Source organism: Colias eurytheme, chromosome 3 (assembly GCF_061535395.1).
Source record: "Colias eurytheme isolate Ceu_HAF_F1 chromosome 3, ilColEury1 Martin Lab GWU primary, whole genome shotgun sequence".
Classification (NCBI taxonomy): domain Eukaryota; kingdom Metazoa; phylum Arthropoda; class Insecta; order Lepidoptera; family Pieridae; genus Colias; species Colias eurytheme.
Window position 1 is genome coordinate 7,290,818 of NC_142982.1, and position 62,488 is coordinate 7,353,305.

The 62,488-nt window shown below is 33.0% G+C and overlaps 1 protein-coding gene across 2 annotated transcripts; it reads left to right on the forward strand.

The window, feature by feature from the left end:
• Positions 1-18,829: 18,829 nt before the first annotated feature.
• LOC149909720 (cyclic nucleotide-gated channel alpha-3) lies at positions 18,830-46,183 on the forward strand. 2 transcript variants are annotated; one of them, XM_090119801.1, is made up of 12 exons: positions 18,830-18,957; positions 23,640-23,774; positions 26,166-26,344; positions 27,015-27,512; positions 33,962-34,105; positions 39,007-39,199; positions 39,590-39,690; positions 39,775-39,924; positions 40,974-41,150; positions 42,409-42,553; positions 42,804-43,046; positions 43,846-46,183. In XM_090119801.1, exons 1-12 carry the CDS (start codon positions 18,830-18,832, stop codon positions 43,931-43,933), a joined length of 2,181 nt encoding a protein of 726 aa, XP_089975927.1. In that variant the 3' UTR covers positions 43,934-46,183. The 2 variants fall into 2 exon arrangements, with proteins under 2 accessions (XP_089975927.1, XP_089975928.1); XM_090119802.1 differs by having other exon boundaries at positions 18,833-18,957; positions 40,974-41,141.
• The last annotated feature ends 16,305 nt before the right edge of the window (positions 46,184-62,488 follow it).

Sequence of the window (62,488 nt, forward strand, 5' to 3'; positions counted from 1 at the left end):
CGAACATGCGAGGTTCGAGCTTTTGAGTGTCTTTAAACATCGTCGACCGGATAATTACACTGTTAATGGGATAATGGTACTTAACGTATTCCTTACTTTTCACAGAATATGAACTGAATTTAACAACTTATATAACAATCTTATGCAATAACTGTATCTATTAAATGGGACTTTTGAAGTTGTATTTAGTATTATTTGAATTTCTGTTTTAGTGGAATTGGCTTCTGTAAAATGTTTGTACGACACATACATATCTATAGATCGTGTATTCTTGGTGCATCTAAATATACATTTTATACACGTAACTAATTGCCATCTCATACTTTCTTTGAGTGTATTTGCAATAATGAAGTTGGATTGTTGCCTAAAATTAAACAACGTCATTAAATTTCGAGCCAAGTACATGGGTAAAGCAGTGATAGCGTTTATACGCGTACTTCGTAATCCACCTCCTAATGCTGAGCCTATAAATTAGATTAAGCCATTTGGTTATGCTCTACAGCTATTATATTGCCCATTAATGCTAATTGTATACAAAATAAAATATCATTGCTTAAAATGTAAAAATTTTATAGCGGGAGTCGAGCATGCTTCGGCACCAATTAGGTCACGCTCCCGCCGGGCTAATCTACACCATGAGAGAAGATCAGCGTCATAGTGGTAGCATATTCACAGTAGGTATGTGATCGCGCTTCTTTTAATGGAGCTATAACCAACATCCCAAATCCAAACCCTTTTGAGAATCCACTCGTAGATATTTTATATAAAGTATTTTGTAGTTTAGTGGGTTCCTTAATTGTCACTTTGTGAAACAGCAATACTTATCTTAAAGACCTTTTCAATAACTAATCTCTTTTCATTTCAAAATACCCTCTACTGAATGTTATGAATGAATGAATGTTAACTATTACTAACCCAATTATAGTTTCTCTATTAAACCAGATTTTTTCTTATTTGTTTATTATGACGATTAAATCATTAGAATATTAAAAAAATCCATCTATTTTAAAGCAACATGAATTTACATTCAATATTTTATAAAACGACCTGTAAGATAATCCGTATATAAAGGCAATATTTGTAATATGCGAGTGTTAGTCAAGCACAGAGTTTCCATAAGCTTGTTTTTCGGACTAACACGCATTATCATTTCATTTTATGAACATACATAGTACATACTTTCATCAGTTATGCGAGTATATTTGATAGCGATAGAACGTCTAAACGAATTTTTTATTTATAACATTGCGTTCTGGAAATATATATTCGTTTCCGTATAAAAATAGCACTGTGACAGCTAGCGTTGGTCATTAAGGTTCAACTTATGGACGTACTATATAACGTCAGGACACCTATACATGTATGGTATCCGAAGAATCGGCACATTAGAGAGCATAAAGCAAGGAGATGACTCCCAAACGCGTCGTTCGCACATATTCACAGAGTCCGTTCCATCGTGGGCTCTTATCGCAGACACGTTATTGGACCCTGAAAGAACCTATCAATTTCCTGTCCTATTTTTGTCTGCGATAGAAAATTTATCGCGCCAACATTTTTAGCAAAAGATAATGACTGTGTGCTCATGAATATTACAAGGCATGCTGCATGTAATATTCAATGTCATATCAATTGTGAATGCTAAAAATTCAATCAAAGCTGAATTTAATGAAGTAGATGTAACATTCCTGTCAATAAAACTCTCGTTTAGTCAAATCGTATTTATCAGCAAAAATATGAAAATACCGAATCAGCTTTTTTTCATTCACTCAATTTACATCCTTTTAAAAAAAATGTTTTTAAAACAAATATATTGAGAATCTAGGTTTTTCAATCGATTCCTCACTTAAAGTGACTACCACCTTAATATAAAATTTAAATAAGAAGAATTTTTATGTGAATATGTGTATTTAAAACTAGAGTATTCGCTCATCTAAGCATAATATAATAATTTTCCTTCCTGGATAGTATGACCGTACTCTTGAGGGCGCCTAGTCAGCATTTGCCAAGACAGGACTGCAGTGCGGTAGGGGCATAAATTGTAATATTTAACCCATGTGACGGCCATGATATATTATTTTTGCTGCAGATTATCGTTATGTTCAGTGTTTTGAATGATTAGCATGTGGATATTGTATTAAGCTATGTTTTTTCAATATGAATATCAAATAAAATTATAAAATATTTTCTGAAAGTTCCTAAATTAGTTATTGACTTTCCAATAAAAATCTTACATTATTTTGATGCATATATTCAGCGGTTACATTTCTGCATTAACTGCTTTTAATGATTGCCCGTATCCTGCGCAAAAGTGTCAAGATACATATTAAAATGAGGATATATTTTGTCTTTATCGTATAAATAAATAAAAATGGTGAAAACAACGCTTCAAAGTAGGTACGTTCTATTCAGACTCGCTCCCATGAGACTGAGGGTTGGGGAGATGCTTGTTACGTATTTAATTAGGTTTGTTACATTTTGTTTGTTTCTTTGTAAACCAAATTGCTATACTTGTGCCTTAATTATTATTGTCAATGCTTTACTTTGAGGAAATTTGTTGTCGATACTTTATTTATGACAATTTTCATGTTAACAGCAACAAAAATATATTAGTCATTTTAATAATGGTTCAAAACTATATGTGTGAAACATAAAGAACATAATAAAATACAAGTTGTATAATAAGTTTACAGTTATAAGTATTTTGCGTGTGACAATAAAACATAAACAATTAATTGGTTCAACATACATTTATTCAAACGATTTTCTTGAATTGAATTGAAACTTGGAAGGTATTTTTTAAAAACGAAATAATTGGGATTGAAACGGGCGTCATTCGCTAGTGACTCCCAATTCCTCTATTCAAGAAATCGCAATATTAATTTGTTTTGCCCTTTCAGCTTTCTGAATTGAACCAACTAACGAGTTATGACGACATCTTTGATGAGTTAGGTAAATTTTCCAGATTTAAGTAATGACACAGATTATATTAAAGTTTTGCATAGTTTTATAGAATGTCTTATAAGTGTTGTATCCATTTAAGATAGACTTATAAATGAAAGTTATTAAGATATTAAGAGCGAATTTCACCTACAAAGCAGATAGACATACACGCTATTCTCAGTAGGTATAGTGTCTTAAGTTTGACGTATTCACAGTTCGTGAAATAGTTATTAGCGTGAACTGTAATGCATGTCTGTGCAGGCGCGCTGGAGGGCGGTCCCCTGGGCGGCGGCAGCGGCGGCGCGCTCGGCGCTCTGCGTGCGCCCAGCTCGCCGCCCGCGTCCAGCCTCGGCACTAGCCGGCACAGTCTCATAGGTGAGTTCATGTACACTCCCTTTTTGATCACAATCCCAAACCTTTTGTATGAGGTTACGAAGCGCCGTAATATCGCTGTGAGCTTTTATATACTCCCCTTTTGTAAAAATTTCTCAAACTTTTGTATGAAATAAAGAATCGCATTTCGAGTTGGAAAGAAGTTGTTAAAGATGTTTGTCCAAGTTTAGATTATCATATGAATGTGGTTTTAAAGTTTGGAACAGAGGAAAATGCGGTCGTATACCTTTCCATCAAAGTTCATTTGTCGAAAAATATATGATCATAGATACTGCAATAAAAAATAACAGATGGAATTCATTTGATCTCGATGTGATAGGAAAGAAATTTAAAACGCTAGTGAGCGTGATTCAATTGAATTCATTCAGTTGTAAAAATAATAATTGATTTAAAAATATGAAATGTTTTATCGTTTATGAAGTTAACGTTTATGCAGTGAATTTTTCAAAATCAAAAAGCAATCAATAGAACGTGATTAAAGCTCGACGTGTTTTAAAAGCTTTATTTTTGTATCAAAAAGCTTAGCTATCTTTAATATAAACCTCGCAAATATTGCTACGAACAAATATCGGCGCCTTCATTTGTATTACAATGGATATGACCCATTTTGTATTTAAGAACAACAAGTGAGGAACAAAGACGCGTTCGTCAAATGGGTACGCACACTCACTTTGATAAGGGCGCGATGTGTCCCTCATTGCGTAGGTTTAATTTAGCGGCGTAGTTTAATTAACAGGATTCCGAGTGGTGCGTCCTAAGGAAATTGATGAGTTGTGTAGTGGAGGCGGAGCAGTCGGCTCGGCTTTCTCGTAAATCTGTATTATGCCGGTTCACCTAGCGCCTGATTAATTTATCTTATTTTCAGAGATTCTAAGATTCCTCATTATTCACTTAAAAGAGTAGATGAGGTAAAATATACTCTAATCTTGCTCATCAATGGCGTGAAATTTACGGTGAATAATACTGTTCATTATGATATTCAATAACTGTAAGCTGTATCTCATTGTAGTAGTAATTGTAAACATTTTGTTGGGTTGTGATCTGCTCCCAAAATTGATATGTCGCCTATGGGTCCGGCAAGGTCGTGACCTGTTATGTGTATTTAATTTAAATAAATAAATTCAAAATCGATACCTTTTAGTGGTTCAATCAAATTATAATAACATATTGAGATATGGAGATTAATTAAACTGTTACCGGAATAAATGCACTATGTAAATTGAAAATCCTCTAAAAGACATAAACACGTTTCAGTTCAGTGTACACATAAAACACCTACTACAAACAACATTAAGCCTGCCACATGTGTGTTGGACACGTATTAAATTAGAACTCTATGTCAACCGCAAAAAAGGCTCGATGTTTATGGTACATGTGGTTCGGCGTAGACTAGGTGTATGATCTAACATTAATTATATGTCAAAAAGAAAAATCTGCAATTCTAGGAGTATTGAGACGGGAGTTGTAAAAGTACGTAACAAATTTGGTACATGTAAACAATGAACATACGGTTAGCGATATTATAAAGATTTTATTGATTTATCTTATATTGCTTCTCATTTGATTAGACGTTATTCATTTAATTTTTAGATTATATTCCAGAACAATTTTTGTTCGAATAAAATTATCAACTATTAAGATGTTTGAGATTTAAAAAAAATGTTGTGTGGTTTTATGAAACCACGGTAAAAGTGAAACTGTTCGAACGGTTCCGAACACTGCTTTGTGTAGCGCATGTCGCGTGTCGGTCGCGATACACGCGACATGCGCTACACAGACCAAAAAGTTTGAGACGATGTAATAAAAGTTTCACTTTAAAAAATAAGTAAACTCCTTAAGCAAAGTGTAATTTTCATAATTAAATATTAAACAGAATAAAAATTTCGCGATTTCAAGTGTTGTTTTGACTACACAGTTAGGTACTCATTACGGATTAAGTTTTATTCTTTTAACGTCGTTAGCAGTTGCTTGGCATAAATATTTTGAAGAAATTCGTAAACAAGTTTTTGTTTGCGTCTAGACTTGGCATTTAGTCTTTCATATAATATATTATACTAGTTGCGATTTACCGTTATATGGATTTCTAGTGAAACCACATTTGTCTTAGCAAAAGATCATGTAAAAATCTCAGTTAAAATTTCAACACAAAAAAAAAACTCAAATCCGCTCGCTATCATACTCATACAACGAAAATATTATATTGAAACAAGAGTAAAATTAATAACAACCCGTGTAATTGCGCTTAAAATCCATGTTAATACCTCGATATCCTATACAACGAAATCTATAGAGGTAATATTATTCGCACCAGAAGCAGGAAATCCCTTCGTAATGGATAACTTGGAATTATTCATGTGAATGTATTCGCTGTAATGATGAATCGAAAGCGATTCAAATTAATACACGAATGAATGTAATCATTTACTGAATAGAACTTGTGGGTATTGTAGAGTATTACGCGGTAAATATTGTGTTCAATAATTGTAATTTGCTGTAATAGTTTCATAATTACTGATTAAATTCATGGCTTTTTTGAATTATTATTTTATGGGTTTTGGTATTAGTAACAAGGTTGTAAAATTAGGATATTGTATGTGTAGTGGTTTAGTGTATGATGTAGACTAAATATCTATATATTATCTAAGACTAGCTGTGCCCTGCGGTTTTACCCACATTGCTCCGCTCCTGTTTGTCTTAACGTGATGATATATAGCCTGCCTTCCTCGACAAATGGGCTATCTAACACCGAAATAATTTTTCAAATCGGACCAGTGGTTCCTGAGATTAGCGCGTTCAAACAAACTCTTCAGCTTTATAAAATTATATATAAAATATATTATATAGTATGTATAGATTCAATAGAGGAAAACACGTGCCACCTAGTTCGGAGGAATTTAATTCCGGTGTCTTTTCACTAATGGCCTGTTAGTGTGTTGTCAGCTTAGTGAGATCTTGATATCTTAGGTTAGGGGTTATTTTAATATAGATGTTTTCGATTTTAATGTAAGAAAAACAAAGCAATATAAGAATATTAAATCAGCAGATTATGTCAAATAAATAAAAAAAAATCGCCTTTAAAACATGATACTTTATTGATACTTTAAAACTGATTCTTTTAGAAATAAATAAATGAAGGGCATCGAGCCCGTCGAACGTTTATTTTTAATTTGTAGGTATTATAGTACAAAATCTAATAATATTATTGCATTAAAATCTTTAATCACAAAGATACAATTTGCTGAAAGCAAAATAATCATCTTAGAAAAAAAGTCCCGTTGTGAAATTGCGCTTTCAAAGTGCTTGTACATCTGGATTTTATTCAATTAGTTTAAAAGTTCAGACTGAAATCGCATTTGAATGATCCAAGATCATTTTTATTCCAACTTTGTTATAGAAGTGTCTGTTTATTTAAGTACTAATTAAATTGCAGTAATGGATAAACTCGTCGTGACTAGAGGAGGAAATGCAGAAATATTACATTTTCTTGTACCTACGAGTATAAATGCTTAAGTAGTCATGAGCGTGTTTATATTTTCAAGTATATTGTAATAAAATAAAGTGGTCATTATTTTCACTAGATAAAAATACAATTTTTGTGTTTAGGCAAAAAACGATTAGACATCTAAGAATTATATTTTAAACGTTGCAAAAAATACTTGCTAGCATAGCGTAGCTCCAACAATTACGGATCTACGACCGTGTCTAAAAGTTCAAAGGATTTTCCGACAGAATGTTAAGTAATTTTTCCATCGGATTCATTTATCGCTGAAGTGGATCCCTCCAGGGATATTCGCCCCGCATTGCAGATAGTTCAAATAATATTTTCTGTAACAACAAGCACGTAGTCAATCAATTTTAGCTGAAGATTCGAGTGCACTTATTACTAACAATAACTTATTAAACAGTTTCTAGATTTACTGTAGGTTACAGATAACAAATACATGGATATTTTGAGTCTTTTAAATCGGAAAGAGACGATGAAGAAGTGTTCATTATATTGGTTTACTGAGAACGTCACATTTCGAGGCGTGTCATGATGCCTTTAGAATCAGCATAATAGCGCATCGGAGAGGCTGCTTGTGGTTACGTGATAAAATCTACAATGTCTTTATATTATGTACTCTCGTACACCACTAAATGAAATGTTTGCGTTTCTCTCATTTATCAACCTCAAATATTGAATTACGTTAAAATATCCTTAACACTAGTTTAGAACCGTATTCTACAAAACAAAATTGGCATTGTACAAGAGAAATACTCAGATTCCAAATCTTGATTGTCCATTCATTCTTGAAACCCATTTATCGCGACCTCTGATTTTGACAAGTTTGAAATTTTCCGATTTTATCGTGATACGAATCAGATTGTGCAATTCAATAAATAAAATATTTCCCGTAGCTATTATTTTGCATCGTCGATGTTTGAACGCAAACAGAATCTAATAAACGTTGAAGTGTCGCTGTTAACGATTGATTATTGTAGGAAATCCTATAAAGCCGCTTGTGACTGTCAATCTCTGTCGCCCCATATCACGCACCCTTACACATGTCTGCACTCAAACGGTTACAATACACTTGCCAAACAATATTGATAGCGAGAAAGACGACATCTAAAATCGAATAAATGCCACGCCTCGGAAACTATCGAGGCCATGTTCATATTTTCTGTAAAAGAATTTTTTAAAGCGAAGCTTTAAAAAAGCAACACCATTATTTTGTTAAAATTTTCAATAAAAAATTCAAAACACACCATAGTATTGATATAATAATAATTACGATTAGTATGGAATTCCTGAAGTCGCATAATAGATCTTAGATACTTAACTGGAAACTAAATTTGGTCGAAGAGGTATTGTACATACACTTTCTTTTTTACTTCAAAAGCATCAGGTCAGGTGAACTACAATTTTCTGAAGCATTATAGTCATATTATATAAACAATTTGTTATCATGTTTCGGCGAATTGAAAAGACAGGAGATTAATGACCTAAATCTACAATATTTCTTTGGCTAGCGTGTTATCTAGGGCACAATTTTCTGAGGCAGGTAACAGATATCATGTCTAAGTGGTTCTATGAACTGAACTGAACCGAACGCAGTTGGTTGTATGATATGTGTTTATACCTAATGTTTATATTGAAAGAAAAATAAAAACAGCTACAAATGTTCTAGACGAACATGAAAAGAATAGTAAAGACAATTTTTATATAACGACCACTATTGACTGTTATCATTGCATAAGAGAATGCCAAAGCTGCTCTTAAATAAATCTCAAAATAAACTCCGCTTTGCCATATATTTCGACACTCGTATAGCGAACACAGGACATTGCGTTGTACGGAAGTGAAACTCAAATCAGTGTAGTAGTTTTGGTTTTATATTTCTTATTGTAAATTATGTGGTATCGATTCGTAGGTTTATGAAATTTTCATAACTTCTACAGAGTTTCTATTTGATATACGACGTCTGCATTAGAGCACGGTTGAACGTAAAACTTTCATGACATCTTCTCACAAAAGAACGCGGTTCTCTATTAATATTTATCGGTGCACTCATTTACATCGCTATTGTATCATTTTTATTACAAACCCTTGGAGTTTGTTTATTTGGAACAATGTAGAGCTATTTTACATTGCAACTGCAAATATTTATATGCAAACAAATATTATAAATGTATAAGCAATCTTCTATATTACTTTGAATGAAATCATAGTTCGTTTGCGATTAAATTATTTCTTGTAGAAACTTTTTAACATTGTAAATACACTTCTAGGGTGAAGTAATGTAGGTACTTAAGTGCATAAGCCAATTTCAGTTTAAAATGTTTTCTGTAACTCTCTCAAGAGATTAGAACGGAAAAGCAGAAGTAGGTTGACATCAAAATTATAACTAAGTCAAAATCTAAGGTAAATGTTGGTGTATCTTTGATACTAATATAATACACTAATCGAATAAATGTGAATTAAAAATATTTTAAATAATATTAACAACGAGTTATATAACGCGTTTATTGATCACAATAAACATGTTAATACAGTTGTAATTTTAATAAAATGTTGCCATGGAGTGAGAATAAATTAAAATACTCAGCATAGAACGTTCTAATAATTTATATTCAATTTACTCAACTATCAATTCTAGAGAAGAAAAAGGCTTTATAATTGAAGGCTACAATAATTGCTAGCTGAGAATCAGAAGGTTCTAATTTATTACAGAGATCGAGAATAGCTGGCATCGATCTTTATCAATGGCTATTAAGTTTTATGTGGCTAGAGCTCTTTCATTATAAGACTTATAATGAAAGAAGCCACACACTTAATACTAAGGCAATTGCAACTATAAGTGTCTAGAAAATCACTTCAAGTTGGCACATTTCAACTTTATGTGTACACATTCTATAGGTTTTCATCGGTTAGAAATTACTAACACGCTATATACTATTACAGTTCAAATGTAAAAATTAATCAAAACATGCAAGTGGCTAATCAAATTGTATAATTAAACAAAACACCTTGATTGATCTCTTAATTGCTTCTCCGCTTCGTAGTATTGCGTTAGTGGTGTAGACTGTAGCTAATCAATATATACCCAACAGCAGAACGGCTAAGATAATAGGATGACTTGGTTTTCCCTCCTCTAATACATTTAAATAAACAATAGAAATCAAACAATCCCAGCATACAATATTTTTTACACTGGAATAATAATTATGTGAGATAAATGCATCCGAATGATATTAATTACCCCCAGGCGCCTTCGAACGCGTTAAAAATAGCCTCAGTGCCAAGAGAATGAGGGCAGTGGACAAGTTTAATGGAATTATTGTGAGTTATAGAGTGCTGCGGGATTGCTCTTATTCGTTCATTATATCCTTATAATATCGTTTTAACGATCTACGATGTTTCTTTGTGTGGGCGATGAGCATTGTAAACTGTGTGTTGTTAAGCAATTAGATTCTGTAATTGTAGTTCAGTGATTAGCTTTCTGACTTTGCAGTTGCCTGAATGTTTTTGAAAACAAATGAACATTATGTACTTGTGTGTTTGATTTCAAAGTAGAGGAGTAATTTTGATTTTTTTAAACTCACAGCAATTAACAGAGGATGATGTGATTGAGCGAAGAAGAAGAGTACTTCTTACTTATAACTGGCCCATTTAAAAATGAGTCGGGCACTAACATCCAAATGTAAATATTTAATAGTTTGTTAAAGTTGTAATCCCAAGGTAATTTACTCTCAGCAAACATAAAAATCTTCAATCTATGGTGCGTATAAAAGTAAGAACGTAAAGTAATTGCTTATAATAAAAAAGGCCTGAAAACAAAGGCGGCTTGCTCTGTTTAATGAGACAAAGCGTTCCATCTCAACATTTTGCTAATGTTTCTCTGCGGCTCGCAATATGCTAGCACACAGATACATATGTTAATTCAGCGTTGAGAGTGAACATCTAATTCAATCTGCCTAGAACCTAATAGTTTGCTCATATTGTTAGGAAGTTCGTTATAAACGTGCCGTTTGCTAAACTTATTAAAATATATAACAGGTTGTTAGTAAATGTTGTTTTATTGTATGCATAATTTATATAATATATTTATTTTATCATACAACGGTATCTTTTGTTTATACATAATATAATAATTATTATTTCATTGGGGGGGGCAAGTATCTCGCCTCGCGGCGGTGCTGAAAAAAAACTCCGGCTGAGTGGCCAGACGGCCGGAGTCTAGGGCGTCTTATTTCATTTATCATTAATTACATCTACTTCGAGCTTATAAATTTAAAATGTATACACAAAGATATACATATACAGGGTTACTTGTAAAACACCAGCAACCTCTCAGGACAAGATAGCTAACATCATAAGTAAGAACATTTGTTCGACGACTTTTGGCATAACGCAATACATTATTTTTAAATGATTTTTTTAAAGTTTTTATTGTACTCTCCTAACATTTGTAAGTCTATGTTCTATTCATTATCGAAAGGACGACGCGACGCCTCCTTTCCCCTCTCCTTCACTTCTTATTTACGTAATTTTTGGGATGCGCGTAGAGTTTATAATATTCAAACGGAAAATGAAATGAATATTTTATATTTATTTTTGTATGAAAATAAAATCTAACAAATTATCAAAAGTCGTAGAACAAATGTAAATATGTTACATATAAATGTACTTATGATGTACTTATGGTGTACTATCTTGTCCTGCGAGGTTGCTGGTGTTTTACAAGTATATAAGTAGCGTCGTAGTGTATTTGAAATGTTAAAGAAATTGCTGTAATGTACAGTACTAATTATGAATTTCAGTTGAAAATAGTAAGAAATGTGAGCTAAAAATTCGTTATTCCGTTGGTAGCAAACAGGCGATGCTGTCTTTATGCAAAAAGTTCCTTAAGAGTTCTGTAACAGTGCGGTCAACTTGTCTAGGTTTATTTCCTTTACGAAGCTCTGTAAGTTTGCTTCGACCTCGCTGTAAAGGTATACTACATTTAATACGGGTAAAAGTGAGTAGAAAATATAAAAGTGAAGACTATGGATTTTATACCTTTATAACGTTGATAGGAAGGCAATGATGACGAGCTCTATATATTGTTTTAATTGAGATAATTACCTTTAATCTTTTCGACAATTATTGGCACCTGCTTGAATGTTTATCGCTACATGTACCATTCGAAACTTGATACAAAATTCAACGAATATAAGCATACTTACAGGCAAATAAGACCTGCGAGAATCATAGTCATATTTTTTACCCCAAAGTTACAGCATCTATTTACTCTGACTTCAGTATTTATTTATTCAATAAACTTAAAGATTGGCGGAGTAAAACAAAGTCCCGAGGGTTTTGCTTGTCTACGAAAGTTTTTACCCGTATCTACGTAAGGGAATTGGAACATAATCAAGATTCATTAAAACTTTCAATTTACTTCAAAACAAGGGTTTAAGTAATAATTGCATGCATTGTTTACAGCAAAAAGAAATCAAGGTTTGACTACATTAAAAAAAAAATTCAAAATTCTTTATTTGGAACAATAAAACATTCAATGTATTATAGTTAAAATTTTTTGATACCTAGGTACTATCTAAATTAATAGATACATAATATTATAACCCTTTGCCACTCTGTTTTGATTGCCTATTATTCTTATGTGTAATTTTTTATTCTGTTCAAATAAAGAATTAACGTTATATATTTTTTGAAATTGTATGCGCTAGAAGTAAATAACCTATATTTAAATTATTGAAAGCAATATTTTCTTCTTTATAACATTGTTACCCATGTATGTAAATCACAAATATGTCGCCGTATAATTGCTAATTAATAACAAATTACGCGTATAAGGGAGTTGAGATGTCTTCGCACGCACCAAATGAAGGCGCGAACGTCGACGGAGCTAAACCGTAGCGTATCTACTAATTGAATCTTAGAACTCGTCTCTAACTTTCCCAAACTCCCGCGAAATTTGATTAGCTCGTCATCTTTCTACGAGTTTAATATTTTTTAACAATTTGGAACATTAATCACCGGATTAACGGCTAGTTGATACATTGTTTATACAGCGGGAAATCATGGAACTTTTAACGATCTAAAAAAGTAAGGTTATTAATTGAGTCATATTTTAAAGCTACGTTTGTTGTGAGCTAACCGCTATTTGTTACTTTCAAATGCCAACTGTTTACAAAGATGATCTTAGTAATGCTTCTCTTTTAAAAGAAAGTAAAAACAATTTTATGTATTAATATAAAAATATTAAATATACATATTAACATTTTCCTCACAGTAACAAATTTAATAAATGAAACATTAATTTTTACTTGGATTGTATTCCATTTGTTCAATTACTCCTGTATCCGTCACAAACTCATATTGGATGTGATGTTAATAATTTTGTTGCGTATTTACTAAAAACAACCTTTATTTTTCGTTAATTAACATTGCCTGTGACGGTAATTGAAATTTACTATCCTCATTTACATTTACATTTATATTTAACAATTATATGTTTCTTTTTATACTTTGAATTTAATCTCATATATTTAGTATGTAACGGCCTACGTAATAATTCTAAATTCCTTTTAATAAGTTTTTTTCAAATGGTTTATTATCGACATGCCTTTAAATTTTACTTTCATGAAAAATTGTATTTATTTCCTAAAAAATATAATCAAGTGACGAAAACGAACTGAATACAAATGCTAGTTCATCGAATTTACAGTATATTAATATCTGTAATATAATATTGCTCATAAAGATTAATTTAGTCAAGAATATACGAAAATGATTTAAATTTAACTTTTTAAGATACATCTACGTCAAAATGCATCAAGTTTTACCTATAATAGAGAAAGATGGTCATACTCATATGTACTTTCCACTAAGCCATATTCGAGTTTAAAACACTGTGTAGTTTTATTCGCATCCTTTGTTCCAAGCTGGGAGTGCAGAAGTTCGATCTAAACTTACACTGGCCTACACTTCCTTGAGAGGCAACAAGTAGTCGTAGTGTTTCAGAATTTCAACGCTGAATGCGTCATTACTTTGACGTCATCAAGGTTTTAATGACTCTGAGAGAAAGAACGCGACTTGAATGTTTAATTAACATTTTAAGATAATAATAATAATAATAATAAAACACTTTATTGTACAATGCACAGATATTAAATACAATTTCATACAGAAGGAATCTTCACCGTACAAATTGGCGGCCTTATCGCTTTGAAGCGATTTCTTCCAGGCAACCTTGGGATATAGGAAAATGAAAAGATTGAAAAGGTAGATAGTGCATTACAAGAAGTGAATACACATAAATATAATAGATATAGGTAAAGGTATAAAATTATAATATATATAATATAATTACATAATTATATAACAAAAGAAAGATTATATAACATAAGAGAAAAACGTGCAGAAGAGGATATATAAAATTTCAAGTAGAGAAAAAGGTAAAACAGAACAAATACAGAATGACTAAGAGGACAGATAATATTTTTTAATTACAGCTTTAAAACTATTCAGAGTTTGCGCTTGCTTTATTGCGGTTGGTAGGGAGTTCCACAATCTTACGGCTTGCACGGTAAAAGATGAATCATAAAATTTGGAAATGTGAGCAGGCATACAAAGCGTAAGATTGTTAGAGGAGCGCAAATTACACTCATGAGATGAGCCCATAAATACAAATCTCTTTTTTAAGTAGGAAGGAGTTCTGGGATCGAAAAGGATTGAGTATAGGAGGGACAGGAGATGCGTATTCCGGCGAAGGCGGATAGGAAGCCATCTGAGTTGTGAGCGGAAGTCTGAGATATGGTCGAACTTGCGAAGACCAAAAATAAATCTTATCGCAAAATTTTGAAGGCGTTCTAATTTGTTTAATTGCTCCTCAGTAAGGTCTAAGTAGCTTGCATCAGCATAGTCGAGGATAGGAAGAAGCAAAGATTGTGCAAGCAAAATTTTCGTGGATATGGGCAAAAAATTGCGCAAACGCCTTAGCATTGCAGCAACACCAAAAATCTTACGACTAACAAGTTTAATATGCTCTGTCCAGGACAGGGTTTGGTCGAGAGTAATACCAAGATTCTTGACAGTAGGACTGTAAGGTACTTGAACCCCCTCAATCAAAATCTTAGGTAAATCTGCAACAGACACCCTTGCGATGAAATACGGGCTGCCGATTATTATTGCTTGGGTTTTGCTTGGATTTATTTTCAGTCCATATTTATGAGTCCAGCTTACAATGCTACTAAGGTCTTCATTCATACATCTTATTTCTTGTTCTAGACTCTCAATATTAGAGTGCCTGTAAATCTGAAGATCGTCTGCATATAGATGGTAGAGAGAAGATATATTAGAAGTTATGGAATTTATGAATATACTGAAAAGGAGAGGTGACAACACGCCGCCTTGAGGAACGCCAGCAGTAACATCACACCAAGAAGAATACGTATTATCAACACGGATACACTGCCGACGTCCCTGCAAGTAGCTACGAAACCAATCCAACACTGCAGGAGATATATTAAGAGAACCAAGCACAGCTAACAAGATGTCAAAATCAACAGTGTTGAAAGCATTAGAGAAATCTAGAAGAGTGAGAATTGTTAGCTGTTTATTATCCATTGCAAGGCGAATATCATCTGTGACCTTGACAAGAGCAGTGACCGTGCTATGTCCAGCTCTGAAGCCAGATTGGAGAGGATCGAGGAGGGAGTTTCTCGTTAGAAAAGAGCACAGCTGCTGCTGCACCAATTTCTCGAGAATTTTAGAAAGGAAGGGGAGAATGGATATCGGGCGATAGTCGGAAAAGCAGGAAGGATTGTTCTTTTTAGGGAGAGGGATAATATGAGAATCCTTCCATACTTGAGGGAATCTAGCGGATGATATAGAGAAATTAAGGATATGTGAAATGATAGGAGTGACTATGTCAAGGATAGGATGGATAAGATGTCATTTAGCGCTCAAAAAACTGAGGGACGTATAAATGTTAGCCACTGTTAGCGGTGTATTGTGGTTAAATGTCGATTGAAGTTTTTCTTTGGAACCTGACCTTTGTTAATAAAGCAAGTCCTTTATTCACATTGAAACAAAGCTGCCCTTATTGAATACCGCCCGAGCGTGATGCAGGAATATAAAGAATTAATTAAAAAGGGGAATAAGATGGATGGAATGGAGGCCGGTAGATCGGTACCGGTTGAGGTACGCCCCATTGATCACACGCTGAGCAAAAAAGTTTAGCTATCAGTTACGTTGGACACTCTTTTATAATTTATTCTAGTTGAGATATTAATATAAGAACAGCAGTGAATGTTAAAGGAACCGTACATTATATCAAACTGATTTTTTTCTTTTCAATTAAGTTCTTGCAAACCGCTTCCTTTGCCCGATTTTAACCTGCAGGTGTTAAAAAGCAAGCATTAATTTTAATTGGAATACCCTTTAACGCAATTTAATATATTTGTAAAATATAAATAAAGTACGTCATAAAAGGCTGTTCAGCTACATGTTGGATAGAATATAGTAGATCGGTGTAAAATTAATTTGGTCCATACATTTAAGCTTATTACCTTTTCACTTTTTTACCGTTTTAATTTCATTACAGACTCAATAAAATCTGTCCGTGCGTTTTAATTTTTAATTAAAACAAATTAATGTACCTACAAACCCATTTTTAGTACATTTTTTTTAATTATCAAACTATTCTATATTATAGATAATGTTTGAAATCAGTTAACAACTAATTACTTGATCTGTTGATTCAATGCTCAGACGTAATTAAAAATATATTACACATCATATACTTAAATGTATATTATGTATATTAAAGTAGAAAATCCTTTATCTGTTTTAGCTATTTATAAAGTCTATGTCATATTATGACGAGAAAATGTTGATAAATATTGCTATGAATGTTATTATACGGTACAAATTATGGAAACGGCTACTACCGCCATTTAATCATCCCAGTAACACGTGTAAAATACAGTACTATCCCTAGTTGCCTCGGATGTGTACCCGCCAGTCAGTAGAGCGATGCTCTCACAAAATTTACATTTCAGTTTTAAGGTAATAAGTACGGCATAAAATTATCTCGACTGAAACACGGGGGAATTAAAATGAAAATGTAATGATGATTTTCTCAGTATGTAAATTAAGTGAATGCCCTTTTTCTTATAATTTTCTTCTTCGATCCAGTCATCTTATTCTTATAATTTACAAAATTAAATTAAAAAAGGCGATCGGATTTCTATAAGTTAATTTTGCAATAACAGAGTGAGAGTGCTTAAGTGTAGATTTGTGCAGATTCTCAATGTATTTTAATGATATGTTGCGACGCACTGCGGCGCGCCTCCGGCAACGAGTTATCTGTTACAACCACAACTGGCTTGCGGTACTTTGGAATAAACATAGGAACTTACTTTATTCTTCTAATAAAAATATATAATGCGATCATGAGTTTATTTTTGTAATGTACAACATGAGCAACACTCGACTTGACTCTTGAGAGAGATTATATTACGGAAGGATGTTTATTATTTGTTCTGAAAAACATGTTTGCTGATTTAATTTAAACAATATTAAATATAGAGGCACAAAATGTCACAAAGTATTACCAAAAATATGTCAGCCTTTTCGAAAAATACCTAGAAGAAAAACATTGCATCGCAAAACGATACCCATAATAGCTGCAAGAACAACACTGAAATTAAATTGAAGAATATTGTTGATTCAAATGCGATATTTTATTTGCAACATCTGCTCGAAGCCCTTTAATGAAAAGACTCTTTTTTGCAGCTGTAAATGTCGCAGGCAGACGTTTAATTACTGCTCCAATCAATATGTTTGTTCGATCTAATATGATAAAAAACAACTATGAGAAACTTTTTATTCAACGTTGAAAGGTGTTTGATTTTAAAATTGGAGTCTTAGGTAGGTAGAACTCGTGTTAAAAACATTTTTAGAGTAGTGTAATAAAATGGGGTAGGTATAATAATATAAGATAAAAAAAAGATTGCCAAACACCGTAATTTTAAACTGCAAATACGAGATGATTTGTGTGGATTATTCCAGAGGTAATAAACATACCTAGAGTATTTGCTAATAGCATCATAGCAACATTAATGTTCTATAAATCGAAACCAATCCGGACATTTCGCAGTCACACTCCGCACTGCGACGCAGCGTGTCATTAAAATTTACCAAAACCACGGGCTGCGAATGAAACAATCCTCGCGTACCTGTTTACACAAAGCTGCTTGTGACGTCAAACCTCGGCTACAAATACCAATTACCTCTCATCCTAATACGATTTTAAGTCTTTGTTCCCTTACTCTACAACGAAAATAATTTAATCGGAGATCCTTTATTGTGTATTATTTGCAATAGAAACCACGAGCCAATTTTACAGCTGGGGATTATTTGTAGATATTAACGACGATTGCCCAATTGCATTGAATTTTCAGCTTATTTTTAGTACTTAGACCGGCACGACGGAGTTTCTTTCAAACCCGTAATTTGGACCGGAACTTTGGGTGAGCGGGCGCCTCAATGAACAAAATTGTGAACGACAGTTTATAAAAAGAGCAGGGTAGACTTTATTCGATTTATTTATTTGGTCCTCAAGATGTCTCGCTTTCATTGTCTGCATTGGTTTTTCTCTTTCTTGTTTAGTCTTTTAAAAAATCTTAAAATATTGTCGGTACAAAATTCTTTGTCTCCGAGTTCACGATGCCTTTATTTGTTTTTTGTTACGGGTAGAGGAAATGAAAAATTGTTTTGGTTGTATAATTTAAAACAAATTTTGATTGTTCTACGTTCTAGATGAAAGCCAGACACCTACATATATTTTACTATCTACCGCAAATTAACTTAATTCCATTCCACGTAAGAGTTTTATAATTCTAAACTTTTTACCACCAATAATACAAAGATATTCACACACATCTGAAAATATTGTAATGCAGACTGTAGCTAAATACTAATATTATATTATTTAACCTAGATATGATGACGTGTCGGCTGGGTTCGCGGCGGCTGGGCGGGTCGCGAGGCTCCCTGCAAGCCGGCACCGCATGCTCTGCTGCGAGTGAATTGGATCTCTCTTTACGCTCACGACGCTCACATAAAGCTAGGTAAGCATACATTATACGTAAAATGAAGAATATCTATAGATAAATAAAAAAGGATTATTAATTGTCGCATAATTACTACATCGTTTTGATACGGTACTAACCACAGAAAGTGTAATATTTAGTAAAATAATCTAATCCATTATGATTTTATTAACTGTGAAAATTAAAGTAACATTTAAAACACGTTTTATAAATTTGTTTGAAATTTAAAACTGAACGAAAAAGTAAACATTAGCGCTGAAAGTTGGATTCAGTTTTGGATTCAAATAAGCTATAGCCATGCTATAGCTTTTGTGCAACTTTGAATACTCCTATTAAGTATATATTTTATGGAATAAAGTAATGCAAATAAACATTTCATATCAATTAAAGTTTAAAGTTTTAAACAAAACAAACTATACAGAATTAGCCTACAATACGTAGTCTCCGTAGCGATATTATATATTTCTCTATTATTTGAGGCGAATACAAAGCAATAGGAGTATTTGTTTAGGAAATGTTGTTATTATTAGTTATGCGTCTTAGAAGGAAGGAAGGGAAAGTTGCTCAAGTATGAAATATTGACTGTATTCGGTATTTACGCATAATAAATGTTTACCCGAGAGCTTAGGCCAAAAATAACTCGAATGGCCTACTTTTATATTGAATGTAATCAGTTCAATTGAAGTCTAATCACCTTTACAAAATTACTTAACATCATTATTTTCTTTACAACCTACAGCCCTAAAAACATTCCTAATCCGCAGAGTATTTTTATATAGATTGTTCGATTTCTCTGTGCGATCGACTTTTTTTTCGACGGGGAATTCTTACCCAATGGTCTCATTTAGAATCTGAGGCTGTATCAACTTCCCCAGGGATACTTCATAAGTATCGGTACCAAGTACAAGAAATAAAACATCGGTTCCATTCCTCCTTATGTCGAAATTCTCATTGCTGAGCTTAGTGATCATTTTCTTTAAAAGTTTTCAATTGGACTGGACAGTATTATTGCCTATTTAATAAATGTATTCTAATAGATTGTTGACGCTTTGTACAATATTTTTGACATATTCTTAATCGTATAGGAGCTACCAACGTTGACAAGAGAGCATTTTAGTATAGCTGGTTCTTTGATATACTGTTCCTCTTGCTATTTCGGTTAGAGTCCGGGCTGTCTGGCTGGTCGCAGTGGTTGCGTTTATTAGTGCGCATCTTATCTGCACAGGAAAATATCCTTAATTTAAAGTCATTTTTTAACGCGTAATTTTTAATCTTTTGCCTTTAGATAGATCCATGAGACATAATTTTTTTATTGCAAGACGTTTTTTTCGTTGTTAAATAGGTGCCAGACGCAATTTTTTATTTCAAAATCATTAAAATGTCATCGAAATAAGTGAAATTCCATCAACATGAGTCCCCGTGAAGGATATACTATGCATAATATTCATTTTACCATTTACAATTTTTTAGCAACAATCTACCATGGTGCCTCCTTTTCCCAACGAACCTCAAATAGGACGTTAATGTAAACTTGATAAAAACCAAATATCATCAAATTCATATTAATACCCAAAAGTGTAATAAATATGAAACCATCTATTAAAAATATTAGTTTACTAATTATTCAATATAAGTATTAAAAAAGGATAATATAATATATATAAGTAATAAAGTTATTACTTACCTTTTAAGCGGAATCATGTTGATGTAATTTCACTTATTTCGATGACATTTTAATGATTTTGAAATAAAAAATTGCGTATGGCACCTATTTAACAACGAAAAAAACGTCTTGCAATAACAAATTTATGTCTGATGGATCTATCTAAAGGCAAAAGATTAAAATTACGCGTTAATAAATGACTTTAAATTACGGATATTTTCCTGTGCGCACTAATAAACGCAACCACTACCGCCAGCCAGACAGCGCGGACTCTAACCGAAATAGCAAGAGAAACAGTATATCAAAAACCCAACTATACTAAAATGACTTTTTTTAAAACGTTAATAGCTCCCGTACCATAAAGCGAATTCTAGATTGATTTATCGCCCATAAACTTGATTGGTCTTTTAAATTCATAATTTTTTTTCGTCTTGAACAAATATCAGATTAAAAAAAAATAATAACAACAACTTCAGGTGAACTAATGGAATTTTCCACTAGGATAGAAACACGTATTGGAGAAACTATAGTAACAAAGTACGTTAATCACAAGTTCTTTACCTTGCGGGTGTACTAACTTTTACTCGAATCCTTTAATAGAATCGTAATACTTATTGCAAATGATCGAACTTTCCAGAAGTTTCTTCACCGTCTCTTAGAAACAAAGTCGGAGCAAATTAAATGATATCTTGGATGGATACTTGTATATTACTGTCGTCTTTGTTGAGCAATAAGTGTTTAAATTTATTCAAATAACATTTCCTTTCTACTGATTGTATATTATGTATTATGTAGTCTGAAGTAATGATTGTGAAAATGAACATTTGTTTATATCCAGTTTTAAGAGTACCTATACTAAACTTAATTGACCTTCTATAAAATTATACATCAGTAGGCCGAGACTAATGACAGAGAATAGAATAAACGCTAAGGATTAAGGAATAACGAATGGAACATAACGAACGAACGAATAAGGATGGTCTATATGAGTAACGTTTATAAAGCGTTTATATTTGTCATTTTGTAGCTTTTGTTTCCTACAAAAGCTACAAAATGACAATATATAGAGGATTGTTTTCATCCATCATGTTATTGATAGCAATTCTAAAATAGGTTATAGCACACATTTGCCGGGTTCAGACTGGGTTTTACGTATGCAGTACCTAGTGATGACGTGTGGGGTGTGACGTGTACATTCTGCGCTATGCAAAAGCAATATTATTTCGCATCCTCTAAACTGGAGCTGTCAAGCAGCTTTCAACGATAAACCAGATATATTGTGCTGTTCTATCTTTGAGATAATCTCACCCAGTTAGCGTTTAAACAAAAGTGCATCGTAAATTGGGGCGTTTCTTGGATTCTACTTGAATGATGCGCTATCATTTATTGTGAATATTTTAAAATCTCCGAGAAATGTGTATAGAATATGAAAGTAATGATGAAAAGTTCCTATACTTTTGAATGGTATTTTCAAATTAAAAAAACTAATGTAACGAAGCGATTCTGAGTATTTCAAAATTAAAAAACATAGATCGAATTTACTGTTAAATATACAAAAATAATATTTACATCATAATATTGCAAATATCTACACTCAAAAGCAAAAATAAAACATAGCATAAAAATAACTTACACAAGTCCAACCAACTCAGCAGTCACGTACATACAGGTACGGGTATGTGTAGTTTCTTTGTTACTCGTTAACGCGCTATTCACTTACTGGCTCGGAAAATCTTCGCCATAAACTGAATACAACTGGCTTTTACCTTACATTTTTAATTTATACATTGTTTATCCACCATAAAAATGTTGTACGGTTTCAAAATGTTTAGTTTTGAGAGCAATTTATTGCTGTTTACGTAACAAAAAGCACATTTTCGTAAAGTATCAATTATTTTGGCGTTAGGTGGTTAACGTGTGCCGTGCCCATTAAAGCAGCCGTGGAGTGCCAGCTTCGAGGGTCCGTCTCTTGTTTGTTGAGGCACGTGAGAGCCCTTATTTTAAGAGAGCCTTAATCATAAGTGTCCCGTCATTCAGAGATACGAGCTAAAGAAGGAGGAAGGAGGTTGGCCCAGAATAAACAAAAGATTTTATCGTTAGATCAAGTTAAACAAGCCAAGTTGGTAGTGACAGATTGTTCATTTCTTGTAGAATTAATTATTTCATTAAAAATGCATTTATTTATATATATAAAATCTGATACAAATAAATTGCATAGAAATAATTATTATCCTCAACTCGTTATTTTTGTTCAAAAAATAAAAATTTTAACAAACAAAAAGTATTTAAAATATTACGGGCAAAAGCTTTCACAAAATGGCAATCGCAGTATAGAAATATCGATAAAATACGTTTTATTTTCTGAATCCGCCTATTTCCATTGAGGCGTTTCTATAGTACCTAAATCTCGTGAAATGTAACATTTCAACGCAGGTAGCAATGTTAAGCCAACAATATTGGGAGTCGTGCGAGCGGACGACGCGCCGCCTCACCATCGAATCACATTTTTGAACGGTTTATATCTCATTTCACACTACGACAGCTCGAAGCGAGCACTTTTACCCCTCAGTCCCTCGATACTGCATTTGAAAAACCAATTTTTACCGGTATAGCCGCTCATGTGCCACTAAGTCGATTGAGCTTTGGAACTGCGGCGGGTATTCCTCGGCTTTTCCTCGTGCTATCGAATTCTATTAAAATTGATCAGGTTGATCTCGTTTTTAGCTCAAATTCAATTACAATGTACACTCCAAATTGAATTTTTTTGCAACTTTTCGTCTTTAGTAAGTAGGGTATTTTAATTCAATAAATAAATGCGAATTCAACTCTATCATCTTCGTGTATTTCAGATATTAAGGCTATGATATTTTTATGATTGATAACAAGAAATGCCACTATCCAACGATGCGCTCTAAGAAAAATCGATTTAATCAATCTGCTATTATTCAAATAAATAAAGACGGTGTTCTCCAATTAATACCATAGTGTTTATCTTCTGTGTCTACTGATGTCATTCATGATACCTTAACCCATATAGATTAAAACTCCTGGGTGCGAGTGGCGAGGCTCCACTGCTCGGCGGCTGGCGCAGCACGCCGCACACGCCGCACGCGACGCCCGCCCCGCACCACTCGCACAACCACCTCGCTTCTCATTGTAACGGCACTGACAGGTTAGTTGCATAGCGCGGCCGTACACGGACTGCTCAAACGGTCGGTCCTTGACTGCTCGAGCTGTTGCTACAAACCGCGTAGTTGACGGCTTGAAGCGGTCGCGACTGCTCGAGCAGTCCGTGTACGGCAGTGATGTATATAGTTCACCGTGCGGTCGCGGCTTCAAGCCGTCGGTCTCAACTGCTTGAAGCGGTCCGGCCCCAATTGCTAATGACTTTTGATTTTAATAACTTTAACTAACTTTGCTAATAGATTTAACTTAATACTGTTAAATAAGAAAAAGATGTTGCGGATTAAAAAGAGGGTATTATCGTGGTATAAACCGCGGGTAACTGTCAATATATTTTTTCAGAAGTTATTCATTTTCAAAGTCAAACATTATGTAAGGTTTATCACTTTTATTATGTACGTACTGTAGTATAAAACATGTTTCCTTGATTTTATGTGATTATTGCTATGTTTCATTTATAAATTTTGTTTCATATAGGTAATTTGAAGTAATTATTTGACAGTTTATGTAAAATATTTAACGAATTGTTCGTAAAGGGCCAATTTTTCAATGCTTGGATAAAACTTATCCGTCCAATAAAGTATAATTACACGATTATATTAAAATGTCACGTAAACTGTCAAATACGGAAATTAGAATACGTTTTTAAAATGGTTTGTACATTATTAAGGCCCTTCGCTCATGGAGCTACTCAAAAAGAACTAGTCACAAACTCAAATTACTAACGAGTTGCCTGAGCGTCACAGCCCATACCTGTTCTATGGAGATTCGCACACGACGCGACTAGTTACTAACTGGTGAGTAACGCGTTAGCAACCAATCACGCGCGACGCGTCGTGCCGGTCTCCACGCTACTGGTTTCCCGAGTTTCTTTGTTTTTTATGATAAAAATGAACGAGCAAACATTGACAAGTGACTGAAACCTTATAACTTGAGTAGCGTTGTATGCGAGATACAATTTGTAACTGGTTTGTAATCGTAATTACTGATTAGTTCAGTCATTTTTGAGTAGCTCCATGAGCGAAGGGCCTAAGTTTTATCCAAGCATTGAAAAATCGGCCCTAAGTCTCAATTACCTATATCCAAAGGTTTTACAGTAAAAAATTGTTTTAATAAAAAAAAGCGCATGCAATCAATAATTATTATGAATTCATTAAAAAGCTGTTACAGTATCCATAACTTTACAACGGCTGCAAAATTTTGTTAAGGGATGCTATATTATAACTACGGAGTGCATGGATAAAAGTTTGAGTTTTAAAATAATTATCTAAGATTTTAACTTTTATGTTAAAATTTTCCTGATTTGTATAATATTGGAATATTCGATGCGCCTGTATTTCAGTGTTATTCAGCAACTATTTACTATTTCATCACGACAACAAGTTTTCATGTAAACACCCGCGGCTGTGTGCATACTCGAGACTCAGTCTCCGATTTTATTTTAACAAAATGACTTTTGATCTTTGCTTAAGTAATTCATTTCTGTTATGTGTAACTTTTATAAACATTATGTTGAGCAAAATATGTTAAACAGCAATTTAAATATCATTATGAATTACTATATTAAACGTGGTGATTTAAAGCTGAATTGATTTCGAATAGTTGATAGATATTGAAAACAGTTTGGAAAGCGATATTAATTGAAATTACTTGAATTGCGGCTTCATTTTCATGTACATGTGATATTTCATTATTGACTCTATATTACGTGGTATTACATACGTCGAAGTCCCTGTTTGTCGTTATCAGTATACAATCAGTCTATGTAAACCCGTACATATGAATTAATATGTATTGTTATAACACGCATACATTATTGGCTGATAGTAATGTGATCCATTGCCATTGATTGTTGTGAGAACATAAATTGAATTCAAAATGGATTCTGTTTGATCTAAACTAGTCTTAATAGGCTATTACATCGAGAATTAATTGTTTAATATAAGCAGATCAGTTACATAGATCATATTAAATGCAATTTTTATTTGAATAAAAAAGATACAATAATGACTGTTAATCCGTTTCTGTTGACTTTCCAATTAAGTAATTAATTAATACCATTCCCTTGCTGAATAAGCCAATAATTTTGAATGATTGAATACTGGAACATAAAACATCGTTATTTTAGGTAATATAATAATTAGTAAATACTCAGTAATTTCACACAAAATAAGTTAAGAAGGCATGTAGCTTACATAACATTGAGTCTACACATTTGTTATTCCGTATTTCTCTTTGCCTATCGCCTTTGCAGATGTTTTAAAGTTCTCTGATATTACTTAAAGACAAGCGTGGTAACTGGCTTCCTTATATTGACACAAACAGTCTATTGATTTAATAAATTGGATTTACTACTAAATTTAACAATTTTGTTCAACAGCAGATCCATCCGACGACGGTCGACCTTCAACGCTGGGCCGTTTCGGTTCGGATTGTCATTTTCATTCGTGTTCGACCCCGCCGGCCGGCTGTGTTATTACTGGTCCATGGTCGTCTCCCTCGCATTCTTATACAACCTCTGGGTCATCGTATATAGATTCGCCTTTCAAGAAATCAATGGTAAGATGTTCATCTTAAACCCTTTTATAGATATATCGATCGCCAAGGCTGTAAGTCTTCATGCGATTGGTTTTACATAACGATAACTACATGCTGATTATTTAAATATTTGTTAAATATTACGTAACAGTAAACAATGACTGCTATAAGTAATTAAAAATGCGTTTTGTAATCTAATTTCCCTTATTTACTAACAAGTTTAATGAACCCTGTCTGATGTGTTTGGAATACGAACTCATGTTTAATTTTTATGAGCGCATATATTGACTGGGATTAATTATTTTGAAATTTAGTAATTTATATGAAGCTCATGTAACGTCTATTTGAGGAAGCAACTTAGATTAGCAGCCGATCTGGCTTGCATCGATTTAGCGCACTCAGCGAATAGTTTGCTTAACTTGCACCGTAGAGAATTAAATTACTTACCTAAATAGCTTTTCTCTTAAATGTCAAAACCGTAAAACAATGTGATACTTTGAAAGACGCAACTCAATGTAACAACGCTCAAATTTCCTATTGTTTAGTTACAGTCGTCCTTTCATATTTCCACAAAGATATAATCTCATTTGTTATACGCTTAAGATGGTTTTAGAAGTAGAACATAATATTCAACCCGCCCTTTCAATGCGATATAACGAAGTCCTTAGCCTTTTAATGTCTTTTGTTTCAGGTGAAACGTTAATAGTGTGGTTTTGTTTGGATTATTTTTCGGACTTCCTTTATCTGGCGGACATTTTATTTCATTTTCGGACGGGCTACTTAGAAGACGGGGTGTTGCAAACGGAACCGGCCAAGCTGAGGGCGCATTATATGAACTCTACCACATTTTACATAGACTGTCTCTGTTTATTGCCGCTGGATTTCCTTTATTTATCCATAGGCTTTAATTCCATCTTAAGATCCTTCAGACTTGTAAAAATTTATCGCTTCTGGGCCTTCATGGACCGTACCGAACGGCACACGAACTATCCTAACTTATTTAGGTCGACCAGTTTAATTCATTATTTATTAGTGATATTCCATTGGAATGGATGCTTGTACCATATAATATATAAAAACAATGGGTTCGGTAGTAAAAACTGGGTATATCATGATACAGAGACTGCGGACGTAGTGAAACAATATCTACAGAGTTATTATTGGTGCACGTTGGCGCTGACTACAATAGGTGAGTACATTTTTTCCATATATTCAGTCGTAAAACTAGATTTTATCTTAAAAATTCTCGAACACTGTAATAAAAAGAAAATGGATACAACCACGGTCTCTTGTAAAATATAAGGGATCATAAACATACCTGAAAAGGTACTACGTAAGTTCGTAACATAAGTTTTAAAAGCAACTTACTTGTAAAGAGGTTATCCTCGAATATAATATGAGGGCTTTTGAGGCAGGTACGTGATCCTGTATAGTTTACAATATCGTGTATAATAAGGGCCCTTTATGAAAGTTGATATCAAATATGGGTTGTAAAATAATATATTAGGTATATTTCAATGCAGTAACGACCTGAGCTTATTACTTAAATTTTCAATATAGCTTTAATGAAGTTTGTTTTCCATTACCATGAGACATCAAATAGTGTGTAAAAATTACATGAACATTTTATGTAAGTATCACTAATATCACATTATCTTAATAATTGTAGACAAGTCAAGTTAATGACAATAAAAATTCAAGGTGTGTCTGAAAATGTAAAATTAATAGGGTCATTTTCGAAATCTAATACAGTTAACACCGTTAAATAAACTTTACAAATGCCATGCATTCTATTACACATAATGCAGATGCTGCAACTGCTTGGCTTACACCCAAAAGAGATTATATTTAGATCGTTTGCACTTTGGTGGCAATTTAAACACCTATATTCCTAGTACGGACGGGAGTTAAAAGGCCGAAAAGACACTATTTAAAAGCATTACGGCGTTTAATTTAAGAAGTATACTTCAAATATGTATTATTTTCCTTATTCCTCATCGTCTTAAAAACTTCGTCGATTGGGAATTTTCGGACATAAACAAATATAAAAACTTTTAAGTAGTTTGTAGGTCTACTTTCGATGCGGCACGATTTTGATCTTCTAGAATCGAGATAGTTTTCATGAAATTTTATCAATGAATAAGTTATACCATCTACATAGAGGTTCAAAAGGAGTTTATATCCTGACTGATTTTTAATGAACAATAATTTGGATAGAAATTACGAATATAATAATTGTGTTTTAAAAAAATATTAATAAAACTGAATATTCTATCCAAATATTAATCTAACCATAAACGTTTAAATAAATTTTATATTGCATAAAACTCAGACGAACACTTTGGTTTATAAGAACTCTCATAAAAGTTGCAGTAAGCGTTCTTAAGGATGATGGCCTTCACAGATTTATGTTATATCACTTTCGTGAATTTTCTTTAAATTTATGCTTCACAAAAGAGAAATACAAAAGCTAACCCTATGTTTCTTCTATCATAATATTTTTTATATAAATAGCAGGTAAGTATATTTTCTGTCTAATTATCTATTGTTTATAAAATATAACCAGTCGTCTCGTCATTTTATCTCCTACTAGCGGTCCGCCCCGGCTTCGCCCGTGGTACATGTTTACGTTTTCTCTACATAAGAACCATCCTCGTACTTCAAGGAATATAATGAAAAAAGAATTATCAAAATCGGTTCAGCCGTTCTCGAGTTATGCGCTTACCAACAAATTTTGCGATTCATTTTTATATATAAGAAGAAGAAGATATACGGAACATTTCAATAAAGCATTAAACGTGCAGGTAAATCGATGCGAGAAAATATTCCCAACGGGTTAATGTGACTAAAATATTTAATAATAGAGTGTTTGATGCGGTAAAGCGCGACACGGGCAACCCGGAGGTCGACTGTTTCCGTCCTATCGGTAAATGGAGAAATAATTGCAGGAAAGATAGCGTTTATTTATGTTGCTTATAAGTTATAATATGTTATTATTGGTTCGAAACTACCAACAATATTGTTAAATTCATTCGGGATCTATTAGTTTAGATAACGGACTTATTAATATAGATACTGTTTCCCTTCAAACGTACTTATAATTGGATAAGGCGGATACTTTCTGTTTTTTTTTATGTTTTCCCGAAACTCTTTTTCTTTAACATTTCTAAATTACTTAAAGTAGAAACTGTGTTTTGGATTACGGTTCCTACGATTACGTGTCGCTTATAAAATGACGTGTCGCTCATCCGTAGTTCGATACTCGGTTATAAAATATTTATTATTTATTATAACAATATTTGTTATAATATTGATACCTATGTCAATTCACAATTTAAAGACCTTTCAATACAGAAACTTTTTGGTAAAATAAAATCCTTAATTTATTTAATCTACTTTTTATTGGTTAAATTTTAAATCTAAGTAGCTACATTCAGTCAAGATTACTTTTGGTTGAAAGTGCTTTTAACTGAGACTTCGAGCAAAAACACCTTTGACTGAAAAGTTTTCGCCGAAACAGCTATATAATAAATAGAAAAATTATGAGTCCTTTAACTTAAGAAGCATAAACAACTTCAATATTTTGCGTCAGTAATACCAAGAAAAACCCGGCGAATTAAAATATATCTTAGAACCAAAGTCTATATAAAATTAAAAATATACTTAAATAAAATAATTTTGCGTGTGCTTAGTTCAATTAATGTTCGAAATATACAGTAATAAAATCAGCGCGGAAAATTTGAATAATGATGAAATGTTATTTCATTGCATATAATATATATATTTAGATTTGAAAATCACAATATGTTGGTGCCTATTCCCATAATATTCTTTCTGTGTTAACGTATTACCTCTTTCGCCGTACTAATCAAACATGCAAATGATATCTATACCCCCTTACGCAGAAACATACGTGCGTATTATGCGTTCAAATTAAAATTATTTAACGCAGTACGTACGTAATTTTGAACGCGATAATGTTCCTGGATTATGGCGGAGGTGTTGGAACGTCTAGCCTCATTTCATTTAATGAGGCCATTTGAATTTCGCGACTGCGTACACTTATTGCAGATCGCACAAACACGTTTTATGTGTAAGGTATTAAATCATTTAATTTTATGATTCCCCACATCTTATTTCATTTGAATTCTTCCTTAAACACGTCATTTATTTAAAATGTGAACCTTTGGCTATAGGTTAAAGAGCTTATCTTTCATTATGCCAGTGAAAAATTAGAATATAGAATTATATAATACAATGAACTTATTATTATAAATCAAATTTGTAATTTATGATTTTTATTAATGTTAAAGTAAATCATATTTTATTGGTAATTAGATTTTTTTGTACCCACTGCTACTTAATATAAAAACGTATTTCGTAATTACAAAAGGATCCATCATAACGATAAGAAAAATGTTAACATTGTTGCGATAATAGAGCCTAACAACATCTAAACAAGGAAAATAGAGCGATTACATTTTTTAAGCTTTTTGTTGCGTAAAGGTTGAATTATGGCTCCGATTTCGGCGAAAGAATACTTTTTCAAAGATAAAGGTCTCTTTGTGGCCCTATTATATCAGACTCACTCGGCTGTTGTAGACTGATAAAGAAATGATCGATTTCTTGTGTTGTTGTCTTTTTTGTAGTACACCTAGTGAAGGTGTACTAGAAAAAAGAAATACCATTAAAATCTTTTAAATCGGAGATACAATAAATATTATTTAACATGATATCACATGATATAAAAAATTGTCATTATTAATTTAATAATAATATTTGTTAAGTTATTCCTACTTTGTTTATCATTAGTCTCGGCGTTACTATGTTATGTCTTGGAATAAAGTATAGATAGATGTGGAAAACCAAGGTAGAGTCAAAATGAAATATGAAATTAACACGACGAACATTTTATAATATTTTCATAATTATTGTAGTGATACTTAGTAGGATGAGCCTTGCTATAATATCTAGCCTTCAACATGAATTTCCTAGAAGAAGCTTATTATCTAATGAAAATGTGCGGTTCAAGGAATTATGAAAAATATTTCTATAAAGCTTTAAGGATTGTTATCAAATATTTGTTTGGTTTCTTCCGCTTTCTTGCAACTTTGAACTCCAACATGAATTCATTCAGAGCAAATATAAGTAATGTATTTACAAATATTGACTCGAAAGTCAGTCGCGGGCCGACCGTGTTTAACATAGGTGTTTAACGATTCAGTGGCGTTTAGGTATGCCGTATGCGTATGATTTATTTTAAATGTTACCAAATCTAATTATGTTCAGTTATTGTGAATATAATATAGCAATACAAATAATTAAAAGTTTGCATTGAGCCATCTGCCGCATCTCCAGTCGATATTACCCAGGAGTCTATACAACGAGAGCGTTCAATAGAAGGGAGTTTATAATAACTTTAACACCCGAAATTCCCTGTGCGGAAACTTTTCAAATGTGCTCATAATATTTGATATCTGCGGTCGGGTGTATCCAACCCCTAATCAAGGCGCATTCAATTGGCTTACCCAGGGTTTGACAACGTTGTATTAATATGCGGATACATTTCGATGCGGTTAACCACTGAAAGCTTTTTAAGAGCTTCTACCTAATTACGTAGTTTCGAGAATCGCTTTTATTTTTGTGAATTTAGAATTTTAGTTATAGAAATAAACGAAGCAAATGTATAAGCGACGTATTTCGTTCAGATGTTTCAAACATAGGAAACGTTTAAAGATAAAATTTCCCTTTCAGTAATATATTTCATGAAATCTATTTATATCTCGATTTGTATATTTTGTGGACGTGTATTTAATAATATTGGGTAACGAAAAGTTAGATACGTTCCCCCTATCTGTTAAATATCAATATATCTTAGCGTTATAGCGTGGTTTATCGATACCCTCTATCTAGCGGAATGTTCGAATGAGTTATGTTCTAAGTATTTCTTTGCCTCTTCTAAAACCTATAAATCATTCTCCACATAGACTTTTATCCTCTTCAATTGAATAGATGTATCGCATTCCACAGTGGAAGTGGCCTCTATTCAATTCAAAGTAGCTTATAGAGCAATTTATCCTTTTTACCGCTTCCTCGTCACAGGTGCCGCGTAAATTTCTTCCGTTTCGAGGCTTAATTTGACATTGATTCTATAGAAAGATGAAGTTGAAATGTGCAAACTGTTTTAATAATTCTCAGTTACAACGGAATATGTATACGCTGCGTCCGCCTTTTTGAGAACTCGCCTTTATACGATAGGGCTGTCAGTACTAAATGAATAAACTATTTCCACAGTCTATTTCATAGCTGTCGGGATGTCCGTGTGTGTGCTTTTTATTATTCAATATATTTCTTGGCTTTAAAATTCAGTAAAGTTTTTTCTTCTATACGTTAAAATCATTACTAGAGCAAATTATTACATTTTATTTTATTTCAATAACTACCATAAAATAAAGCTTATTTGACTATTTGTGCATTTTACTATTTCAGATTGAATTTTATCCATAAAATGCACTTTAATGACGTATCTAAGGTACGCCCTACTTTTGCAAAACGAGCGCTATCTTTAATTAATATTTGAATGTTTCCGACTAAAAATTTACTCATTTCAAGGCAATTATAAATTTGCGCTTCAACGAATTTAACAAATGTGAACTACCGAATTCACTCGTGCAATGGTGGTCGGAGCAATTGTGACCACAACTCGTTATTAATTAAAACTATTTAATTACCGGTGTGCGCCTTGCTTCAAATTGAGACTAAAACATACTTTAAATTTATTTGGTATATCTAGAAAATTACTGATTCTAGTTGTTAAATTTATAAATCAATAAATAAAGCGTAGGTATATCTTACAAGTTAAAATTGACTACAGAGCTTCTAAATTTATTTATGCAGTTGTGATATAAATAAATTGAACTACAAGTTGCGGCTCTGAACGGCGACTGCAGTATTTGCTTCCAGCAATCACGTACCTTCCAATCGTCTAGCCGCTCTGCATCCTGCTATTTGAAAATGAGAACAAAATTATATTTGGCCAAAAAGCGTCCTCGGCTTTCGTGAAATGGAATTTTAAATTCAACTTTAAAGGCTGATCTATGAATTATGGATGTTTGACTTACTTAGTTGATATATTATTTATGCTATCTATTCAATTTTTCGATCATTCTCTTCGATTTTGTTTCTAAAACACCAGAATGAATTTACATGAGTGAATTTAATGAATACAATAAAAAAATCAAAATGTTCTTAAAATATTAATTTACAATCCAAGCTAAAAGTATTTAATTAATATGAACAAGTCGTCTAGTTTTACAACCCATGTTACCAAAGAAACCCTTCTATTAATTAACGGACGAATAAAAATAACAAAGAAGTTAGTTGTAAAGAATATGATTATACCATAAAGGAGTTCATGGAAAGTTCAACCCGAACAGACCATTAACTCCTTTATGGTAATTATTTTGCATGCTTTATTGTATTGGCTGAACATGTTTGTACTTTATTAATGTAATTGTGTCACCATTTAACACCATGTTCAAAAAAAAAAGATTTATTTAAAGTTCTACAGAATATAGGAAGCTGTATATTCTCTACAATAATTATAAATACATTTTCTAATATATATTTGCTTGACAGGTGACCTGCCCCGACCACGTAGTAAAGGAGAATACGTGTTTGTGATAGCCCAGCTTCTGTTCGGGCTCTTGTTGTTTGCAACAGTGCTGGGACACGTCGCCAATATTGTCACCTCAGTGAGCACAGCGAGGAAAGAGTTCCAAGGTAAGTTGCTGTAGTGCGATCTTATGTATTACAGCTTCATCTTGCGCCGGGTGGAAACGGGATACACTGAAAACAAAATATAATCAGTGGTGTAATAGCTTCCTTCTTTCGAAATAATTTTCTAAATAGATTAATAACCTTATAATTTTATTCAATAAAAGCACAGAAAAGTTACATCTTCCCTCATATAATACGATTATTATAAGTATGGTAGAGCTAAGAAAATGTATAATACGTTATTCTGGTCCATAAGCCAGCTTCCTTCCTTTTTTCGCTATATTTATTCGTTAATATCGTAATATTTATTGAATTTTAATTTGGTATTGTAGTAGTTTATACCGCCTGAGCTTAATTAAGGCTATACACGCTCTCAGTGATCGCTCCATAAAGTACTAAACTTAATTTTCCGTATATAATATTATAGCAGAACTTGTTGTTACAGAAATTTACTATATCACTTACTAAGTCAGCTCTGTTGATTTTATTTTAAAAGGCTCATACTTTTACATTATCTTATTATCTACACTGTGCAATAAATTGAACAGAATGGTTGAACCTGAACGGTAAATTAATGAACACTTCTAAGGGGTTCTAGGTGTGTGAACGGTGTGTTATAAACTTTTATTCATTCTTACTTAACCCACCATTTTCCGTTCAATTGTTTAAAACAAACTGAAACGATTTCTAATAAATATTACGCTGTAAAAGAGTCATAAGTCAATGATTATTTAATATAAATTCATGATAAAAGAAGTAACTTGGAAGCTCCGTCGTCGCCGTGCCTAATACTCCTGCAATATGTATCACTAATGATGTTAATGTGTCATCCCTGTTCGCTCTAATAGCATGTATAATTCAAACGAGTAAATTACGCAAGCAGTAGTGCATAAATATCTGCTCATTGAATGCACACTATCTTTAGTACGGAGTTATGTTTGTTACATTATTATTTATGTAACATGTCTAGCGAATTTGAAGTGATTAAGTTCATCAATAAAATTCGTAACTCTGAAAATTTACCACAGGCCACAACAATAACAAAGAAGCTTTCATGAGTTTATTTTTTAAATATGTATGAAGCTATAAAAAACTGAATTCCCGGGTAACATAATGTTTTACAGCTGTTGAGTAAAACACGTTGGAATAAAAGTCAGTTACTAATAAATATGCTAATCAGGTCGCTATAATTTATATGTATGATGAATAGTAAAACAGAGTTTATGCTGCAAATAGTTTATATAAAAGCACTTTGTAGCACCTATTTCTATACAATGATATCGGAGTAACAATATGTCCAACACGACAGAAGAGAGATCAAGAGAGGCGCCGAAAACTCGACGTCCTTACCTATATAGCTTTCTGAGACAGTGATTGTAGTCGAACAAAAGCTAGTCACCAGACCAATAATACTATGAATTTATAAAGTTTGTTGTTAGCAGTTTAGTCCACAAAAATATATAGATATAGATAAAATAAAGTGCTCTCCTCTCTTTTATTGACGTATTCTAAAGCATAATAATTGCATAAAGCATAATTTATTGTATTTTATTTAAATAGAAAATAAAATAATGAATACAATTTTACATACCAATAAGTTTTATATCCTATGAAATAATGTCAATATTTTTACACAACATATAGGAGTACCTTCACTCGTTTAGAGTTGGAAAAGTAAAAGAATTGAAAGCGAGATGAAAGGCTGTACAATTCGTTATACCCATAAAACATGGGGCTTACTGCGATTTCAAACAAAACATTTCCGATTTTCTCTTATATGGAGTTTTATTCACATAAAAGTTTTTACGCCAAATGTTTTGATTACTTATGTTTACTTGTGTTTATATAGCTATTAAGGGTATTGCAAGTGAATTGCGGGATTTTGTAGTTACTTTTATAACGTATATTTGGATAAGATTTATTGAATTTGTCCATAATGTTTCAAAGAATGCAATTATTTATTGTAATTTTTGTATTGATTAAACAGGAGATTTAACGCGTGTTCTTGATGATAAATAATTCAGAGAATATTAACTCATTCAAAGTGTTTACCTTCATTTATTGATCATAATAGTTTAAAACATCATCATCGAACGTTGAAGCACAATTTGTAACATTAATACGAACAATATTTGCCGTAATTATTAATAACCTTACGCTAATTCATTAATGGCTGCGGTTCAACGCGTTCAATTTCGTGCGATTCGCTATTAATATGATAATTAACTTGTACTCGTTTGTTTTCATTTTAGTGTATATTGACAATTAATACAATAGACCGATGTATATCTTCATGTTTTATTAAATAATTATCATAATATGAAAAATGTATTTTGGACTTAATGAATTTCGGACTACACTTTCACAGCAAATTTTTCACTCATTCTTAGTTTCATTTTATATTTATATGAATTATATTCATATCCAAGATTTTAAATCCCGGCCAGTAAAGTTGTCTTGTTATTTCACTATACTGAAAGGTTAATACGGGACTAGGGTCAAAGAGCTGACGTAGCCCGAAGGTGAGACGCGGCGTCGCATTAACGTGCTAAGCAGGTAAACGTGCCGGCACGCGCCGGCCTTCGACAGCTCACGACAAAACAATCTCATCTACCCTAATTATCCTGTTCAATTGCCAAACCTTTCCCTAGTTCCACGGAAATCATTTGTCTTCTTGGATTGGGTCAAGTACAAAGGTATACTTCATTTACCAATTTTGGGAAATTAGTAATTTACGCAAACAGTCGCAAACATTTTGCTTAAAATATATCGCTACAAATTATATAATTTCGAATACAATATGAAACGGATTATAAAATAAATTGAATCGCGTATGACGTCAGTGCAGACGGAGAGGTCAGTGGACTGCAATGTAGCACGGGGTAAGGTTGAGTTAAAAATAAACATTGTCGCGTGACGGAACATCGATGACCGAAACCGATTCAATTCACAGCAGACACAGGGGCAGCAAAGAGTCAACAGCTGTAATTAGCACTGCAGTTTGGTCAAAAAGACAATGGCGCCGCGGCGGCACAGAGCGGGCTGAATCCGTGACCTTCCTCGGTGGCGCTGCAGCGAAATAGGTCAGCGGCTTGAATGCTATAAATAGCTCGGCGAAAGTCGGGCGCCGCACCCCATCCCAGCGGTGCGTCCCGCGCGTCCGCCGCATCGATCCGCATTCCGCCGACCGGTCCGCGCTCTGCCAGCCCTGGGACGCCGCTACGCCGTAGCCCTAACACGCGTGCTACACGCTACGGGCTACAGCACTCGAATCGTTCTTGATTATATTAATTAAACCCTGATAAACGGCGAGACGTGTCGAATTGCTCTTGCTTAACGGAAAATTGAGTGAAATTTAATTAATAAATAACTAACTGTCGCCAATCAAATGGCTGCGTCGAGTTTGTATCTAGAATTTAATTTTCGCTTCATATTGAATATTAAATTTGATTTTGTATTTCGTCGAAACACTAATTAAAATTAAATTATAATATGTAGAAGCAATTCTTTATTTTTTATGAAAGTAGTAAATAAAATAAAAATATAAACGACGGAAACAAACTTTGGAACACATTACTCTTATCATAAATACCATTTACTCTACACTACTATCACGAGACAAAAAATAATAACTTGGTCGTTTCGAAGAATTATTTCATTGCTTTATTATAAGAAAATATGCATCTCTTATCATATACATAAACGAGAAAGATAGCGTCCGCGAAAAGGGAATACATGTTACCAATATACAAAATCTTTAATAATTAATTAAAATTCCAATAAATCTTGTCAACTTAACTTTGTCTAATACGCCGATTATTTCAGAAATACATTTTTAAAGTTATTCTTTTATACGATTTTTTTCACGAAATACTAAATATATTAACATGTTTCTAGTTGTTACGATTAAAACAGTTAAGAAAACGTACTTATGCAATTTATATACCTCTTTATAATGTAAATGTAATGTAATAATAAGAAACATAGTGTAGGTAGTTCTTCGGTTAATATTCAGTGTAACGGTTTTATCTAAACTTTGTATTTGATACATGTTTCAAATTTGAACATAATCGCTATTATTATATTGAGTAAAACGAGTATAGGTGCTCGTTATAAAATCATGCATAAGCCGCCGTAGCATATACTTTACTCAAAGCCACGAACTAACCCAACTTTATCGGCAAGTCGCTGACATGAAAGGCTTAATCGGGTGTGCTAAACTTGAGATTGAAATTATTCTTGCTACCATTAACTTTGTCCAACATTTGAGACGCTAAACTTACTCCCGAAAGTACTTCTCGTCTTACCAACACTGGGAGTTATTTAAGTTAACTATTATACATTTTAATTTTCATAAGCTTTGCAAGCGATACTTTTAAACGTGATATAAATTTTATTACCAGCACCGCACCTATAGTAAACTTCAGAGATGAATTTTTTTATGACGTGGTACTTAAGTCTTTATAGGGACGTAATGGCATCTGGTGAGGCGATTTGATCAGATAACATAGCTATCTTTAATAAAATAAACATTGTTTAGATGTGAGTTAATTTTTTTCTTCTATTGAAATTAACGTATCGTAATTAATTATTAACTTAAATTAAATTTATCATAATTAGTATTTATGCTATAGGGCATACAGGCCTTGACCACAACAAAGTGATGTTGAAAATGATATTAGCACGAAAATTGATGTATGTAGAGCAATATATAATTAATAATAAACCTAGATCAAATGTTTGAAATGTTCGGTTATTATAGATAATACACAGGCTTTTGAGTATGAAATATGTTCACAAGTGGTTATGTTTACTGAATACCATATTTAATTTCGTAATCACTCAACTGTATTTCCATTTATATTAAAATTAATATTAACTATTGATTTTTATAATTGTTGCAGCAAAACTAGATGGTGTCAAAACCTACATGCGTATGAGAAGAGTTCCAAACCATTTACAAGTGAAAGTTATAAAATGGTTCGATTATTTATGGCTCACGCAGAAGTGTTCAGACGAAGAGAAGGCAGTGTCTTGTCTTCCTGATAAACTAAAAGCAGAAATAGCTATAAATGTCCATCTCGACACACTGAAGAGGTACATACATACTTGCTTTACACGTGTATGTCTACAATCAAAATGGTTTGAATCAAATCGTGCATAAAATTGCGAGAATAAATTCAATGGAAATGATTTCTAAATTATGAATACAGTTACGATAAAGCAGCGTCAGAGAAGCAGTTTGAGCTTAATATCCCGTGTTGTATAATTAAAAACAGAAACATTCACTTTTTATGTCCATGAATTATTCAAAAGCGTTCGTTTATACGATCCGTAAATTTTTGTCGTCAAATGGCTATTGCGAGCTTTTGTTTTTCCACTAAATGCTGTTAGTGCATTGTTTGGGGTGTAGGTCCGCGATAACTTATATTATATGCGATTATTCCACAACAATATAAGCACTTTTTATATTTTATTAATTCGCAGAGTGGAGATCTTTCAGAATACGGAAGCTGGTTTTTTGTGTGAACTCGTGTTGAGGCTTCGCCCCGTATTGTTTTCTCCAGGAGATTACATATGCAGGAAAGGTACGGAATAATTATTTACCAATTAAAATAATTATAGGGAATGCAAAGGCCAACATAACATAAAATATTAAAATTCCGTTGTAGGTGAAGTCGGGAAGGAAATGTACATAGTGAATCGAGGGAAATTACAGGTGATGGGTGACAACGGAAAAACAGTTCTTGCAACACTAAAGGCTGGTTCTTATTTTGGCGAAATTTCCATTCTGAATATGGGCACAGCAGGTAAACAACTTGGTAAATATCGCAACGGCCCGAGACGCCACGCCATTATTATCAATTTCGTTATTTTTCGGAAAGTCTTTAAAACGCAAAGGTTTCGAGGAGACGCTGCAGTCAGGCCGAGGGAGCGGCCACAACGCTATCAACAGGTTTTGGGACATCTACAGACGACCTTTATGCCTGATTTATCTTTTAGTTATTATTCAAAGATTTGAATTTCTTTTAATGATAGCTAAAATAAATATCAGTTAAAGTCGTTTTGTATGAAAATTATTGTAGAAAGCGCTTAACGTGTTTTATTTTTTATATCACATTTTTTCGCATTTTTTTCCTATTTTGACTATCACTAATATATATACATCATTTTACACTTTATCCTTTCATTATATATATTATATATTTAGGTAATGTACAGCTTTGTTATTTACTTTATCGCATTTATTAATCTTAGTAGAGGAAAGCGTCACGTGTTTTCTTTTGCTTTCAACTTTCATCTCCTTTGGTTGTATTGAAGGCAGTGTCCCCGATCGCTTTGCATCCTCCCCAAATTTTTTATATATTTGGCGTGACTTCTTGGTGCATGTAACCCCAAGATTAAATTTAAATTCTATATTGACAATTTACGTTATTGAATGATATTTCGTCATTTTGCCGGTATAGCTGTTAAATCTTTAGTTTGAAAATCTTAGTAAAAATAGTCTTGAACATGTAGCGGCTTATTCTTTTCGAAGTAAAGTTTCTTATTTTTCAATCCCAAATGCTTTGTCTTGAAGCACTCTCTAATATCGTTAGAAATGGCTTCTTATAGTTTGTTTCTAAGTGGTATGACTTCAATTTTTTCACTTACATTTGTCTTTGGTCTATAATTCCACTTGAATGCGAGGGTAGTTTTGGTTGTGTCTGGTTGACCATTCCCTTGATTGCTCACACAACTGGTGTTACGGTTTCTGTATGGAATGCTTGTGATCTTCTGGCCTGGTCTTGGCTATCTGAAAGCCATGGCAGTTCATGAGATGTGTACCGAGCACCAGTTGGCACGGAGTGTGTGGATGACACGTCGACAGGCAACCGGCGGACAGCGTCAGTGCGCTCTGTGGGCTACTCGGACCTGTTCGTGCTCAGCAAGAACGACATGTGGGATGTCCTCAAAGAGTATCCTGCTGCGCGTGTACGCCTTGAAGCGATAGCGGTGAAAAGACTTGAAAAATATAGAAAAACACCGGCGGACAAAGGTACGTATGGTATGTTATCACTCCATCACTTTCATATTTTTTAAGCATATAAGTAGTTTTAATTAGTTTTAAATAGCTTACTGCCACACTTGGAGTTAAAATTTTTGATAATGATTAAACATTTTTAACTAGGTTAACATTAGAATCGGTTAATTATCTCACTCTTTTACTACTTCAATTCAGTTCATATTTCAACGATGTAAAAATAAACAAGTAAATGTAAAAAAAGAACGTGTGTGCCGAGTGTGTGCTCGAAGTTTCACTTCTGACACGTGTGTGTCAGAAGTGAAACTTCGTTGGCAAGATTCAAAGATTCTATGACGTGACGGTATTGCCATGACGTGACCTTGAAATTTTACTCTCAACACGCCTGAAGAAGTTTCACTTCAAAAGCTAAGATATATCTACATATCTAAATTATGTACTATTTATATTATTATGTTACTAGCTTTCCACCCGCAGCTACGCAAGCGCATTCAAAGAAAAACCCGCATAGTTCCCATTCCCGTGGGATTTCCGGGATAAAAGCCATCCTATTTCCCGGGATAAAAAGTAGCCTATGTCCTTTCTCGGGTATCAAAATATCTCTATACCAAATTTCATGCAAATTGGTTCAGTAGTTAAGGCGTGATTGAGTAACAGACAGACAGACATAGTTATTGCATTTATAATATTAATATGGACAGCTGATTTGGAATCATTTTGGCATCATTTAATGTTTTTATTCTATACGTTTATTTATATTTTAACTCTATCTTTCTTTGGCGCCAAATGCAAGTAAGTCTTTTCTAGTCAATTTTTCTGAGTGTGGCATTTAGAATAGAAATAATTGTATCTTAGTATGTATTTGAAAGCTTATCTAGTAAGTTTATTTGTAATTAAACTTGGGTTTGGGTACTTTTGTATGAGCTAGTGGCGTCCACATGAACTTTCACGGGCAGTATTAAAACTTGGATATTTTAAAAGAGCAATATATTGTGAGCAAAAATTATTATCTCGAAACGTATTAGGAACCGAGATATTTGGTTTTGTATTTTTCATTACTGGCCAATCACTGGCCGCGAAAGTTCATAACGACGCCAACTTTACCACAGCCCCTTTTAATTTGCTTTTATGTAAATATTTGAAAGATATTAAGTAAGTAGACAGCAGCCATGTGATGATTATAACACTCATCGCATGTACCTTGCAAATTTCCTAGCACTTTCTATTTCATTGTGTGTTTGACGCTCAGAACAAGATATTTACATGCTTTTGTAACTTTTAGTGTCTATCGGGCGTTCCTACTCGACGCCGGGAATGCTGGAGTCAGTCGGGAAGGTGTCGATAGTGGACATGCAGCTCCCTCGACCCTCTATGATTATTCCGATGCATTCGTCACATCCGCCTTCTTTCCGGGACCAGGTTTATAGGTATATTATAGGAACGCATTATGTTAGTTTTTAGTTTGTTGATATCTATCTTTTAATTTTGAGGTAATTATTTCAAATTTCTTGTTCCAAATTTCACAAAATTCTGATCGATATTGAAATTAATATTTAAAAGTACTATATTTTAAACTGGTCTATAATGATAGAAAATCACAAAGGGCATAAAAACATTTTATTGTCAAAATTTCGGCTTCCGAGTTTAACAGTTTTCACTATTAATGTTCTATTTTAGTTCATCAGTAAGCCCTCTTCGGGTAGCATCACCAGTAGTATCGTGTGCTTCAAGTGCCCGTAGCAGTGCAGTGGGCGGCGGTAGTGTTGCGACGGGCAGTGTGGCTCCCAAGGTCGTCCGTGACTCTCATGACGCGCTGGAGTCAGAGATAAAGCGTCTACGGGAACGCCTGTATACGGTGGAAACGGAGAACGCCGCAATGTCCGCGAAGCTGAGCCAGCAGCAATGGGAAGTTGATCAAAGGTTTGTTTTCAGGCAGTGTTTTGAGAGGAATATTATGGTGCAAAAGTTTATACTTTTATTTGTTAGGGTCTTGTTTTATATTTAGATGACTATCATTATCTTTATATATATACTAGCGGTCCGCCCCGGCTTCGCCCGTGGTACATGTTTACATTTTGTCTCCATAAAAATTAAAAACCATCCTCGTACTTCAAGGATTATTATAAAAAAAGAATTAACGAAATCTGTTCAGCCTTTCTCGAGTTATGCGCTTACCAACACATTTTGCGATTCATTTTTAGATATATATAAGAGAAGATGTAGATATTAATGATTACCTACGTTTCTAAAATTTACTTAGCTTTCCTAATCTTGTTTTTAAATTGGAAATCTTGTTTATTCATTAAACGAGTAAAGATGTGATCAATTTAAATTTTATTTTTTTAAGCTACTCTGTTTAAATCTGGGTTTTGTAAAGACCAAGCTATTTTACATAATTATTCGCTTCAAGAAGAGGTGGGAACAAGGTATTTACGTCGAACAAAGATGTGCTTGTTTTAAGAGTCTTGTGATGCTGTAATTTGCCACAATGTGTCGGCCGGCATGTTTAAAGTCTTTTTTGATATTTGCTTCTTATTCTGTCATATTTTTGAAAATACACATTTTTACACCTAAAATTTCGCTCTTAAATTAAAAAAATACAGGAAAATATTTTTTTGTTATCACCCGAAAATACATACCTATTCCTAATGATAGAACTTAATATGAAATTAATGTGAGAGGTTCCAGCATGTGTAATAGCGTTAATGCTTGGTCATAGGTTACAAGAGATCGAAATGCAGATCTGTGGGGGAAGTTCACTGAGCTCGCAGGAGGAGAACGAGCGCAACCGGGAGAGCATTATTTAACGGCGCGCTTCGCCCTCCGCGCTTGCCGCGCGACACGTTCCAGCACAGAGCGCGCCGCATACGTTTCGCCTTGCCGCCGTTTGTTGAGCACTATAACATCGAATGCTAGCGAACCCTTCAGTGCCAGAGACCTTGTGGATTCCAGTGGCCAGTTTTCACCCTTATTGTATGAAATGCGCTGTTCGCTACCGATAATGTATAGTGCCACAAACGCCGGCACGCGTTTCAAGCGCGTGATCTTCCTATAAACTTCGGACTCCCAGTGTTTTGACGACTATAGAAAATGGAAAGTTACAAACGAATTAACTTTATCAAATTTATATACATATACTTAGTATATACGACTCGCTAATAATAAATGACGAGTGTTCGTGGAGTGAGATTTTGTCGAGACAATATTATCTTTAAATCGTTTAAACCCAATGGTGTAGTGTGTGGTTTATGTGTGTAAGCGAAAGGTGCGTCGTGTGTGCGCTAATCCTGCATTTTGAGTTCGCGTCTAACGACCATACATGTGTTTATATATTAATAATTAAAAAATTATTGTAAATATCTAATTTTTATTTAATACGTTCATTTATTTTATAATATTAATAAGACGATCTTTAATAAATGGGCATGAAACGGCCGGGTAAGAACTAAGTGTTTTCAATAAATTCGTAACGTTAAGTTTAGTTGAAACTGTTTATGTACGTTTGGTATCTAGTGTGAGACGGTAGTGGTACGATAACCAAATGCAGAAGGATACAGAGAACATTAGAAGCTTTATTTGTTATATGTACTAACTACGTATATAACTAGGCGTGTGCAGCAACGCAGGGACGCAGTGCATTGAATGTTCGACAGAATAGTCTCACCTGTGTGTGATGCTCACATATATGATAAAAGTTATTTTCTATTTCACCATTTTAAGCTTTAATTATTATTAATAAATAAATTTTGTTGGAGACTAACGAATGTATGTCGATGTTATCCGACTTCTGGTATATTTTCTCCTTTGTTATATTATTACGGTGATATAACGGTTAGGTAGGTCTTTATTGTCAATAAAATTTTATATAATCTATGTGTATCGAAGGATCTAAATGCATATATTGCAAGACTTTCGTTCGATAAGTAAAAAGAACCACATTGAGTTACCATTTGTTATACAGAGAAAATATACCTCTGTATCTATATAATATATAAGTAATGTAGATTAAATATAATAATAGATACTCAATTTCGTTTGGTATTTTGTAAATCACTACTGCCAAATAATGTTAAGTACATAGATAAAATGTTTTAATGTAAAGATATTGATCATAAACTGATTAATGTTTTATACTTATTATCTAAAAATTATAAATAATAAGTTCGTTTAAACGTCGTTATTTAATAGTGATTCGTCGATTCAATTGATATTTACTGTTGATGCTTGGAATTCCTTTCGTGTTTGTTTCTTGTAATATATTTTAATTACAATGTGCATACAATGACATATAAATATCAATATTCAATATTAAGAAAATTGTAAATAAATTACATACAAATCCTACGATATTCGTTTTTAGTCAGTTTTTCATTGGGGTGCGATTTCTTTAAACCACGAGCCAAGGTTCTTCTCGCGAGTTTTGTAAGAATCTTAAGGGATACAATCCTATATAGTTCATCTATTAAACACAATAATTATTGTACTTCAAGATATTTTCTCCTTTTTAATTTATTTATCTGTTTATTAGATTAAATATTGTAATGAACCTTTTTCCATAAATTGTATATCCTATAACTGAAGTAGTCAACCCGTGGCACTTCGAGGTAATATAATAAATAATAAGAGATAACAATGTTTCATTTCAGACAATTTAGATGCATTTTAAAACTCCTTAAGAATGTTTTGTAATGAAAACGTAGCCTCCTGTGGTTATTACTGATACGTAGCTTTTGATAAAACTTAGACAGTAGTATTAAATATATTAAAATAAAATAAAACCAACTAAAATGCTCAAAATGTCAACGAAACGATTCATATCAAAAGCGTTATCATCTCATCAGAATTCCACTTTAGTTATCTTCAAATAAGAACAAAGAATATAATAATGTATTGAAGTACAATATATTGGAACAATAATTCTTATACGCAACCAACGAAAAATATTGTATGTACGTACCTAATATAAATGTAAAGACCAGGGGCCTTAGACAAAGTAACAATTTAAAAACGATAACGAAGTTAGAAAAGGCAAAAATGTATGGGATTGACATACGCCGCGTTAGATCACCAGCCCCCCTAGTCAAGTGGCTTTCTGTTAGCGTAGCGTTCAATAGAATAGACTACGAATGTATGAGATTGACGTAAGCTGTAGATACGTTTATCTACAGCCTATGTCAATCTCAGATACGTTTATCTACAGCCTACGTCAATCTCATACATTCGTAGTCTATTCTATTGAACGCTACGCTAACAGAAAGCCACTTGTCTAGGGGGGGTGGTCTATTTAATGTCAATCCCATACATTTTTCCTTTTCTAACTTCGTTATCGTTTTTTAATTGTTACTTTGTCTAAGGCCCCAGTATTGTTATTTTATTTTAAATGTACTGAATTACTAACAAAATGGTTCTTAATCTGAAGGCGTCTGTTTTGCGAAGGATTTAAATAATTATACCTAAAGTTTAATTAACAAATAAAGTTTATAATTTGAATTCATAATTGCACTTTTGTGTTTAATTTATCTTTATTTCTTATTTTTTAATAAATATAATATAACTCTTTTACCGAAATTATGTATCATATATTTTTGTTATATTTTATTAAAATTTAAATTTGTTATATTTTATTATTAAAAAGTTTAATTTTGTATCCTGTATAAACTCACTATAATTTTATTATATTTTTTTTTAAATATAAAGTAATAAACTCCTTAAAAATATGATTGTACAAGAATTCCAGATTTAATTGTAAATAAACATTTTATTTCTTCTTATTGTATATGTAACTATATCCATAAATATTAATTTTTCAATTATGAATTGATAAGAATGCATATATTGCAATCAAATATAATAAACGAAGCAAGTGCTTAATATGATAATTATATGTATAAGTATTTCAATGAAAGGAATCAATAAATTGTCGCAATTAAATTGTTTTGTATTGTTATGTACATTTGTATATTCTGTTTGGTCATAATATGTATATGCGATGGAGAAGTTATATAAGGTGACGAGGTTTTTCAGTAGTAGAAAATTTACCGTGCCCAGGCTTGTGGACCCTGAATTGGCAATCAATTATATGTCACATGATTCATTTTATTGTTAATAAAAAGATTACGATAATGATGCAACTCTTTCATTTAAATCTCCCTTCCATTTAAAGAAAACATTAAACGTACCAACTCATGTAACATGTTTACAGCAAAACAGAAAAGATATCTACTAGTTATACTTGCATCAGCTGTCTATATGATTAGGAATATGTCAATTCATAAATAGAAAAACATGTTACATAGAGCTTGAAGCTCTTCAATTGCTCGACTTTATTTAATAAACAGATCTGGAAAGACTTAACAAAACTAAGACAGATCAAAAACGATTACTAACAAGTTAAAGAAGGGATGTAGTGTAGAACTTATTAAGTATTCACAAAAAATATACCTAGAAATAAGCTACGCCTAAGCTTAGAAAAGAGGTAAGTATTTTTAATGAAATATATGATTAGCTATTTTTATTACTTTGTTCTATTCCATGTTTAAGTTATCACAGTAATGTATAATATGTAGATAGAAAACAAACGTTCCGTACATAGGTAGGAACGTTATGTAGAAGATGTTGAATTTTAAATACAAAATACACAGAAGATAAACTTTCTTTATTTTCAATACATTCAAAATATTTATGTGCAGTATTCCCTGAAGACGACTACCGCAACTCTGAAACAGAAGGTAAAGATATTATGGTTTGAAACTCATTGAAAGCTAGCCTATATATAAAAAATATGCCTAGCTACATATTCTGTAATAACAATACACACAATATATAAGAATGCTATTTTTGTAAGGGCCGATTTTTCAATCCTTCGATGTATAATGTTCGATGTCGTCGAATAATGTATAAAACTACCATTTTAAAAACGTATTCTAATTGCCCGTATTTGACAGTTTACGTGACATTTTAATATTATCGTGTAATACTTTATTGGACGGATAGGTATGTTTTAACCACAAGCATTGACAAATCGGCCCTTAGTATGATAACTTAACACGTTCGCTGCGGCACAGATATATCTGTACTTTCCATTACTGCGTTACGGGTCGTTTTAAACCTTGTCCTATACCAGATATTGTGGCGGCACGAGGCATATTAAACCCCACCGCCCGTAGGAGACCAAAATCCTTTTTTTGGCGCCAAATAAGACAAAGTGTGCGGCTTTTGTCGTGATTATTATTAACAATGAGTTCATTAACCTAAATCTACCGTCGCCCGTGGTTAGATTAGTTAGTTTAGATTCTATGGGTAAAATAAAATGTGGGGTCTGATGTACCCCATACCGCACTGAACAATAGCAGTTTTTCATATAATTTAGTGATGGGAAAAGAAATATCGATTTTATTTAATTGTATTTATTTATCAAACTTATGGATGTTTTTTATTAAAACAGGCCAAACCAGAATATTGTTTGCAACCAGTGCATTCTGTGAGAATTTCCTTTACTTTTTTGTCGGCCTCACGACTTGTTAAGAAGGTGCGGAGTTTTTCGTAACATCCTACACATCTCCTCTTCTTTTATCCCTTTAAGAGATGAGAGATGATGTGCCTTGTTTGTTGGCCTGTTGACTTAGGCAAGAGTTAAATTTTGATGAGCCATAAACCAATTGCCGGGTGTTTTGGATTTGCCGCTAGTTGATTCAATGAACAAACACACTAATAGTAATCATGATTATTAACCTATTTGAAGAAAGTTACTCAACATGTCACATTCACCTTTTTATTAACGATATTTATTATAACGAGTAGTTAGGATGTTTGAAAATTACCTGTATCCACATTCAGGTCCTTCTTTGTAAAAGCTTCAATAAGTTGTTCCACAAATAGTCTCGAATGCGTTGCACAACACTAACCGCGTGAAGCTAGCTTAAGGTGCGGTACGAGGTGCGCGATGGTACGAGGTGTTCGCAACCTCGTTCCGCACTGTGTTAGAATTTTTATTTGTTCAGTGCGGCACGAGGTCTAAGAAACCCGGTATTAAGGTCGGTATACCATTGAACTAGGAATCAATAGCACATCTCAGATATATAGATATCACTTTCCTACACTGAACCAGATGGAAGTTATGCCTCCCGCACGACAGAGAAGTTTAAGTTTTTTCCTACCGCTATAACGACGAGACACGGACAGGGTGTTTCAAGCCCTGTTTCGCAGCGAACGTGTTAAAACGTACCTAATATAATAAAATATACATCATAATATTAAGTGTTGACTAAGCATATAAAATCGGTAGTTCTCTCATCTTTGGTTATCTTAAGTACCAGAAAGAGAATAACACAAAAATAATAGAATAATAGACGTAAAGAATTAATAATTTAACACAAATCGTTAAATGTCAAAATATTGTTTAATTATGTATTAAAAATCTTCTTGCACAGTTTATGAAGACGGAACAAATTTACATAAGTTTCCTTAAATTAAAGTACCTAATCTGCCTATTTCTCGAGACCTCGGATTTCCAGTCGTTTAATATTTAAGTTCACGCTAACTCGCAATCCGTTTTCCGCCCCAGCATTTGTTCTTGATTTTTATATTTCATTTGGTCTATATACTCCAAAGGACTCTTCTTATTCAGAAATAAGAACGCAGTTACACAATATTACCTATGTTGAATGCACTTTTGTTAGCTGTTTTGTAGAAGCTACTTCAAAGCAATTTGACTGCGATTTGAAAAAAAATGCCACTATGAAAAAATCATCAGCGTAATTTATTGTAGAATACAACACGTGTATATTTAATTATTTAACAGTATACATATATATTTATAACTAGCGGTCCGCCCCGGCTTCGCCCGTGGTACATATTTACTTTTTCTCTACATAAAAACCATCCTCGTACTCCAAGAAATATAATAAAAAAAGAATTATCGAAATCGGTTCAGCCGTTCTCGAGTTTTGCGCTTACCAACACATTTTGCGATTCATTTTTATATATAAGATTACATTATAACTCATGCAATATTTGTACATTGTATGTTCCCTATTCGAAGCAGAACCGAATTTAATATGTATACCTACTAGCAAAAGGATTATTGATTGTATAAAATAGGGGATTTAAATTTGACAACAGCCATCGCGCGATATCATAACATGCTTGCGAGAAAAGCCAGGGGCTGAATATTTGAATAATAATATAGTTTGATGTATTACTTTCGTCTTTCATGAGTATTTGGTAGAAGAGAGCTCTATTGTCTTCCTTAAACATGACTTTAAATTTACAGATGCTTGGTTAGAAAAACAAAGGGAACTATATTTTCTATCACCAACATTTATATTTGTTATCAAGTTGTCACCACGAAATATTTTCGTTCTCAGATAAACAAAAATTGTTCCCAGGTGTGAATTATCAAACTAATATTGATATATATGTGTAAAATAAGAGATCGATAGGTAACTAATAAAATTATATTGCATTACATGAATATAAACTTCGTTCTTATAATAACAGTTTTGTTACTTAAATAATAGATTTGTGTGTGTGATGTGTCTCAGAATGGTAGATTTGTCACCAATTTTTTTATTTGATATTTTGTCACCAATACAGTAGTGACATTTTATTTCGTTCAGATATTAAATTAATAATATCTGTTTTATTTTAAGGTAAGGTACACAAAATATTGATATAATAAAATGAACGTTATTGGCCGATTTCATAAAGCCTCTAGTGGTTAATGGCACCGAGACTCGAACTTTGTGATAGCCAAAAAAAACGTTTCGAAGTTACGCTAATGAAAGTTTCGGACATCGAAGGGCGGCGCGACTATTTGATTCTATATTGATCACCAGAGTTAAATTTCATGACTTGGAATTTTTAATATCCCGTATTTATTACCCTATAATAGCGTCGAGTGTGACAAAATAAGAAGGCCTGTGTTGCCGACAGTAAAGTTAAACCAATTAAAAATTTACACACAATTCTTTTACATTTGTTTGCTTGGCACGCAGCCCATTTCCGTAACAGGACTTTCATTAAAGTTTCTGCAATTATATAAAAATCGTTAACACTTCCTCGAGTACCGAGTAAACATGTTTTCCTTTTACGTATGTTTTGGTAACAATTAAGTTTTACTACTACTTAATACTAAATTGCCAAATTAATATCAAAATTAGCAAAAACTGAGGTGGTTTATTTTATTCAGCACACTAATTTAATATAAACTAATGATTTTTAAAGCCAAATTAAGATATTCAGCCATATATTCAAATTTATTTTCTGAATAAAAACGAATCCCAAAAGATTAATTAAAAATAGCGTAGTAACTATACGTCTGTCTGTGATATTCAACTTAAATAGCTGCTGTGTTACCCTATGTTACCCTAGATCTTTTAATTAGGGCTGTAAGCTTAAAAATTGATCATCTACTTCCTCATTAGAAGGTACTTTACTGCTCTGTCAGCATCACAGTTATTATGGTTTTTAATTAACGTTACGTTATGTATCTTTGTACTATATATACCAATACAGTCTATTGATTTGTTCAACAAATAGTAAGCTAGTAAGTCATATTTCCTTCTATAATATAAATAAGACATAAATACTTTTCAAACGTGTAGCAATCTTTAATATATAGATATTTTAGGTCTATATTATATTTGGAATTCATGTATGATGTAAAGACGTATGATTTATCTACACTGGTGACTGGTGAGCGTGTAACTTCTATTTAATTGACTGTAGCAAATATTATATTAAATCACTGAAACAAGTGCAAAGTGCATATTTCGTATTAAGGGATATTGAATACGATAATAATTAAATAACAAGAAGAATAGCTACACAATGCGAGTACTCACTTAAACTTTTTGTTCCTCTTCGTACATAAATAATCATTAATGAAAATGTATACAGAATTTGAAACACTTGAAGCTTTATTTTAATAATGGTAAACACGAAAGGTATCCAATGGACAAAGGGACAGGAACCGGGAAGTTGAAGACAAATTGGTGACATTTACAACGCGGTCAGTGAAGGCTCACCGACTCCGCTCTAATGGACCAGCGTAATATCAAATTGCCAGTCTGAAAAGGGCTTGGAAACACCACTATCGTTTAGTTTACTACTATGCTGTTAACAAAACGACGTGTGTACTGTATAGTGCACGATTAACTATTATGGACGTTTTGATACTTGCACGTGGTGGTTGGAAAATACACGGGAAATGGGTGACTGGTTAGCTGGTAAACGTTACATTTTTCGAAATATATGGCACTGTCTAAGGATATTTTGCTTAAGATATATTATTTAGAATATACTATGAAATATAGACCAGAAAAAACATACTCAACAGGGCATCACCTATCTTCTTGAAGCGCTATCGCTATCACACGCTTCATTCGTCAATAAACTAAAAATAAATAATAACTACATACAATCTCTAAATTTCTTTACAATTTAAGATCTCAATAGAATTATATTCCATGTAAACTTCATTATCCTAATTATATTTGCAAGCAGCTACACAAATATTCTGCAAATCCATTAAACTTTAAGGAAATTACCTAAAACAATTCCAGAGACTTTAGTTCTGTAGAATTTGTATGGAAATGTTATTCGGCTTCTAAGCTCAACATTCCAACGGAACTATTTGTTGAAATAAGTGTAACAAACTTGTCAGTAATTCTGTTGTGTATGCAGCTTCTATTTTTAACTAATTTATTTGACCAAAAAAACATGTTTAAAAAATCTCGTAGGTATAAAAAGTAAAAAAATATAAAATATATATGACAAAAATCGCTTTGAAGAACGAAATCAACGAAGCATTATTTTTTAATTGCGCGTTGCAATTTTTTTGTCACAATTACAAGTTATAAGTTTGCATTTTTCACTCGCTTTTTATTTAAGTACACTAGGAATAAAATATACCTATAAACGATCTGATAAAGTGATTATATTTTATAGGTAGTATTGTTGAGTTATAGGCAAGTTCAATTTGAAATCATCAATGGTGGTGAAAAATATATTACTAACAATATGGTAATATTATAAAGTTAGCTTGTAAGCTAAAATATAACAAAAACTTAAATAAATATTAGAGACAGTAAATAACATCTAAAATAAACAAGAAGCTTTGAATTGTTAATTACCTGGCATAATTATTGAAAATCCCTTTGCAGTGTGCAAGAAAATTATAAAAGAGCAATTGAACTTATAGACGGAGAGAGCGTGACACTAATAAAATATATCATTTTTCCCATTATCTCTGTTATAGGTATTAAGCGACGTTAAAGCTGCAGAGGATATAATTGGAATTGAATTTAGATTGGTCTTTTTATTTTAATTGCTATAACATTGATATTGATATTTTTCGTTTCATGACATTCAAATGCTTTATAAATTTATAAAGAATAGAAAAAAGTCGATCACGAGGCGGGATTCGAACCCGCATCTTTCCCGCCGCGCGGGGCTGATGCCTGACCAACTCGGCCACACGAGTGGCGGATGCGGGTTCGAGTCCCGCCTCATGATCGAATTTTTTCTATTCTTTATATGCTATAATATTTTCTAGTTAAAAATAAAATGAGTAACTTCTAGTTCTTTTCATGGAATATTCTCTTGTCGTACAAGTAAAATGAATGTTTGTTAAACAGATTTATAGGATAACTTGCTTGGTTACTATAATCTTTATCACTTATACATATTTATATAAATATTAAGAAAAGTTGTAATAAGTGTTATATTTAGGTTTCAATGGACAATCATAATAAAGTCATAGAGAACTTTCTGGATTATTATGTGCATTTTCTTCCCGGCTATGATTCGTAACGTTATTAGGAAACTCAGCAGAAAAACCTCTGCCGACAAATTGATACCATTTGTATCTGCTACGCTACAATTCGCCATGTTTGCTACTTTCTACGGTTCAACCAAGCATAATTTATCACACGAAATTCGGAAAATGAATTATGGAATTGAAAAATGAATGAATGTTCTTACAATCGTTCTTACTGAATTTTTGAACATGGGAAGTGATGTTTGGGTTAACGTTCTATTGTTATCAAGTTACCTATATTATATTTTATAAATCTTAAAGGTGGATCTGATTTTGAGAAACTTATATTGTCTTTCCCTTTCCCAATATATTAAACAAGCGATCCAACCAAAGAATATCCTTCATGCATATTAAAACAGAAACAATTCATTTTATTTTTTTATTTTGTTATATTTGCGTTAAAATGAAATTATATAACTTGAAAACACTCGCAAGATATCTGTGTTACGAACTAATGTTGTTATTTTCTACAAATAAAAGCGTGGAAGGAACCACAATCATCCACTTTCGACGAGAGGTGTATTACTCCTTCCAAGTGATTGGTTCTAAAGGAAACCTTCGACAACATCATTGCAAATAATTCTGCGTTTACTTTGATATATAAATATAAATGTTGGTGTATAAAGAACACACTTTCTTAGATTGGGTCGAGTTATGGTTCGAAAAGCTCCTTTGTAGCAATTTGTAACAACAACGATTTTATTGAAATTTTCTTTGCTAAATATTATGAAAAATCTTTAGATGTTGCCAGGTGGTTGTCGAGCTTTTCGTCAAGCATTGACCACCTACTTACTAATGAATATTTACGAAAGTAGAAATTTTATTTTTTTCATATGTATCTCTAATCCTAGTACTAGAACAAAACTAATAGGTACAGAGTACCTGACAGACGTTCTCCTAACTTAGCGAAAATTGCGAAATCCGTGAGTTTATATAATTTAATTTAATTATAACCGTTTAGTTTTTGCATTTTTTAAATTTTTATGCACAATTTTTTTGGGGTTTGTTTTCAGAAGATCCTTTTCGGGATAAACGAATACATCAAAATAAGAATCATTGAAATCGGTCCAGCCGTTCACACATACTGTCGTGACCAATGTAGATTTTTTACGATGGTAGGTAGCCTCTACCTTGAATGAGGATGAAAATGGTAAAAAATACGGGAAACTGATGCGCGTTAAAAAGACATTACATAAAGTCAAGTCTCAAGGTTAGTTAACATTAATATAGGTTGGAATAATCTAAAAATAGTTTCATAGCAATGTCCTTCTAAAAATAGATTTATTGTTTCACCATAAAATACTCATCGGATAAAAGCGTAATCCAAGGGTTGAAATGCGAACATCTACAGATAAGTTACTGTGAGTAATGTCTTTATATTATGTACTATGGCCTTGCTTTTTATAGCATTCTGATTACTTCTAACACAAATGAAGTAAAAAGGCTAAATTGTAATATTTAAAATAACGAAACATAACGACTTATAATTTTTAGAAATTCACGATTTTGCATGTTATTTTAGCTAGTTCATTGGTATTTTTTACTTAATTTTCTTTTCAGTTTTTTATTTAATTTTTAACTTACACATTTTACTAGACTTCTGGAAATCCTGTATAATTACATAAGTAATAATGTGATGCAATTTATAAAGTTCATGCCTTTTGAGATTAATATACATATTTCCAGTCCTCGTTTCAAAGATTGAAGTACTTCGAAAGCGCCTTAAATTCATATTATTTCGCAGTAAGAAAAGTCGATAGGTAAATCCACAGCAGGAGGAGCTCCGAGGATCTACTCGTTAGAGTCCAGCGAGGATGATTTATCGTCGGCGATGGCAGCTACAGCTCGTCTTGATTAATTACCGAGCCCCTGGGAAAACTACCGCCCTACCTCTCAGCCTTATCGTTTGTAAGCTTATCGAAATTATATTAATTATTGTTCAATATTCAATACCGTATAAACGCTTGCGGCCTTGAATACTATCGGGTAACTGTTGTAACTGGAGTTACGAGATTTACAAATTGTATATAATATAATAATTTGATAAAAGTAAATGGAGTGCCGGTTTTCGGCATCTTGTCAGGTGGACACCGACCCTATAGACAGGGGTAAAATTGTTTCATGTATTATTCAAATTGTTCAATGATCGCACGGTCGAAGTCGTTACCGCGGTGAGGCGGTACGCATTCTCTTAATGGCACCATTTGCTGAGATTGCCTGAAAGATTCTTAGGCGTCGCAGCGTTTTTTTACCAGACAAACAACCTACGACTCGATTTTGCAATTGTGTTAACAATTAATTAAATAGATGTTTGATATTTTAGTCTTGAATGTAATTTAGTTTTGATTTTATTGTAGAGTTACTGTTAACTAGATTAACCTATTATTATTATTATTCCTATTTATTAATTTAGATTGAGAATTTGTTCTATATAATTACAGTGAAGTTATTTAAAGTCACATACACGTCAAATCCAATTCTAAATAAACATAGGTAATAAATGAATTGTCATAAAAATACATAAAAATTGAGACCATTAAAAGAGGTTTGACCCCAAAATATGTCTAAAGAATCATCTTTTAACCTTTATCATCCCACTCACGATTACTTTTGGGATAAGCTGGTACTTACTGCGCTTGTCTACCAATCAATGAACATAGATACATTTTCTTGATAGATTCTATTTTTAGAACCATTTTATATATCAAAGGCCAAAGCTGACGGTAATTGTTATAAAGTACAGATTTGAAATAGATAAATGAGGATAAATTTGTTCTTTGAAGGCATAAGATAGCGCTTATAGATATTGTTTAATTGTTGGAATTTATACTATGGCTGTAAACATTTATAGACATCAACCATGAATGAATCAAATCTAATTTGTATTTTTTTTGCATACAGCGGACGATGCAACTTGAAGAGAAAAAAATATAACACTATCATATTTTATACCCTCCAAAAGAAGTATGAAGGCTATGAATTATGAATTAGAAGTACGTTTTTTGTAGCCATGGAAATCGGGGCGACATTAAAGTCGCACCCGTAATAAATAATTTATACGATGGCTGACCAATATGACGAATACCTCGATATAGTCACTTTGATATACAAACACATTCGCGTTTGCTCGGACCTCAAGGGAAATCGTAGGAAGGAGGACCGCGGAAACCTTTCTATATTAACAAAACTTTAATGTAACTGGCGCGTCCCACGGGTGTGTCGTAGAGAAGATTTTTTTCGAGCAGTAAATTTTCTTTAAATCCAACGCGTGGCATTCGGCCAACATTCTGCTTAAAAATCTTATTTGAACCCATGACAGCGACCATGTTAACAACAATTTTTGTTTGTCTTTTTATTATGTTCTCTTTGTTTAGTTTACTGTTTATTGTATATGATGTGTACCTACCTTTTTAGTAGGTATAATTGAAACTTCCAATTGTCTAGACAAGACAATATTTTACGCTAAGGATGAAATTCGTTTACACGTAGATAATACCGATGTGTACCTATAAATACCGATTTCAATCCTAAGTACTTATTTCTATCTAGGTAAGTTTTAACCATAACAGTCTTTGTAGGTAGGTACTACTTTAATAAATTTAAATGTCAGTACACATATTTTAAAATGTTTTAAATCTAATACTTAGCGAATGTATTATGTCATAGGTTTTATCTATTTTATTCGTGTTACGGCGGGGGCACACGATGCGTTGCGGCGGCGGTCCGGCGCCGGAACGGTGTCGCTGCGTCGTCTTACATAGAAATATCTGTGGCATGTCACACGATGCGCTCCGGCGCCGCACCGGACTTGCAACCACCGAGATGAGGCGGGGAGGGGTGAATGCGATGCGACGCCGGAGCGGCACCGCTCAGTTGTTTTGCGTCACAAGGAAGGAGACACGCTCGCTTTTCATTATCAGACTGTTCAACGCTGCTACGGCGCCGCTGCGACAAAACAACGTTACGGCGCCGCACCGCTCGTGTGCCCACTGACACGGTGAAATCTTTGCGGTGCGGCGCCGCAACGCATCGTGTGCCCCCGCCGTAACTGTTGATATGGAATTGTGTCCGAACCGGAAATTAAACTCACGATTCTTGGCAAAGGAGCAAATAGATACAATGTATAATGGTTACATGCAAAATTGAATGTCTTTTATCATTGACAGTAGCAGATTTGATATAAATCAAACATTTAATCAGAATATCTAACTGAAAACGTTTATTATGTACTAGTTTAAGCACCTATTTATGTGCATACTTACTCCCATGGGAATCATATTATGTTTTAACGTAAATGAGAATCTATATCGTATAATAAAATAGTTCTTTTACAACATGAAAGAACGACAAAAGAAAAACACTCGCATTTATAATATTAATAATCTGTGAGGAGAAGACATAAAAAAGCACATAGAGAAATATGGGAAGAGCACGTGTCTTATTACTTAATTATAATTTTCTTTAGGAATAAACTGACATATTTTGAGGCATTAGGCTTAAATATAAGTCATCTCATTATGAGACTATGAATTGATGTGTCTATACCTAGTATCTCCATCGTACGAGCCACTTTTCTATGCAATGAAAATTCTGACGCATTTAATTCACTTGCTCTGAAAATATTTTCTTAGAGCATTGATGAAAGTTCGTACGATAGATGACACAATATAAAAGCGATAAGACTCTGAAAATAAAAGATACTAGGTAACCTACTTTAATGCACACAGTCACCACGTGTTAGTTCAAAGCTTATAATGTATGTACACTACACATGTGAATCTAACTTTAAGAGGGCGTATAAAGCCAGATAATTCTACGATTAAGCCTCGCCCATTACGCGCCATGCCGCGCGCCCTCACAATACCCTCATACACCCGGCTCATCCAACGTACGTAAAGTTCATCGCACGCTAAATTATACACAATATTCTTCGCTCGTTCAACGCGTATTTTCGGTAGTTAGTAGGTATGTTGTCTAAAATAATTGTATAAAACAGTGAAGTTGAAATCTTCACAAATTATGTAATATGTCTTTTTATTATTATTTGTTTATAATTATTAATGATAATCTATACATATTATAAAACAATAAAAAAACTGTCTGTATGTAATATATAAAAAAAACAAACAATAATAGGGAAACAGTATAGAGCACGAATCCGTAAAAAAAGTCTGTCGAAATAGCGAGTATAGATACTATTTTTAAATAAACATACGCAGTCGACGACACACATTCCTCCAGAACTTTATTTTGATTAATTTGGTTATAGTCCATTGAATGAGTCCCTCCAAGGGGGGTCTAGAGTGCGTGAGTTAGTAACGTAAGATGTTTCTTCGGAAACATGTCAAGAGTCCCTAGGTAATAAACATACTAAAACCCCGGGCCACTGGGAGGAGCCCCGGAGTGGGGGGAGGGCGGAAATGGGTCCATTTTTTCATTTTTCGCTTAAATCTCAAAAACGGTACATGTTAGAGAAAAACTTTCAAGGAAAAATTGAAAGGCCATAAAATTATCTACAAGTTGTACCTGAATCATTTTTTCCTATATCCTACCGTTTCTGAGTTATACGCAGTAAAACATGATTTTGGCTCAAACAATTTCAACATCAATCGATCAAAAAATATTTCTTTCTTCCAAAAAACTCAAATGTGCAACTTGTGACCAGTACTGATAGATTGCTCTTAATTAGGTCTATAATTGGTAAAATAAACACATTCCTCCATGGAAGCCTTTAGGAGGAATCGATTGTCAAAATATTATATTAGGGCAGTTTGAGTTACTGAACTTGATCTTTTTATTTTTTTCTTCCAAAAAACTCAAAAGTGCAACTTGTGACCGGTACAGATAGATTGCTCATAATTAGGTCTATCATTGCTAAAAATACCAGATTCCACCACGGAGGCGTTTACGGGGAATTGAATTTTATCAGGGTAGTTACGATACATGAACTTTTTATTTTTTTTCTTCCAAAAAGCTCAAAAGTGCAACTTGTGACCGGTACAGATAGATTGCTCATAATTAGGTCTATCATTGATAAAAATACCAGATTCCACCATGGAGGCGTTTACGGGGAATTGAATTTTATTAGGGTAGTTAGTTAAAAAGTTCATGTATCGTAACTACCCTAATAAAATTCAATACCTCCTAAAGGCCTCCATGGTGGAATCTGGTATTTTTATCAATGATAGACCCAATTATGAGCAATCTATCTGTACCGGTCACAAGTTGCACTTATGAGTTTTTTGGAAGAAAAAAATAAAAAGATCAAGTTCAGTAACTCAAACTGCCCTAATATAATATTTTGACAATCGATTCCTCCTAAAGGCTTCCATGGAGGAATGTGTTTATTTTACCAATTATAGACCTAATTAAGAGCAATCTATCAGTACCGGTCACAAGTTACACTTTTGAGTTTTTTGGAAGAAAGAAATATTTTTTGATCGATTGATGTGGAAATTGTTTGAGCCAAAATCATGTTTTACTGCGTATAACTCAGAAACGGTAGGATATAGGAAAAAATGATTCAGGTACAACTTGTAGATAATTTTATGACCTTTCAACTTTTCCTTGAAAGTTTTTCTCTAACATGTACCGTTTTTGAGATTTAAGCGAAAAATGAAAAAATGGACCCATTTTCCCCCTCCCCCCACTCCGGGGCTCCTCCTAGTGGCCCGGGGTTTTAGTATGTTTATTACCTAGGGACTCTTGACATGTTTCCGAAGAAACATCTTACGCACTCTAGAACTTTTTAGAAAGAAGAAAGAAAGAAATAAATTTATTGTCATTTAACAACACAATCTGCCACACAATATAACAAAATACATAAAAAAAAAATAAATATAAAACTAATTACCTCAAGACCCTTAAATTATATAGTTTTTTCAACATCAAAAGAAAAAGAAGGAGAAAAAAAAAGGCCAAATCAATATACTGCGCGGCTCGTCGGTTGCTGACAAAAGGGGCTGACTCAGCAAATAGTTGTGTAAGAGCCAGGGCCCTTACACAACGCTGGTTTTCAGCAGCCCCTTGTGACATATGGAGTAGACAGTACACTGTTTTTGAATTGTGTACATAACTAATAGAAAATTAAATAAATAAAATACATATTATATATTTAAATTAGGTAAAGATTACGGTGTGTCATACATATACTATATATTATCTTATAATTATAATAATAGAATAGAGGAACATAACATAATGTAATATGTATATAAGTAGATACAAATAAATTAGATACTCTGCTCACCAAGGCTTAGTAATGTAATGTTTCAAAAATGTGTTTTTTATATTTTAGTCTAAAATTAGAAATTAGAAATTAGAAATTGATTTTATTCAATGGACTATTAGATTGTACGACATTTTTCGACTCAGCAATTATTCTAAAAATAAAAATAAAAATTATCCTTTATAAAATATTACAAAGTTCTTCGAAATTTACGTATTATTTTATCGAGAGCTGGTAACTTTAGCAGGTACCTTTCTGGAGTATTTTTTTCTGCGTGGCAATAGTCAGTAGACACAGGTTGAGAGTGAGGGTCCACATTTTCCAAATTTAAAATTGTTCTGTGAAATTAGTAAATTACTTTCAAACAGGGTCAATTTGATTGATTGCATTTGCAAGGCGACCGTAGGAATTAGGTACCTACATAACTAAGTATAAAAAGTGTCTTTGTAAATTGTAGGTACCCACTATGAATGTAGGTATCTATAAATATCGTCGCATGAATACTCAACTCGCGGAAACGAATTTACAGAATTTACACAAATAATAATATCCAAACTCGCCTGGATAAACTTTCTCAAATGAATCTATAGTTTAGGTGGTCTGTTGCGGTTCTGCATCAGGTGTTTCAGTTTTCAAAATAAATTATTATTTTATATTTCCCGGATAATATAATAGTACCTACACAACAAAATAACTTTCATTCAAATCCGTCCAGTAGTTCTGGAGATTAGCGTGTACAAACAAACAGACAAACACAGACAGTTTTTTTTATTTACGGGATAAAACTCATCCTATGACCTTTCTCAGGTCTCAAGCTATATCTGCACCAAAATTAGAGCCCAGACATACCTACATACAGACACACATACAAAAATTCTAAAAACTATATTTATGTATAGATATGTACTACATATTACTATGTAATACAGATTATGAATATATTATATATATACATATACATATGTATATTATAAAAAAATACCTATTCAATGTAAGTACAATTTTGACTTTCGTACGAATTTGTTATACCTATGTATAGATGTTATGTATGATTATCTAATACAGATTGTAAATATAATATATATGTACTATTCACAACCGGTTTACATATTATTGATATTATTATTTACTGGAGCGAACATAGGATCTGCCTATAGTAATAATAATAATATAAATCTTTCTTGACTTGATTGATTGCACCGCGACTGTAAGAATTAGGTACCACTATGAATTTTATTTACCTATCTATAGTTGCTGCTGCTATCGCGTCAATACTCAGCCCGCGGAAATTATTTTACAGAAACTAAACTTTCT

Bases quoted from the DNA above. Each gene is read 5' to 3' on its own strand.
- LOC149909720 (XM_090119801.1), top strand. From the start codon at position 18,830: ATGATGACGTGTCGGCTGGGTTCGCGGCGGCTGGGCGGGTCGCGAGGC. The intron at 39,691-39,774 runs GTACGGAATAAT...ATTCCGTTGTAG, and splicing joins AGATTACATATGCAGGAAAG to GTGAAGTCGGGAAGGAAATG. The intron at 42,554-42,803 runs GTATATTATAGG...GTTCTATTTTAG, and splicing joins TTCCGGGACCAGGTTTATAG to TTCATCAGTAAGCCCTCTTC.